General features: G+C 38.2%; 2 protein-coding genes across 3 annotated transcripts; both read right to left on the reverse strand.

Moving 5' to 3' along the window:
* Positions 1-20883: 20883 nt before the first annotated feature.
* Positions 20884-25113, reverse strand: LOC110921250 (F-box protein At4g00755). The gene is made up of 6 exons (XM_022165540.2): positions 24965-25113; positions 23816-23971; positions 22884-23255; positions 22224-22390; positions 21548-21666; positions 20884-21396 (listed from the first exon to the last, which is right to left on the reverse strand). The coding sequence occupies exons 2-6, from the start codon at positions 23940-23942 to the stop codon at positions 21105-21107; spliced, it is 1077 nt and encodes a 358-aa protein (XP_022021232.1). The 5' UTR covers positions 23943-23971; positions 24965-25113; the 3' UTR covers positions 20884-21104.
* Positions 25114-48571: 23458 nt separating this feature from the next.
* On the reverse strand, positions 48572-51683 carry LOC110921351 (F-box protein At4g00755). 2 transcript variants are annotated; one of them, XM_022165668.2, is made up of 7 exons: positions 51538-51663; positions 51076-51175; positions 50488-50677; positions 50019-50393; positions 49785-49945; positions 49098-49213; positions 48572-49026 (listed from the first exon to the last, which is right to left on the reverse strand). In XM_022165668.2, the coding sequence occupies exons 3-7, from the start codon at positions 50642-50644 to the stop codon at positions 48867-48869; spliced, it is 969 nt and encodes a 322-aa protein (XP_022021360.1). In that variant the 5' UTR covers positions 50645-50677; positions 51076-51175; positions 51538-51663; the 3' UTR covers positions 48572-48866. The 2 variants fall into 2 exon arrangements, with proteins under 2 accessions (XP_022021360.1, XP_022021359.1); XM_022165667.2 differs by lacking the exon at positions 51076-51175 and having other exon boundaries at positions 51538-51683.
* Between the last annotated feature and the right edge of the window lie 967 nt (positions 51684-52650).

Raw genomic sequence — 52650 nt, forward strand, 5'->3', positions numbered from 1 at the left:
ATATAATCGTTCTTGAAGATTTGACTGATCATCAAAAGTTAAAAGAATTTAAATTGTGAAATCCGAGTACAAGTACTTGGATGTACCTAGTGTTCATGTGGTACGTTCCTCTGTTGCATAAGAAATGTTTGCTTATGAGTTTGTGAGCATGTGCAGAACTTGAATTCAATCAAGGACAGGGGTTGATGAAGAAGGAGATGCTGTTAGTTGCTGAAGAAGTCTGAAGCAGCACAACAACAAGATGTACCTGAGTCAGAAGAACCGGATACGAGATGTCGTCTGACAGTGAAAGTACATTCGAAGAAGTACCATGAACCTGCTTGAAAGACAAAGATTGCAGAAGAAAAGAGCTGTTGAGAATCCTCCTCTCACATTCTTTTTGACAAAGATTTTCAAGCAAAGCTGATCGAGATCCTGATATCAAACTAACCACAAGAGCTGAAGAGAGAGACCCAGAGCTGAGAGTTCAGAAGTCAAGAACTTCCACAACATCTACAGCATAGCGGCGACCATAGATTTCGTTGAAGACGTTGCTGAATTCAATTTATGAAGACAATTTGATGGCATCAGTCTAGGGGGAGATTGTTAGGCCCTAAAGTGTGAGACTGACGCATCAAATTAACACAACGGGTTATGGTTACGAATTGGGTCTTACCGGGTTAGTTTATATTAGGTTGTGTACCTTTATAGGTCACTTGGGCCAAGCTTTAGGCCATGTGGGCCAAGCAGGCCCAAGGGGAGCCCATGTAGGGAAGTGGGCTTAAGTTAGTATATAAACAAGTTTTCTACTTGTTTTAGGGTTTGATCTTGATGGTTACAGATTTCCTAGAGAGAGAGCTAGAGAATTCGATTTGGTTGTGAACACTTGTACCAGACGGTTTTGCTTTTCAAGTAATAGAATCGTGTGCAAGTGTTTAAAGGTGATTCGGTATTGTTCTTGCTTTTCATATTTTTCGGTTTATCTTGAATCATCTTGTGATTGGATTCCGCACTCTCACAAGATTAGGTTTGATATCATTGAAAGATCTGGTTTCACAGGACTTACACATTGGGATGGATTGGTTATCTCAACAGCAAGCAGAGATACTTTGCAAAGAGAAGATCGTTCATATTCCCCATTCTGGTAAGGAACCTCTCGTAATTCAAGGCGACAAGAGTGGTGCTGTTGTGGGCATCATCTATTTCCTTAAGGCCCAGAAGTGTTTGCGAAAGGGCCACACTGCTATTTTAGCACTAGTTATTGACGCATCAATGAAAGAAAAGAAAATAGAGGATATTCCAGTTGTATGTGAATTCCCTCAAGTGTTTCCTGAGGATTTACCTGGTCAACCACCACATCGCCAAGTCGAATTTCAGATTGAACTAGCTCCTGGAGCAGCACCCATAGCTCGAGAACCTTATCGTTTAGCCCCATCAGAATTGGAAGAACTATCTGCGCAACTACAAGAGCTCTTAAATAAGGGTTTTATTCGTCCTAGCTCTTCATCTTGGGGAGCTCCAGTACTATTTGTGAAGAAGAAAGACGGTACCTTCAGAATGTGTATCGACTACCGCGAACTCAATAAGGTGACTATGAAGAATCGCTATCCTCTTCCACGTATTGATGACTTGTTCGATCAGCTGCAAGGGTCGAGCTACTATTCGAAGATTGACCTGAGATCAGGCTACCACCAACTGAGAGTCCGAGACGAGGATATCTCTAAGACAGCATTCAGGACTCGATATGGACATTACGAGTTTCTGGTTATGCCTTTCGGATTGACGAACGCACCTGCAGTCTTCATGGATCTTATGAACAGAGTGTGCAAGCCCTATCTGGATAAGTTTGTTAATGTATTCATCGACGACATCCTGATCTACTCTAAGAGTCAGGAGGAGCACGAGCAACATCTACGGCTTATTTTGGAACTCCTCCTAACATAACAATTGTACGCTAAGTTTTCGAAATGCAACTTTTGGCTTCGCGAAGTCCACTTTCTAGGCCATGTGGTAAACAAGGATGGGATTCATGTTGATCCATCCAAGTAGACTCGATCAAGAACTGGCCTGCACCCCGTACACCAACAGAAATCCGCCAATTCTTGGGTTTGGCGGGCTACTACAGAAGGTTTATCAAGGATTTCTCCAAGATTATTCAACCTCTCACCTCACTAACTCAGAAAGGCGTCACCAATCGTTGGGGTGATGCACAGGAAACAACATTTCTGCACTTAAAGGATAGACTTGTAGCGCACCAATTCTTTCATTGCCAGAGGGCACAGACGATTTTGTGGTTTATTGCGACGCATCCATTCAAGGTCTTGGATTGATGCAACGTGACAAGGTCATTTCTTACGCGTCACGTCAACTTAAAGTTCACGAGAGGAATTACACTACACACGATCTGGAGCTGGGAGCTGTTGTTTTCGCACCCAAGATATGGAGACATTACCTGTAAGGTACTAAGTGCACCATTTACACCGATCACAGCAGTCTCGAGCATATCTTCAAGCAAAAGGAATTGAACATGTGACAACGTCGATGGGTCGAGCTCTTGAATGATTACGAATGCGCGATCAAGTACCATCTGGGCAAGGCCAATGTTGTGGCTGATGCCCTCAGTCGAAAGGATACTACGCCTAAGCCTGTGCGAGCGTTAAAACTCACCATTCAATCTAGTCTTCCTTCCCAGATACGAGATGCTCAGGTTGAAGCATTGAAAACAGAAAGCGTCAGGGCGGAGTCCCTACGTAGATCAAGGAAACGATTAGAACAGAGGGAAGACGACGCCTACTATGTAACAGGACGCATCTGGGTCCCCATCTATGGCAACCTACGAGAGCTTGTGATGGATGAAGCACATAAGTCTCGCTACTCAGTAAATCCTGGTTCGGATAAGATGTACCACGACTTAAAGACTACATACTGGTGGCCTAGCATGAAGGCCCACATAGCAACTTACGTCAGCAAATGTTTTACTTATGCGAGAGTCAAGATTGAGTATCAGAAACCGTCAGGCCTACTTCAACAACCAAAGATACCACAATGGAAATGGGAGCAAATTTCCATGGATTTTGTTATTGGCCTGCCTAGATCTCAACGCGGAAACGACACCATTTGGGTGATAGTGGACCGATGGACTAAGCCCGCACACTTCTTGGCTATCAAAGAAACAGACAAGTTCTCTACTCTAGCAGACGTTTACTTGAAGGAGGTAGTTTCGAGGCACGGGGTGCCAACCTCTATCATATCTGATCGTGACGCGCGTTTTACCTCTAAACTGTGGCAAGCAATGCACAAATCTTTTGGCTCACGTTTAGACATGAGCACCGCTTATCATCCACAGACGGAAGGGCAATCTGAGCGCACCATTCAAACCCTCGAGGACATGCTTAGGGCATGTGTAATCGAATTTGGTAACGGCTGGGAAAAACATCTCACGTTAGTGGAATTCTCATATAAAAACAGTTACCACACCAGCATTCAAGCCGCTCCGTTTGAGGCATTATACAGACGTAAATGCCGATCACCTCTTTGCTGGGCAGAAGTTGGTGACAACCAAATCACGGGTCCAGAACTTCTAGTAGACACAACGGAAAGGATTGCTCAGATACGACAACGAATAGCGGAAGCTCGTAACCGTCAGAAAAGCTACGCTGATAAGCGTAGGAAACCACTTGAGTTCCAGGTTGGGGATCGAGTGCTACTCAAAGTCTCACCTTGGAAAGGTGTAGTTCGTTTTGGCAAACGAGGCAAACTTAACCCACGATACGTTGGACCTTTCGAAATCATAGAGAAAATAGGCAAGGTGGTCTACAAACTAAACCTACCTGCAGAGCTCAGTGGAGTTCACAACGTATTTCACGTGTCGAATCTGAAGAAGTATCTGTCAGATGAGACCCTCATAGTTCCTTTGAAGAAGCTCACTATAAATGATCAGTTGCGATTCGTCGAGGAACCGGTTGAAATCACGGACCGAGACGTTAAGGTCCTCAAGCACACCAGGATACCTCTTGTTCGAGTTCGTTGGAACTCCCGTCGTGGCCCAGAATTTACCTGGGAATGAGAAGACCAAATGAAACTCAAGTATCCCCGGTTGTTCGGGAACAATGCAACTACTACAAAGGCTGAAGCTACTGCGGAATTTCGGGACGAAATTCCAAATCAACGGGGGGTGATGTGACACCCCAGGAAAACCAGTAAACCACGCAACTTAACAAGCTTCCTCAGTAACCGCATGCTAAATTTCGGGACGAAATTTCTTTCAAGTTGGGGATAATGTGACAACTCGAGTTCCAAAATTCCATCTTCACGCTAATTGTACGTTAACTGTTTAGTTGTTTATTTACATGACTTATTTGCCTTGTAACCATACATGTTGATCATGTGTGGAGACGTTATGTGATTGTTGTTTCTATATGTTTGGTGATATAACATGTAAACTATTTGAAAAACTTAAACCATTTAAACCTTGAATGAGTTCGAAGAAACCCAAGGGTTTCGCCATTAACTACTTCGACGAAACAGAGGAGGGTTTCGCCATCCTCATCTCGACGAAACAAGGGGTTTCGCCGGCCTAGGATTTCTTCGAAGCCCAGTAAGGGCCCAATGATATTTCTTGGGTATATTAGTTTAGAACGCTTGTCTGTTGTTACGTAACTGTTCAATTGAAAAACCCTAGCTTTCTCGTTCTCTCCTGTGCGACGGCAACCATCACTTACCACCATCATCTCTATCTCGGGCTCTTGCTAGTTTGTCCTGTGAACGGTTAGTATGTGATTAGATTACTCGATTTAATATGCTTGACTCATCGTTGAAGAGTGCCATGTATTAACAGGGATCTAAGGATGTTATTAGAAACTGTACCCTCATATGTGGTCTATTAGGGTTTATTATTTGGTTACTAATCTTTTGGATTCAATCTGATGTTGTGATTATATCCATGTTTCACTGCTCGGAAGTTGATGTTACGGATTGATGTTCTATTGTATGATATGTATATTATTACATCCGTAATAGGGTTAAGTACATGATGATGACTTTTGTTAATAGATCATTAGAATCATGATGATTTCATTGAACTGCTACTGATGATTAGGGTTCTAGGAGCATAGATGTTGTAACTGATTGAATCTAGTAATGCCATGTTGAATCTGTAACTGTTGTGTTCGATGAAACTGGGTAGGCTCTTGTTGTGTTTAAACTTGACGAAACTCCATGGGTTTCGCCACTTACAGTCTCGACGAAACACTGAAGGTTTCGTCATCTAGTATCTCGACGAAACTCCAGGAGTTTCGCCGTATGGAGTTTCGCCGCCCATGAGTTGTCACAAACAGATTGTAGACTTGAAACGACTTTGATATTGAATGAACATATGCCAACTATTGACTGTTAATGAGATCAATCGTGATTTAATTTTCGATCAATACACTTAACTGTTAATCATGACCAAGGAGCATACATGTAAAAGGTGAATGTGAATAAGATATATAACTGCTATGTGTTGAATCGGTGATCACTATCTTGCAAGCACTCTATGATTGTATCTTACGTGAGAACAATGCGAACGTGAACTGATTATGTATACGTGCATGCCATAGGCTTTGACTGATTAATTGGGATCAAGTAATTAATCAACCGAGCAAACCAAGGTGAGTTCACACTCTTAAGGCATGGGATTCCCGGTGGATTGGGAATGGGATAAAATAGCTAGAACGAAACTTGTACTTTCGCCACTACTAGACTACTTACCTCCATCCTCGGTTTGGGAAGGACGCCAGCGCTAAACTCACGTATTGTTATACGTACCTTCGTCCTCGGTTTTGGGAAGGACGCCAGCGCTAAACCTACGTACTCATTACGTACCACTGTCCTCGGTTTGGGAAGGGCACCTGCGCTAAACCTACGTGTTCTTACGATAAACCTATGTACTCATGCACATACTTCTGTCCTCGGTTTGGGAAGGACACCAATATATGCATCTAGTCTAGCGATTTATAACATGGTGTAGCCCCCACTGATCATGGTTTGGAAAACCAGGAAAGCTGATTTACCATAGTTGCAAACAAACTCTTAGTTTTTGAGAAACTACTTTAGAACAAACACCTCCTGTGAACTCGCTCAACTTTGTTGTTGACTATTTGTTACATGCCTTGCAGGTCGTTAGGTATCTATGGAGCTTGCATGGAAGCGGGGAGAGTCGTTGTGGGACATGGACAGTTTTGTGCCACGTTAAATATTTGAAAAACGTTTAAACTTATGTTTTGGTTTTGAATATTATGCTTCCGCTTACAACCTACATTATGTTTTGTTTGGACATCAATTGTATTATGTTGGATTTTATAAACTACTTTTATTTATGCGTTATGTTCAATATGATTGGTGGCTTGACCCTGGTCAGTCACGCCTCCAAGCGGTGATACTCCGCATGTGGATTTTCGGGGTGTGATAGAAAACATAGACACCTGTTAAACGTTGCAAGAGCTTTGTTATTTCAGTCAAAAGTTCCTCTTAAATACTGGTCTGAATGTGTGCTTAATACTTCATACTTAATTAACAGGCTTCCTTCTTCTGTGCTGCATGGTAGTTCTCCTTATGAAATGTTGTTTGGATTCAAACCTTCTCTTGATCACTTGAAAGTTTTTGGTTGTCTTTGTTTTTTCACTATTTTAGACAATTCTGATAAACTTGAGGAACGAGCTGAAAAATGTGTTTTCATGGGGTATTCAAACTTTAAAAAGGGATATAAGGTCTGGAGTTTAGACCAAAAGAAGTTCATTTTCTCTAGAGATGTGAGCTTCTATGAAACTGTTTTTCCTTTTAAAAACAACCTTCCGGTTCAAAACAACACAAATCTTTTAAACCAACTAAATTTCTTTGAAAATTTTGAAACTTCAAGTGATACATATCTCGATGATGAAGAGAAGGTTGTCACTGATTCGCCTGTTGTGACTCAGCAACATAGTGATGAGGTTGAATCGACTGCTGTGAACGATACACAACACTCCTTAGAGTCTGATGGTATGTCTAACAGCCATGAGTCCACAAGTGTTGAACCTGGTCCTGTGAGGGTTGAGTCAAGAAGTAGCAATGATGAATCAAACCTTCCTGAGGGTACGCAACCTATTAGGAGTTTGTCTAGACCTGTGTCTGCTCCAAAAAAATTTAATAACTTTGTTGTTGGTCATGCCAAGTATAGTTACGATAAGTTTGTAGATTATTCCAACTTGCCTAGGGAGAATATTTGTGTGGCTGCCAATGTTAAGAAAATTATTGAACCATCCACCTATAAAGATGCCATTAAGGATAAACAGTGGATAGATGCTATGAATGAATAGTTATCAGCTCTTCACTGAAATAATACATGGGAAATAGTTGATCTACCAAGTGGGAAAAAAACCCATTGGTTGTAAATGGGTGTTTAAGGTCAAATACAAGTCTACATGTGAGATCGATAGGTTTAAAGCTAGGCTCGTCGCTAAAGGTTTTAACCAACGAGAGGGCATAGACTTTGAAGAAATCTCACTTGTTGTTAAGATGGTCATTGTTAGATGTGTCATCAGCTTATCTGTTCAAAATAATTGGCCAATGTACCAACTTGATGTTAATAATGCCTTCCTTTATGGGCAGCTTAAGGAAGAAGTCTTTATGTGCCTACCTGATGGTCTAAGTGTCAAACACCAAAACAAAGTTTGCAAATTGAACAAGTCCTTGTATGGGCTCAAACAGGCCCCACGCATGTGGAATGAAAGACTTGTTCAAACCCTTATTAAATTTTGGTTTAATCAGTCCAAATGTGATCACTCTATGTTTATCATGTCTAAAAATGGAGTCTTTATTGTTTTACTTGTCTATGTGCATGACACTGTTCTCACTGGGAACAATGAAGAAAAGATAAAGGAGGTCAAAAACCTTTTAAAAACTGAATTTCTGGTTAAGGATCTTGGATTACTGAAAAATTTTCTTGGGATTGAAGTTATAAAAACCAACGATGGGGTGTGTCTTTCACAGAGAAAATACTACATGGACCTTCTAAATGAGTATGGGATGAGCGGGAGCAAACCTGCTAGTTGTCCTATTGAACAAAATCATGTTTTAACAAACTTAACAAAAAACAAAACCAATACGGTTGACATTACACAATATCAAAAATTAGTTGGTAAACTCATCTACTTATCCCATACTCGTCCTGACATTGCATATTCTGTACACTATTTATCTCAGTTTATGCACAAACCCACTGAAGCTCATACTAAGATAGCCTTCAAAGTCTTACGGTATCTAAAAGGGGCACATGGGACTGGAATTATGTCCAAACAAGTTGATTCTTTTAATCTTACAGCCTTTTCCGATTCGTACTGGGCAAAATGCACTGACAGGCGCAGGTCTGTCACTGGGTTCTGTATTTTTCTACGGGGGTCATTGGTTTCTTGGAAAAGCAAGAAACAGAGTGTTGTATCTAGATCGTCTACCGAAGCTGAATACCGATCTATGTGTAGTGCCACTTGTGAAGTGCTATGACTGATCAATATCCTTCGTGAACTGAACATTAATGTCTCCATTCCTGTCACTCTAAACTGTGATAGTTTAGCTGCCTTATCCATTACCGCAAACCCCGTGTTTCATGACAAGACCAAGCATTTCGATGTTGACTTGTTTTTCTTACGGGAAAAGATAGCTTCCGGACAAATTAAGACTCATGGTATCAAAACTGAACAACAGCTGGCTAATCTCTTTAACAAAGGGCTATTACCAACAGCTCATGTTGTTTGCCCATTTAAACTGGGGGGGGGGGGGGGGTTGTTAAAATGACAGTGTAAATGTGCCTATCCTTTTTATACTTTCGTCTAATCCTTTTTTATTCTATTTTTGTTTGTGAGGTTGCTTGGGTTTGTTGGCCTTTTGGTCTGTTTGCTGTCTTTGGGCCGTCCCTTCTTGTCGCTGGCCTGCTCCTTTTGGGCTCAAGTCTTGGGCTCCAGCTGTCTTCCTTTGGGCTCCAGCTGGCTAGGGTTGTTTTCTCCTTAAAAGGAGTTCGTGCTGCTGTTGTCGATACACGAGCATCATCAGCTTTCTTCTCAATCATTTTGTGTCTTTTGTTCCTTTGTTCCTCACAAGTAAAATACGTGAGATTATTAGGGCTTATTGTTTCTGGTCTGTGATCTTGTTCAACATATGATTCAACCAGTCAATCTGTGATGACTGGTTGATTACTTCGCTGTAACTGATCTTGTTATCATTTGAATAAACCTGTGCCTTCTTTTGGATTTGAGCTTTGTAACAGTATCCTAATATATGCTGAGGGGTATGCCATACATTAACCAGAGAAAAAAAGAAAGAATATTGTAGGTCGCCAAGAAAGTTGAGGGGTATGCCGGGCTATCCCTCGACAAAGCATAGATCCGCCCCTGTATGTGCTATAATTTATATAATAGGGAGCTCATACATTAGCGAGCGGGCTGACAAGTTGAACAAAGGTAAGCGGGTTGCAAATGAATGGTCCAACTTAAAAGTGACATAACATTGGCTACGTAGTTACAAGGCCAATAAGTAACTGGCAGAAACATCTTGATGGGTCCGATCATATGACAAACGCCATCAACAGTATGTTCCAACCGTCAAGCCCGACATAGAGCCCCGATTTTAAAAGGAATGATTTTCTCCCTTTTTTATAGTTTTAGTTCAGTTTCTTTTATATTTTAAAACACAAGTTCATGTTTCTTACAATTTACATCATTTACATTTTTAGAGTTTTGGTATTGGAAGTGTATATCTATCTATACACATCACTGTAAAAGTAGATGTTGATGCAAGAAACGCTGGAAGCAAAACTGAATCTTTTGTTAGGGGATTTGCTTTATGCATTAAAAAATGAAACTTCACTTTCATCATCTTACTTTTGTGTGTCTTAACATTTAACTTAAGAACATTTTAAAGTTATTTAAAGGAATATTGGTTTTTAATAATCTCAACTGGCCGCCAACAGTGCAACTTCAAAAATAACCACTCATAGTCCCAATTATTAATAATATTATTAAGAACATTTTAGAGTGTTTTTGGATTTTTTTTTTTTTTGTTATTTTTTAAATTTTTTATACTTGTTTTGAGTTTTTAGATATTTTAGTTTTTTTTTATTTTTTAGAACTTTTTGGATTTTTTATTATTTTTTAAAAAATTTGGTTTTCTTTTATTTTTTATTTTTTATAATTTTTGGATTTTTTTATTATTTTTCGATTTAAAATTTTTATTTATTTTTTATATTTTAGCATTTTTGGATTTTTTATTAATTTTTTGATTTTTTAGAATTCTTTGCATTTTTTTTGGATTTTTTTAGAATTTTTTTTTTCATTTTGTTTCATTTTTTGGATTTTTTTATTTTTTTGATTTTATAGAATTCTTTTGATTTTTATTTTTTTTTTTATTTTTTAGAATTTTTTGGATTTTCTTTATTTTTTTTAGAATTCTTTTGATTTTTAATTATTTTTTTGATTTTTAGAATTTTTTCTATTTTTAAGATTTTTTTGGATTTTTTATTATTTTTTTTATTTTTTAGATTTTTTTTGTTATTTTTTGGATTTTTTTATTTTTATTATTTTTCTGATTTTTTATAATTTTTTTTATTTTTCTGATTTTTTAGAAATTTTTTATTATTTTTAAAATTTTTATTATTTGTGAAGCCAAGGTCTACGAACACTCGAATAGGATGAAGAATCTGCCTGTGATGCTTTTTTTTGAGTTACTCATTCACTCAGCGTTGTACCTATCCTTAGTTATTTCTTAACCCATCCTTACCCACGAATTATTTTAAATAGATATCATATAATCCATCCTAAGACCGTGGGGATGGTGGGGCTTGGGTTGGGCTTGGGTTGACACGTGGAATGGGAGCCCCCCACCGCCTAGTGAAGTGTCCGCTGGATATGGCGGGGCGTGGGTTGGGCTTGGGTTGGGTGCACCGCGTGGCAGATTGTTAAAAAAATATAAAAAATTTATAAAATTCACACAACATTTATAAAAAAACCTACAACTTCATTAAAATTTTAAAAATTACATAATCCTAAAAATTACATAATTTCTAAAAATTACAAAATAACAAAGCTAGAGCGTTAGATACATTCCAAAAAGGGCGATCTTGTCGAACGCCTTTTGCTCTTTGCCTCGAAACTCTATGTTTATCACCGCCACCCTGTCCTCGTGGCTTAACTCGCTGCTCGAAACGGCTTCGTAGTAAGCCTTGAAACGATCGAGCTTGTACCGTAGCTCGCGCCATTTGTGCTGGCACGCGTTGAGGTTGTGGCGGTCGTTACCGACGTTATGTGTGTAGGTTGCGAATGCTTCCGGCCAATATTTTGTTTGGCCCAGTTGCCACCCCTTCATAGCGTCAACGACGCTTGTGACGAGAGCCAATTCTTCCTCGTGAGTCCAAGATGCCATGTTCTTCGTGGGATGGGGGACCAGTGGGTTAGCGGGTTCGAGAGAAATGGGTAGCCGGTGGGGTAACGGGTTTGTGGGATGGGGGGACCAGTGGGTTGGGTGTTACATTTTATAAGGGTTGTTGGGAGACCCGGGTGGCGGTTTGGTTTTCCCCCAAACGGTTTGAATTTAAAATTCAAACTTTCAAATGGCCGCTATGACATGGCGGGGTGAGCGAATGGGAGGCAGCCAGCTAGGTCGTCAAGACCGCCCCACGCCCGGCTTCAAACCCCCGCCCCTTAGGCCACGCCCCAACCCAAGCCCCATACCCCATAGCCTAACCCATCCTTAGTTATTTTCTTAACCCATCATGGCCCATCCTCATTTTTAAAATGACCCAAAATAATCCAAAAAACCCAAATGGGTTTTAGTTGCCAGGCCTTATATTGGCCTCCAATGGACACTGACTAACAGAACCCTAACGCCGTTCGTCTCCGTTCTCCAGAAACACGTTTTTGGCCAGAAAACTCAACCTTTTCGTCCCAAACTTCTTTGTAACCCTATTACGGACCTTTAGGAACTTTTTTTAGTAAACGCCTCAATTATTGAGGTCGTTAGAAAACTCTTTTTTGGCCGGAAACTCAACATTTTCGTCCCAAACCTCTTTATAACTTTAGATCGGACTTTTAGGAATCTTTTTCTGACCAAAAACGTTTTTTTTTGCGACCAGAGACTTATGGTGTGAGGGTTCTGTTAATCATGATCTACTGGAGGCCAATATGTTACTAGTTGGGACTGTTAGTGCTTATTTTTGAAGTTGGAACTATTGGCGGTCAAGGGCTAATAGTTGAAATTATTAAAATCCAATATTCCTTATTTAAAATCATTAACGTGGTCCTTTATTATCAAGAGAACCATGGCGAGACGCCGCGACTTGCATAGTAAAATTGAAAGACCAACAACATTCGTTGTTGTGAAGAACTTTAAGGAACTATGAATGATGAACCATGCCATAGTTACAACTTGTAGGAATTAGGTTCACCTTTTGTAAAATATAATTACAAAATATATAATAACGAGACTCTCGTTATTCATAGAAAATATCATAGTACAATACCGGTTGCAATAACTAAATAAAAAGAATATAAAATAGAACTTTATATATACCAATCTTGATTCAAGCCGCATCTTTGGTGGGTCCTTCACGCGCACTTGATAGCATCCTAGACTCCAGTATTCATCATCTTGAGTCATGAAAATACACTCCTTGACTGCAACAAAGAGCACACTAAAACGTTGACGATTTTGGTTGAGGCACGTGTTCAACACGCTTCCCTTAAAACAGATTTTGTGCCTCTACTAAAGACAACGCGTTTGTCTCCCAGGGTACAACAGCCAAAGCAGTCTGTACTACCGGAGATGGCTCACGGGCCCAAGGTTACATCTGGTAATTGTAGTGTTTGAACTCATGTGGTGAAAACAAGTAGAGATTAGTCATCTCTCTAGTTGGTATTCAAGTGCTCATCCTCTTTCTAGTATTCTTCATGTATCAAGCAATATCATATTCTTGTAGTAACAAAAGAACCACATAGCCTACTATTTGTACAAGGCTAGTGAAAGGTTTCACTTAATTATTCACTTAATTAGTCACTTAATTAGAGACTTAAAACTCTAATAAAACTAATTAAATGTCATCAAGAAGCTCTACTCAAGAGTTTCTCTTTTATTTACCACATGAAGATTCTAATTAATATTTATAATTTCATTAAATTATAAATATATTAAATATCCATTCACCAAATTTCCAACAATCCCCCACATGAATGGAGATCGTTCAAAACACTTAAAATTTCCAATGTAACCTCGATAGTTGAGTTTTGCATACTAGGTAGGTGTTACCCTTTGAACCTTCGCTCATGAAATGCACTTAGCCCACTAGCTCTGAGTAGATCTCGATGTCTTTGAACTCGTCTGCCGTTTGTGTAGACGACAATACACTTCACACAAGACTCTCCCTATCCAGGTCATCTCCTCATAGTCGTGTCCAATAATGGTCGTGGAACACTTTCCTGGTTCTGCGAGAGCTCTAGGAATTGTGCCCTCAATTCCATTTAAAGCGACCCCACTTCTCTCTAACATAGGTGATTCTCTTTAGATCATTAAAAGCATTATGGTTATCGAGATCTATCCAAATCATTTACCACATATTATGCTTAGCCTCACACTTGTCACTTTTAGGAATGGACTAGGAAGTTTATTAATCTTTATAATAAACTACCTTATTAAATGTGTAGGGTTATTCCCCCACAGTGACCTCGCTTATTTATACAATTAGGTTTTCCTATTTAACTCAATTCTTGGGATCTCCAGTCTACTGAGTTAGGTTTCCATCATATGAACTTCATTTTTCAAGGGCTTCAGTCCCATTCCACAATTTGATCTCTAATAAACCCTCAGGTTGTTGGATCCATAACATTAGCAAATAACTTTGCGTATTTGAGATCAGTTGTCAGGATGTGTTCTTAACTCGTAAGTTAATTTTGCCTATTGTCAACTTCTAAGACTATAACCTCAATGGCCATATGAATCTGGTTATAACATATGTCTTCGTAAGATACGTGTATCATTTAAGGCAAACACATCTCCATTATGCACTACGACCTTTGTGTCCTCCACTTAGTCGTCTATTTGCAATGTTAGATTGGATTACAAAATCCTTATTGCTAAAACAAATGCAAGACACCCCCCACATTTAAGTGTTATTGGATAACATTTAGATGTGTTAATGAGAACCATTTCTACATACCCTTATAGGGTTGTTTCTTAAATGGTTCCTCCCCCATATTTCTTGCCATTTGATCAACATTTCCATAACACCACTTATGGCGACATTTATACACATATGATTGAACAAGACCAACCTTATTGTATCAGTGAATTCAACTCATATTGCATTAGCTTACACAAGCTTCCGAGCTGACCAAAGCAACACATGCCATTGTCATAAGTTTGTCACCAACTTAGAATAATTCTAATTTAACATCTAGAATAAGCTTAGACAATGAGTTCTCCTCATTAGCTTTTCGAACAAACTTTTAAAAGTTACATGTTATTTCCTTACAATGAATGAAAATTCTCTCTCAACTTTGTCCATACACAAATTCTTTCGGTGTTCATACACATTTAAATGTTTAGAGTTAATTAGTCTCCGTCAAGACCCATAATTAACCAAGTACTAGTCTAGCATGCTTTAGACTACAATACTTTAGCATGTGAACAGAAGATGCATCATTCTGATTCTTCACAGCCCTAAGGATATCATAATATCACTTGCAACATTCATCCCTTGTTAAGACAAAATAATGAGACTTATTCATAATCCTAAAACATCAATATTTAGGAAGGTCTCACAAATTATTGTATATAGCACAAAGCTAAATTTCATCATTCATTTAAGGAACATAACTTGTTTACCTCTGATCTCCAACGATCTATCATTGACTCATAAGTACTTAAACATAAGTCTTAATCCAAGTCACTTGGTGAACACATTCATCACCAACAAGATAAATGTTTCTCGTCTACAATCACTATTATGTGTGAGATAGAGTCAACTAGATCGACACTCAACAACATGGCATTCATAATTTTGCCATAAGTGATTTGAACACATGTATTGTTATTCATTAGCAGATATGTATATTTAGAATGCTCTCCCAAATGAAGGTAAAATCTCCATATAGATCTAACAATAATCAAGTGGTAGACGCATCTACTTATAAATCTTGCAAGATTTATTAAAGGTATACAATAACATATAGTACTTTTACTTTCATATGTTAGAATTGACACTTGTGAATTTTCCAATGACTTCTAATGAAGTATGTCGACATGAATTTCGTTAGTGTATTTCATCTCAATACACTCACTACGTTCTTTCATTACTCACTCATGATGTGGTTATACATGTTTCGTTTTTGACTTTTAGTCAATGTAACAACTTTCAAGTTGTTTATGTCTAAGTATTTTCATGTACTATCCGTTTAAAACCATATTTTTTAAACAATGTATAACCGACGTTATAATTATTTTCCACAAAAATAATTAATACGTCACAACCATTAGTGATTTATTTCTTTGTAAAAAAATTGCATGTGTTATCCGAAGATATTGAACACAAAACAATAAAAAAAATACATTGGAAACTAAATCATAAGTGCCAATCACTTTTGAAATTTAAACGGAAGCATAAATAATATGTAGACATCAAATAGCAAAGTGCTTTTATCTTCAACACTTTATAATCTAACCGAAATCTTCTCAACAATATTGTCCCATAGCATGTCTTGATGTACTCCCTCAATAATACTCCATGCACTTGTAAGTACAAGTTTACCATTTCATCTTGAAACTTTAAACTTGGACAATTATGCTCAAAACAACACCAAGTTGTTACAAATACTACATTTAAGTAGTAAACTTGAACAATTAAATTTGTTCACAACAACACCAAGTTGTTTTTCACCAAATAACATCCACCAGGCTGTTACTTTGTTCACAATATGCTACTTCTAGTAAGAGTAGCGAACCATTTGAATTATTAATGTTATGCAAAACTTTGTTTTAAAATAATTCAAAACAGTTTCTTAGTTTTGCAATATACAATATTAATAATATCAATTAGGGTTATGAAAACATAGATCAAACCCAAAATATCAAATGGTTTTTTATTGTTTAGTCTTACAACACATATACTAAACATTTTCTAACACGCATGTTAGAAAAAATAAATGTTATAACAAGCACATTATAGGATCGAACGTTTACATAAAACGTTTTCCAAAGATATAGTTTATAAAATAAACCATTTATCATCATTCTTAATGCACACAGAGGCAATTAAATGTTTACATAAAACATTTCTTTTTATTATAAACAATCTGTAACCTCGTATTCATGATACACATGTTCTAACACACATGTTAGAAAATTTAAGTCATTTTATATATACAAAACATGACCAAATTAAAGTATTAATGTCATCATTAAAACTCATTAAATGTCATCAATAAAACTCTACTCAAGAGTTTCACCATATGAAGAGTTAAGAGTCTCAATAATTATAGACTTAAACTCTAATAAAACTCATCAAATGTCATCATTAAAACTCTACTCAAGAGTTTCACCATATGAAGAGTTAAGAGTCTCAATAATGATAGACTTAAACTCTAATAAAACTCATCAATTGTCATCATTAAAACTCTACTCAAGAGTTTCACCATATGAAGAGTTTAATTAGTAATTAAAATTTCACTCAAATCGATTTAGAAATCACAAATTAAAGTTGGTGATAAATCCCACACAACTACACATCATTTTTTGGTGATTTATTTGTTGAAGCCAATCAAACATCAACTTCAGTGTAACCTTTTATTTCTAAATCATACAAAGCATTAAAATCTATGCTACAACAAATTACTTGTATAAAATGTTTACATAAAACATTTCAAAGCATTTGTATTTTAACCATTTTTAACAATCATGTTAAAATGAAAGAAATTCTAACGCGCACGTTAGAAATATTAACATTTTCACAAAATGTTAATTCGACTTGCTAAAAGCACATATATGGTTCAATAAATAAGTCATTTCTAATACACACGGTAGAAACTAAACAATTAAAAATTGCTTCCAAACTAACGCGTTTCATGAACGTTTCTAACACACATGTTAGAAGACAAATGATTACAAAAATCATTATAAGACTTATTTGTTCATATCAATCCATGGGTGGATGAAAAGTCTACTTTACATAGAGATTTAATTAGAGACATAAAACTCTAATCAAGTAACATAAAACTCTTATTTAAAGACATAAAAAAAACTCTATTTAAGAGAATTTAACGTTTACAAAAAACGTATGGTTTACACCAATAATTCCGGTCTAACACACGTGTTAGATAATTTAACGTTTACAAAAACTTATGGTTTACACTAATAAATCCGATCTAACACAAAAGTTAGAAAAATTAACGATTCCCAAAATCGTTTCAAAATCAAACGTTGGAACCAAAACTATTTGTTTTGTACCACGGTATAGGATTTAAGATTGTATCTCAATCTCAAAAATCCAAACACAACAAGTTGTACTACATACATGTTTCCAAAAAAAAAAATACTTATAAGATCATAACCTCTAAAAATATTTTTTTTATTCTATTATAAATCCTTTCGTAAACCCAAAATCCTTATAAATAAGGTTTTTAAGATTATACCAACAATCTCATGAAAATCTGTTTTAAGTTTGTAGGAATTAGGTTCACCTTTTGTAAAATATAATTACAAAATATATAATAACGAGACTCTCGTTATTGATAGGAAATATCATAGTTCAATACCGGTTGCAATAACTAAATAAAAAGAATATAAAATAGAACTTTATATATACCAATCTTGATTCAAGCCGCATCTTTGGTGGGTCCTTCACGCGCACTTGATAGCATCCTAGACTCCAGTATTCATCATCTTGAGTCATGAAAATACACTCCTTGACTGCAACAAAGAGCACACTAAAACGTTGACGATTTTGGTTGAGGCACGTGTTCAACACGTTTCCCTTAAAACAGATTTTGCGCCTCTACTAAAGACAACGCGTCTGTCTCCCAGGGTACAACAGCCAAAGCAGTCTGTACTACAGGAGATGGCTCACGGGCCCAAGGTTACATCTGGTAATTGTAGTGTTTGAACTCATGTAGTGAAAACAAGTAGAGATTACTCATCTCTCTAGTTGGTATTCAAGTGTTCATCCTCTTTCTAGTATTCTTCATGTATCAAGCAATATCATATTCTTGTAGTAACAAAAGAACCACATAGCCTACTATTTGTACAATACTAGTGAAAGGTTTCACTTAATTATTCACTTAATTAGTCACTTAATTAGAGACTTAAAACTCTAATAAAACTAATTAAATGTCATCAAGAAGCTCTACTCAAGAGTTTCTCTTTTTTTTACCACACGAAGATTCTAATTAATATTTATAATTTCATTAAATTATATATATATTAAATATCCATTCACCAAATTTCCAACACAACTTACCAAGACCATGAAAGATGGCATCATGATTAGGTGAATGAATTTGTAGAAGCTGGTAAAATGTTACTCTTTTGCGACCTGAAGATTACATGTTTTATCAAAAATGAAATGTTATCATTAAAACCTTGTGTGACAAGATTTATTTCATTTCCTGCGGAAGCTATAGCCAACAGCGGACCTAGTATATGTCTCTTAACTCAACGTCTGAAACATATATAGTGAGTGATAAATTCATGCTACAACTGGTAAAACTAAAAGCTACAATGAGGATTTTTAGAAAAGCATTACCAAAAAAGGGTAATACGCAGACACTATACAATGAGTTAGTGATAAATCCAGGATTTTTCGTCGGGCAAAAAACAGGTTGGTTCAAAGAAAGTGTGTTGGTTAAAACCCATCAAAATATCCACCACTTGTGGCTTAGTGGTTGACAGGTTTGGGTTTTCCAATGTAGACCCAAGTTCAATCCTCACTTGTGTCATTTTGGTGGATTATGCAATAATAAATAGAGTTTAGTCTCCTTGCACAGGTGTCAGGTTCTATCCTGAGCCCACCCGGTTTTTTGTCCCACCGTATGTGCCCACCCGGTTTTTTGTCCCACCGTATGTTATGCCAGACAGTGTTTAGCTCTTGTGGTGGCACAACGTCTGTCAAGTGGCAGTCGGCAGTAGGGAACGCCCAAACCATACTTTAAAACCAGCGTGGGCCCGGTTAAGACAACATCGTATAGCCGGAGTGAGGCAACTATGACTTACCCAAATATATATATATACACACACACGATCTATCAACATTCGAGAGGGTATACCCGTCAAACTCAGATTTTTTATGTCATCCCTAGGACTACCCGAGCCCGAAAAAATATACTTAAAACATCTGAGACAGGCATACCCAAAGCCTGACGGGTAGGGCTGTAAACGAACCAAACGAACACGAACAAGGCCATGTTCGTGTTCGTTCGTTAAGGAACATGCTTGTTCATGAACTGTTCACGAACGCTTACCGAACGAGATTTCTTGTTCGTGTTCGTTCATTAACGAAACGAACATGTTCGTGAACTGTACACGAACACTTACCATATGCTAATGAACTCTAACAAATGTTCATGAACATAAATGAACACAAACGACGTTTATAAACACAATATTCATTTTAGAATAAAATATGCATCTTCATCACAAACATTACGAAGAATCCACAAAAAATAAATAAACACTTAACATAATTATCCGAACAGAGTTGGCGTGATTATCAAAAACATGATAAACACAAAATTAAGAGTTTGTTAAGGCTTAACAGAAACTAAAATTGAAATAGTGAAACGAGGGATGTTGTGAGAGGCATATAAGATAACTAGGGTTTCAAATTTTAGAAACTAAAAATAATAAAACAAAATACAACATATAAAACTTTTAACGAACTAACACAAATAAATATTAACAAGCAAACGGAAATGAACTCATTACCGAACGCTCACAAACATAAACGAACACCGAACGTTCACGAACATAAACGAACAAACGCAACCTCTGTTCATGTTCGTTCGTTTAACTTAACGAACAGAATTTCTTGTTCGTGTTCGTTCATTTACTAAACGAACGAACATAAAGGAACTTCCCGCCGAACGGTTCACGAAATGTTCGTTGAATGTTCGGTTCGTTTACAGCCCTACTGACGGGTATAAAACCAGATATAAGATTAGTTTTAAAAAGTTTCGCAAGTATGGGATTATATGACACATAACATAGCTACCGAAAAACACAATGTGTTTATTATGTGGAAATTTAATTGTTCTTCTGAAATATGTATTTGTTAATACTATTTATATTTTGTGTGTGCCAATTCAAAACAAAAATTATATTTTAATGTTATGAAGTATATACAAAAATAAAAGGATAATATATTTATGATAAAATCGTATACGTATGTAATCTTTCATATTTTAATTCGCAATAGTTATATAAATAAAAATTATACAATAATAATAAATAAGAGTTAACTGCCATTTTCGTCCCCGTGGTTTGTCTAATTATGCCAGTTCAGGGCAAATTTCAAATTTGTACCATTTTCGTCCCTGACATTCTTGAAATATGTCAGTCCCATACAAAAAAACTAAGGTTGAATCGAATAATTTGACAAACCACAGGGACGAAAATGGCAATTAACTCATTTTTTTAACAGAACTGACATGTTTCAAGAATGTTAGGGACGGAAATGGTACAAATTTAAAGTTTGGTCTGAACTGGCATAATTGGATAAACCATAGAGACCAAAATGGCAGTTAACTCTAATAAACTGTACTTGGAAATCTCAACGTGTTTTTTCAAATAAACAGTTAAACCCGATTCCCGACAGGTAATTACGCCGGGTATTGAGCCAGAAATGGAACACGATTTTATAACGTAATGTCTCATATTTGAAACTAAGATTCACTTCCTGCAATGGATTGAACCTCATAGAGACCAAAACTTGAAACTAAACCTCACGAACACAAACGTGAGAAGCCTCATAACAAAACATCTCAGCTCGAGAAGTCAAACAATCAAGCCCGAAGAAACTTGTAGCACAAGAAACCATAAACTATACACGATGCTATTCTACACATGAAACGACATTGTACCTAGATTATAAAGACTGGATCAAACTCCTCACCATCATCAACCCATTCATATGCCCCACCGTCGCCATGTGCTTGTATCATGTGTATAAAGTCTTGTAAATTCCCCCAGGCTAGTTGTCTGGGAGCTTGTGCCGGAAGCAAACTGGTGCTAAGTGAACCATTATCTCCACTGGAAACAGCAAGTCCAAATCCCCCAGCGTCATACTTGAGAGTTACATCGTTTAATCGTTCAGAAAACTCGACACTAAATGCAGGTGATAATTGGCGCCCTATCGCTTGTACATGAGCCACACTGTGAAAACAAACAGCTTTAAGAATGAAGTCTTAGACACGAATGAATGTACAGGTTGTATTCAGGTTCAACGATTTAAATTGCCGACATGACACGATGAACAGCCCTAGAGTTTATGCTTTGAATTACTAGGAATGAATGATTTACTCACCATACATAATACTTGTCGTCGGCAGCTTGTTTCTGAACCCGACCCAACAACTCAATTTGCAGATAACCACCGATACAGATTATGGGCTCAGGCAACTTGAACCTTTGCAAACGATTTGCCTGTTGCCATGAAGATTCTTGATGAAATAATATACTACCGAAAGACATTAGTATTGAGCTTTGCTAGGCTCGCAAGCCGAAAATAGCCTATTATTTGTATAATAATAACTTTATTTAATATAATAAATATTATATTTATAGTTACGATGAATATAACTAAATTATAGATACATGATGCGATTGATATAACTTATAGCCATGAATATATTTCAAAAAAAACAATTATATATCTATAAGAATAAAACAATTAGATAATTAGTAAATAATAAACAACCTGAGCTCGAGCTTGAAAAATTACTTACAAGTAGAACTCAAGCTTAAGGCATAGAGCTCGAAACGAGCCGAGCTCGAGATTGGCTCAACTCGTTTACAACCCGAACTAATAAGTAGAAAAAAACAAGGAAAAATCCTTTTTAGAGAAAGAATGGCCAGATACAGTCAAACTTATGCACTAACGGTTGTCTTGAAATGGATTTACCAATTTTAATGCTCAAAAATGATTTTTGCCTGTAGCATTTCATGTGTTGGGAGTAATAAAAAAAAAAACACAAACTCACCTGTACCACGGGGAACATCTGAGACGTATATGTCCAAATAAACTTGTCATCTGCGCATTCTTGTGCCTCCATGAAATCACAACTTAACTCTTTTGAAGACTTTGGGTGACCCATTCGAAATCGCACAAATCTAGATGAGTATATCGGAAATTCCGGCTGAAACAAAGCTGTTTAAATGAATGTTAGTTAGATGGTGTGGACAAAAGGTTAAAAAAAAAAAAGAAAAAAAGAAGATAACAAAAGAAAGGGTAAAATGCCATTTTCGTCCCTGAGGTTTGTGGCCAGTTTTGCGACTTTCCTCCAAAGGTTTGTTTATCCGCATATGGATCCAAAAGGTTTGAAATCTTGCCATTTTCATCTGGCTTGTTAACTCCATCCATTTTTCTCCGTTAAGTCAAGGGCATTTCCGTCTTTTTTGCAAACTTAAAGGGCAATTCGGTCTTTTTCACTTTATGCACAAGCATTTAGCATAATGCACAAGTATTCAAAATACCCTTAACGGAGAAAAAAGATGAAAATACCCCTGACTTAACGGAGAAAAATGGATGGAGTTAACAAGCTGGATGAAAATGACAAGATTTCAAGCCTTTATGATCCAGATGCGAAAAAACAAACATTTGGACGAAAATGGCATTTTACTCCACAAGAAAAAAAACAAACCTTGGAAAGGATGCAAGTTAATTTCCGTTATAATACAAAGACTAGCTGTCAAATTATATATCAGTGTCTCCGGTGTTTCCGGATCGTTACTTCCTTTACTTGACCAATAAGAACCCCGATTGCGGATTGTGTCTAGCGGGTCTAGAGTATTCATGATGCTTTCTTGTGGGTAGTGATCGGTGCTTGAGGCACTCACGGGATTAGCAATGCAATAAGTCAGTGGAAACGCTGTGAGGGCCCGCAAAAGAGAAGCATAGGCTCGGTGCTCTCTCTCAGCTGAGTTGTCATGACTCGGTTCGACTACACGAGTAATGCAAGCGAGCTGCGGAAATGTTCGCATACAGAGTTGCTTGCTAAGTCCATTAGCAACCACTGCAACCAACAAATATTTTTCATATATGAAAAGGTAACTAATTAATAAATCATTAAATTGATTGCTAATTGAATATATATAACTTCCAATGTAGGTTATAATATATAGAGTAAAATGCCATTTTCGTCCCCCGAGGTTTAGCTACTTTTGCGACTTTCGTCCAAAGGTTTGTTTTTCCGCATCTGGATCCAAAAGGTTTGAAATCTTGCCATTTTCATCCAACTTGTTAACTCCATCCATTTTTTAACGTTAAGTCAAGGGTATTTTCGTCTTTTTAGACATTTTTGTGATGATTAAAGGTTTTGGGTGGGGAGAAAGTCAACAGAAGTGGATCTTTATTTCTTATAGTGTTTTTATATTAATAAAAATGTCTAAAAAGATGGATATGCCCCTCATTTAACAGAGAAAATGGATGGAGTTAATGAGTCGGATGAAAATGGCAAGATTTCAAACTTTTTGGATCCAGATGCGGAAAAACAAACCTTTGGGCGAAAGAAGCAAAAGTGGTCAAACCTCTGGGACGAAAATGGCATTTTAATCTAATATACATGATACACACCAATATTCTGCCAGTATCGAGAAACAGCAGATGCACGAATGAGGTCAGCTGAATCATCCAGACACGTAAGTATTTTTATCGCCATGTCAAGTTCAAGCCATTCCAAGAAATCGATGTGTCGCTCCATGTTCTGTGGCGGACCTAGAGTACAGCCACCTGAAAAGAAAATATATTTTCAAGGAAAGAGATATATTAACGAAATATAGATAAAGAATGCTGAGGTCATATAATAAAGATATGAAGATACATGTTCATGTAGTAACAAAATACAGATAAGTACATACATGAAGGTCTGAATGTCTGAATGTCAAACTACTTCAACGATTAATGATGCAGTACATCAGATCAACAGGATACACATAACAGTGCAATAAAAACGATTGAACGTTGAACGATATCTAACAGAAACCTACATGTGATGAAATCAGTAGTATCGCTTGACTATGTCTCAGTTTCTTATCAGGCTCAAGTATTGTGGGCAGAGGCGAAGTATAGAAGGGGCGGGAGGGGGTGCCCGACCCCCCGAACTTTTCGCCCAGTAGTGTTATATATGTAGTTTTCGTATAGAAATTTTTGGGTATATACGTTTTCGACCCCCCGTCATTCGGGTCAAGCTTCGCCACTGATTGTGGGGCATGCAGGAAACCTTATCAAGATTGACTTTGTGGCAGCCAACCGATTAAGCAAGTAAAATATACAAAAGCAGTTATGATCAATTGACAGGGTATAGCAGCATATGCTTTCACTTTTTGTGCAGAAGTGATTATCATTAACTCAACTCGAACTCGACTGAACTCTCATTCCTCTAAACAGACATTTAATCAAACACTTAGAGGGCAAACTTTAGGGATCACTATCAAAAGTTTAACATCCCAATTCTGGTTAATCGACTATAAATCAGGTTAATTCCAAGAATAACAGACACTTTCAAGAAACAAACACACTTCAACTACCAAACAGGTTAAGAACGATCTGCTAATTAGGGTTAAAACTATAAACAACCACTACGATTCACATAAATTTCCATACGAACTCTAAATTAACATCAAATTTCTTAAACAATCGACGACATTCTGATCAAAGTACAGAAAATCGATGTATATATTGATGAAAGTAACCAAATTACATGAATTGGAAGAAAACATATACCTTTTGTGTGTACGGACGAATGGGTGAACCCTAGAGAAGAAATTAGGTGATCTGAGTGAAAATGGAAGGCGTTTGGGAGGAGGTGTAGTAGAAAACACAAGGCCGTTTGTAATGTCACCACGTTACCGGATAAAATATATATTTAGATATTTTATTTTAATGGAGTTGATTACAACTATTGTCTATACCAACTATGTTCGATGTTGTCAATTTGAATCTTTGAAAATTACTCATTCAAACCTTACATTTGCCTGTATTATGTTTGTTTAATATATGATATTAACATAAGTTAAAAATTGAGGTTAGACGAATGTGAAATGATCATTTTATTCACTACTTCAAAAAAATAATTAGACTTCACCTTTACCTATATATTAAAAACAGAAGTATATAAACAGTAATAATAAATAAATATTAAAAAACCTATATATTAAAAACAGAAGTGTATGAACAGTAATAATAAATAAATATTATATATTAAAAACAGAAGTATATGAACAGTAATAATAAATAAATATTAAAAAACCTATATATTAAAATCAGAAGTGTATGAACAGTAATAATAAATAAATATTAAAAAGAGAAGTGCATATATTAAAAATAGAAATGTATGAACAGTAATAATAAATAAATATTAAAAGAGAAGTGAATGAAAAGTAATAAAAATAAAAATGAATTAATAGTATCGGGTACTGGTATTGGTATCAAATTTACCAAACTGAGTGTATTTTCGGTATCCGTTCGATACCGGTATTCATCGGGTTTTACCCTCAAATACTGGTGTCATACCAGTACCGACCGTATCAAGCCGTACTGTACCATTTACCTATATATTAAAAAGAGAAATGAATGAACAGTAATAATAAATAAATATTAAAAAGAGAAGTGAATGAAAAGTAATAAAAATAGAAATGAATGAATAGCATCGGGTAGTGGTACCAGTATCAAATTTACCAAACTGAGTGTACTTTCGGTATCCGTTCGGCACTGGTATTCATCGGGTTTTACCCTCAAATGCCGGTGCCGTACCAGTATCGACCGTATCAAGCCGTACTGTACCAGATATATTCGGTACCGGTACCCACTTTTGGGGATTTCGGTAACGGTATTTCGATGCTGGTTGGTACCTAGCTCATCAAATCCTATAGCAACGTAGCAATGCAAGTAATTGCACACTTTAGATTACTTTTCATACACACAGTAAGTAAATTGTATTTCGTTTGAATGTAACGCCCCAACATCCCTTTATTGACCCAAGTGGGTGTTTAAATAATTTAACATGATATTGGATAACTAGGAACAAATAACCTAGTTAAATGCAATGTTAACTTTTAAGAGTAAGGAAGAAAGTTATGGAAGAAGAGATAAGATGGCAAACTAGAGGGACTAAAATTGTAACATGGGAAAACCCATGTTTTATAAAACATGAATTTAACACACAACACACACATCGTGTGTGTGTGTTTGTCTGGAATGTTCAGAAGAACACAAGGGGAGCCAAACCCTAGTTCATTTTATTTAATACCTCAAAAAATAATTCTATTTTACCTCATATTTGCGTGACCGATAAATGAAACGATAAACTAGGTTAGGACATGATGTCTTATTAGGGATAGCATTCGATCGGGTATAAGGTGTTCTCGGTCGCATATTCAGTTGTAAAATTGTGTCACATACTTGGCTTAATACCGGTCGAATATTTATCGGGTAATTACTCGTTAGGTATAGGGTATACCCGTTTGTTTGAAAAAAAAAGTACACATTAAGATTTTTATATGCATTTCTTTTTCTTGTCATTCTATATTTTATATAATTTTATATTTTAAAGTAAAATATAATAAATAAATTATATATATGATAATTAACATAAAGTATTTGAATCATGAAAAATATATAATAATCTATGATGATATAACAAGGATAATAGAGTTAAATGTCTGGTTGGTTTATGTGGTTTGCCATTTTTGCAGAGTTGGTCTCGAGACTTTAATAATTAAATAGTTGATACTAGTGGTTGTAATTTTTACACTCGTATGGTTCTTATCACTAACTCATGTTAGATTTATCAGTTAAGTCTGTGTGAAATGACATAATTACCCCCAAACAATTAAAAACATATAAAGATGGGCTCACCCCTCTCTCTTAAAAACCCTACCACCAAACTTTATCCACCCCCCCTATCTCTCTCTCATCTTTCTATCCCTTTCCCTCTTTCCATCTCTCATCTATCTCTCTCTCTCTCTGTAAGAACTATCGGCCACCATTATGGGCCGCGGAGCCACAATGATGGTGGTTGTTTGGAAATGTTTGTGGTGGTGGTGGGTTGACGGTGGAGATGGTGGTGGTAAGTTGACGGTGATTGTGGTGGGTTGACGGCGTTGTGGTGGGTTGACGGTGGAGGTTGTTGTGGTGGGTGTTAAGTGGTGGAGGAAGGGAGATGGTGGTGATGGGTGCTCGATGGTGGAGGGGAAACACGTCACACCCCAACCGATGGCGGAATCATCGGCGCATGAGCGAATGGATGATTGCTCAAAGCATCATAACAATGAAAATGACAATATTTAACTAAACCCTTTTTATTTCATAAACTCAAATTCGTACATTGTCAAAAGAAAAAAAATTACATCAATTCAAATATTCAAACAAATGAAAACTAATTTATTCGTGCGTTTCTAAATCCGCCTAGTAGATTTCTTGAACATTGTCATTAATTTCCTGCAATATATGAATAATAAAGGTCAACAAAATAGTTGGTGAGTATGCAAGTTTGGTGTACATAATATAGAATAAAAGGTCTCAATTTAACATGACAATTTGTATACTACTAGCATGTGTAAACTATCAATCAAACCAAGTGTCCACTAGCATATCCTTTCCACACAAGGGAACAGGTCGTATAAGACTGAATACTTAACAATACCACATAACGGCGGTGTGCTACTCCTATAGCGCTATAATCGTTAAGGTAGGCGATTAAGTACACAAGATTGACTTCTAGCATCTATGTATGACAAATAGCATGTATTCATAGATTGTTCGAATAATATGGTTGATTGTGTGTATATGAGTTTATATAATTTCATATATTGCAACCAAAGTGTGTTTAAAGGAAAAAGGGTTCGAGTATACTCACAATTTGCATAGTAAACCGAGATAATCACGAACAAGTAGTAGAGTTGGAAAGGTGAAACGAAGTCTAGCCTAAAAGAGTAATTTGAAATGTATAAGTGTATAAAATAAGTAAAGAGATAATTGAATATTAGTTAAGAGATGTAAATGAGAAAGGGAGATGGTGGTGGTGGTGGGTGTTCAGTGGTGGTGGAAGTGAGATGGTGGTGCTGGTGCTAGGAGTGATGGTGGTTTAAGGAAGAAGAAGTGGTGGTGGGATGGGACCCACAATTTATTTTTGTTTTTCTTAACAAGTAAGGGTACTTTGGTCATTTAACAAGATTTAACTTGAAAACTTAGCATAGATTAGTGATAAGGACCACACGAGTGTAAAAATTACAACCATTAAGATCAATTGTGTAATTATTGAAGTATCGAGATTAACTCTGCAAAAATAACTAACCACAAGGACCAACCAAACATTTAACTCAAAATAATATCATAAAAGATATACTCAAAGAAAAAGTTCACTTCCTATATACCATTAACACACAAGGATCAGTAGAAAATACAATTTAAAATCAAAATTTTCAAAAAGGTAAACATGTCATTATGTATGGGATTCGAATTTATTATTCAAGTTGTTTAGTTATTTGACTTGTCCTTAAAAGTATCCAAGCATGATGAATGAGCTAAACTCACAACCGGTAACACCGCCTCACTAACATCTTTGAATCCCACTATGCAAATAGTTGCACCAGTATCTTCATTAAAAGTAACCTAATTGAGTTTTCGTACCAACTAAATTAACCGAAAAAACGGTTCTCCTCGTCTTATGGACAACCTGGCGGTGCTTGATAAAATTCTTCCACGATGATTTTTGCTTGACGCTGTCGTGGAGAGTAGAGAGCCACAACGTGGCGTTTTGGAGATGAAGAGAAGCTACTAAAGTATGTCTATTGGTTGAATGCTACACACGAAACAACATTGTACCTAGAATACATTTTTCAAGAAACCTAGCAGCAAAACTGTCACACCCTCAAAATCCACCGCTTGGGAGCGTGACTGACCAGGATCAAGCCATCAATCATATTGAACATAGAATAATATAAATAGTATAGTTTGTAAAATCCAAAACAATACGATTGATGTTCCAAACCAAACATAGTATCAATAGCGGAAGCATAATAATGTAACCCAAAGAAATTCATAAGTCTAAATGTCATAACAGTTCAACGTAATAATCACGATCCCTGTCCACAACGACCGCGCCTCCAGTGCAAGCTCCATATGTACCTAAGGTCCTGCGAGGCATGCAGCAGAGAGTCAACAACTAGTTGAGCGAGTTCACAATTAACAGTTCAGTAATAGTATAGTACGAGTAATAGTATGTTCGTTTGCTTATAACATGTATCGTATAGTTACCATCGCGGCCTCCCAGGCAGGTGTGCGAAGATTAGGGGATAACTATCCCGAGTATACTAGACTAGGTTTGGTTGTATCGCGGCCTACCAGGCAGGTGTGCGAAGACGTTAATAAGTTTAGTTCGCGGCCTTCCAAAGGCAGGTGTGCGAAGTCGGTCATAATATCGCGGCCAACCCTTGGCAGGTGTGCGAAGATCAGTTCAGTAAGTATTACTAGTCTAGTTGTATCTTATCGTTCGATTCTATCAGTTGAGTATGTACAGTAATCCAACAAATCCCATTCCCACCCGGGAACCCATGCCTTGGCTGTGTGAACTCACCTTGGTTTGCTCGGTATGCTAAAAGGGTTACACGCTCACAATTAATCAATCACGGCCTATAGTACGCACGTGCATAAGATCAGTTTATGTTTTCAAGGTTTCATGTACAATCAATACCACAGAGGGTGTCAGGCAGCTAACATCATGCATCTACCACAGTTAATCACATGTACACAATTCGTGTTTCACATAGCAGCCTTTCACAGTTTATTCCAGCATATTATCCAATAACACTCTTAACCAAGTTAATGACGTAACATGGTAAACAAGTTTAACTGGGTACTTAACCAACCAGAGTTAATAGTCTTAACTGAGTTTACGTTCTAAACATGCATAGCAGAGTTAACCCGTTTAACTAAATTACTACACATAACAGGGTTGTAACAATTTAACATGCGAGATACAAGGTTACAGATCACTAGGCGAAATCACTTATTGGGCGAAAACCAAACTTGGGCCGAAAACACATTGAGCCGAAAGCACTATATGGGCCGAAATCACCTTTAGTGATTTCGTCCAGTTTATAACTGGGGGTGTTTTCGTTAATATAGCCATCATCAACAACAGTTACATAATAACCCTAACATCGCTTACAGTTAGTTACTTGACCCAACAGCACGAAATCACTCAATCAAATCATCGATGTATCCGACATATGATTTAAACACAGAACCCTAACATGACAGTCGCCTATTCTCGAACTAAGATCATCGGTATCAAATCATCATTAAACTAGATCATGGTTTACATAACACAACCGACCACAGCATTACAAATCTAAATATTGGGCCGCCATTTCAGTAAATCCATGTGCAACAAAATAGTAGAACATATAATTACTAAACATGTGATTATGACTTTACCATTAAACTTGATTTCCATTGGACCAACTATTGCATGTGGATATATCAAGAATCTTAGTCAACATTCAAACTTGATTTCCATTGGACCAACAGTAGTACTAGCATATAACATCAATTTAAAACACATATATCAAATACCATGACTACTGACAAAACATATGCAATTGTAAATATGATAGCCGACAACTTTTCATGCAAAAATAAGGCATGTTGGCCGACAAATACATGCAGTGCACATTGTACTATTGATGTATTGGGGTGTGTAAGATGCCATAGATTTCAATTGGACCACACTTGATCTAGCCGACAATTCTACCCAATGATCATACAGAACAATTCACATGCTCATCATCATATAACCTATTTGCATATTAAATCCATGAACAAGTTATCTAACCGTCACATCATAATATCAACAAATAATCACAAGCATTTATAATCCACTAACCGAATAAGGATGATCAATTCAGGGAACCACACTTAGAATGAGATAAGGGCAGCCGTCGGTTTCAAAGAAAAACGAGAGAGAATGTGAGAGGCGGTTAAGGTTTTCTCCGTTATCGATTTCGTACACGAAGTAAAACAAATCATATATTTAATTGTTACTGGGCCGAAGCCCATGCTGATTTCGCTGACTAGCTCCTGGACGAAAACACCAAGGTGTTTTCAATAGATGGTGTTTTCCTGGGTTGGGGGGGGGGGCGGCCAAAGGTTTCAGGCTTCAACTTTTATACAATTCACAATATTAATTATTAAGACATGTATACACAAACACTCATGATATGCACCCAACGAATCTACAAACAAATATTGCATTTCAAATAAACATATCATTCATAACACTATTAAACATATTACAAACGTGTTCCGCTGCGAAGCAACTAGTCGTGTAAACAAACAATCCAAACAATTACGTGTAATAAATGCGAAGATGGAAATTGTGGAAATCCGAGTTGTCACATTATCCCCAACTTGAAAGAAATTTCGTCCCGAAATTTGGTACGCACTCACTGAGGAAGCTAGGTAGGTTGTATCGTTCACTGGTTTTCCTGGGGTGTCACATCATCCCCCGTTGATTTGGAATTTCGTCCCGAAATTCTGTAGTAGTAGCTTCAGCCTCAGTAGTGGTTGCACGGTTTGCGAATAACTGGGGATACTTTTCTGTCATCTGGTCTTCGCGTTCCCAGGTGTACTCTGGGCCACGACGGGAGTTCCAACGAACTCGAACAAGAGAGATTCTCTTGTTTTTGAGGACCTTAACATCCCGGTCCGTGATTTCAACTGGCTCCTCGACGAACTGCAACCGCTCGTCGATAGTGAGTTCCTTAAAAGGAACTATGAGGGTCTCATCTGACAGACATTTCTTCAGATTCGACACGTGGAATACGTTGTGAACTGCACCGAGTTCAGCTGGTAGGTTTAGCTTGTAGGCCACTTTGCCTATTTTCTCAGTGATCTCGAACGGTCCGACGTACCGCGGATTTAGTTTGCCCCGTTTGCCAAAACGAACCACACCCTTCCAGGGTGAGACTTTAAGTAAAACCCGGTCCCCGACCTGGAATTCCAACGGTTTCCTACGCTTATCCGCGTATGCTTTCTGACGGTCGCGTGCTGCCGCCATGCGTTGTCGTATTTGTGCAATCTTTTCCGTGGCGTCCACTACAATCTCTGGACCTGTAATCTGACTATCCCCCACTTCTGCCCAACAGAGAGGTGACCGGCATTTACGTCCGTACAATGCCTCGAATGGAGCGGCTTGTATGCTGGTGTGATAACTGTTATTATATGAGAACTCCACCAAAGGGAGGTGCTTTTCCCAGCCGTTGCCGAAATCGATGACACATGCTCGAAGCATGTCTTCAAGAGTCTGGATCGTTCACTCAGACTGCCCATCCGTCTGAGGATGATATGCTGTGCTCATATCTAACCGTGAGCCGAAAGATTTGTGCATCGCTTGCCATAACTCTGACGTGAATCGTGCATCGCGATCCGAAATGATGGATATGGGCACCCCGTGCCTTGAAACAACTTCTTTAAGATAGACGTCTGCGAGAGTGGAGAACTTATCCGTTTCCTTTATAGCCAGGAAGTGTGCAGACTTGGTGAGTCGATCCACGATCACCCATATGGTATCATTTTCGCGCTGGGATCTGGGTAGACCTGTAACAAAATCCATGGAAATTTCTTCCCATTTCCATTGTGGTATCTTGGGTTGCTGAAGTAGGCCTGCGGGTTTCTGATATTCAACCTTGACTCTCGCACATGTCAAACACTTGCAGACGTAAGTAGCGATGTGGGCTTTCATACTAGGCCACCAGTATGTTGTTTTGAGATCGTGGTACATTTTATCCGACCCTGGATGTACCGAGTAGCGAGACTTGTGAGCTTCATCCATCACAAGTTCTCGTAAACCGCCATAAAGTGGGACCCAAATACGCCCCGTTACATAGTAGGCGCCGTCTTCCTTTTGTTCCATTCGTTGCCTTGAGCCGCGTAAGGCTTCAACTTTGACGTTTTCGGGTTTCAATGCTTCAATCTGAGCAGTTCGTATCTGTGCAGGAAGACCGGACTGAATAGTGAGCTGCAAAGCTCGTACGCGTCTTGGTAGAGTGTCTTTCCGGCTGAGTGCATCAGCCACAACATTGGCCTTGCCTGGATGGTACTTGATGGCGCATTCGTAGTCGTTCAGTAGTTCAACCCATCTCCGTTGACGCATGTTCAAATCCTTTTGCTTAAGAATATGCTCGAGACTCCTGTGATCGGTGTAAATCGTGCACCTGGTACCGTACAGGTAGTGTCGCCAAATCTTAAGCGCGAAAACAACAGCTCCCAGCTCTAAATCGTGCGTCGTGTAGTTCCGTTCGTGAATCTTGAGTTGCCGCGAAGCGTAGGCAATAACTTTATCCCGCTGCATCAATACACAACCAAGCCCCTGTATCGATGCGTCACAATAGACCACGAAATCTTCCGTGCCCTCTGGCAATGAGAGAATAGGCGCGCTGCAGAGCCTATCCTTTAAGTACTGAAAAGCCGTTTCCTGAGAATCTCCCCAACGGTAGGTGACACCCTTCTGTGTCAGCATAGTGAGCGGCTGAGCGATCTTGGAGAAGTCTTTGATGAATCGTCTGTAATAACCCGCCAAACCCAAGAATTGGCGTATTTCCGTTGGTGTACGCGGTGCAGGCCAGTTCTTGATCGAATCCACCTTGGATGGATCGACATGGATCCCATCCCTGTTCACCACATGGCCTAAGAAGTGGACTTCACGAAGCCAGAAGTCGCATTTAGAAAACTTGGCGTACAATTGCTCTTTTCTAAGAAGTTCCAAGATCAATCGTAGGTGTTGTTCGTGCTCCTCTTGACTCTTGGAGTAAATCAGGATGTCGTCGATAAAGACAATGACGAACTTGTCAAGATAGGGTTTGCACACCCTGTTCATAAGATCCATGAAGACTGCAGGCGCGTTCGTAAGCCCGAATGGCATGACAAGAAACTCGTAGTGGCCGTAACGAGTTCTGAATGCGGTTTTGGAGACGTCCTCATCCCGGACTCTCAGCTGATGATACCCTGACCTCAAGTCTATCTTGGAGTAGTAACTCGACCCCTGCAACTGGTCGAATAAGTCGTCTATACGCGGAAGAGGATAACGGTTCTTCACCGTCACCTTGTTTAGTTCACGGTAGTCGATGCACATTCTGAACGTACCGTCTTTCTTCTTCACAAAAAGTACTGGAGCTCCCCAAGGCGAAGAGCTTGGACGAATGAAGCCCTTATCCAAGAGCTCTTGTAGTTGCCTTGAAAGTTCTTCCAGTTCAGTTGGAGCTAAACGATACGGTGCGCGGGCTATTGGTGCTGCTCCAGGAGCTAACTCAATCTGAAACTCGACTTGGCGGTGAGGCGGTAAACCGGGTAAATCTTCAGGAAACACCTGAGGAAAGTCACGTACAACTGGAATATCCTCCAGTTTCTTTTCCCTTGCTGATGTGTCCGTGACAAGTGCCAGAATGGCAGTGTGCCCCTTTCGTAAACATTTCTGAGCTTTCAAGAAAGAAATGATGCCAACCACAGCACCACTCTTGTCGCCGTGGACTTCGAGAGGTTCCTGACTAGAGCGAGGAATACGGATGATCTTTTCCTTGCATAAAATTTCTGCGTGATGCTGGGACAACCAATCCATACCGATGACAACATCGAAACTACCCAAAACTATGGGTATAAGGTCAATCGAGAAAGTCTGACCAGCTAGAACGATACTACAACCCTTGATTACATGTGCGGCTTCTACGCTTTTACCATTGGCTAGTTCTACGACGTGTTTAGTGTTTAGGGGTGTTGGTGTACGTTTTAGCAATTTACTCATTTTCAAAGACATATAGCTTGTATCAGCACCCGAATCAAATAAAACAGTAACGTAAATATCGTCGAGAAGAAACTTACCCATAACCACGTTGGGATCATTCACTGCGTCACCCCGACCTAGCACAAAAGCATGACCCCGAGCTTCGTTGCCATTGTTGTTGTTGTTTCCCCCGTTGTTGTTGTTATTGTTCCCGTTGCCCTGATTGTTGTTGTTGCGATTCCGGTTTTGGTTCAATTGAGGGCAATCACGTTTGTAGTGGCCTTCAGCCCCACACTGGAAACATCCCCGGTTTCCACGCTGTGGCTGCTGCTGCTGGTTCTGAGGAGCTAGCGGTGGGAGTTGCTGGTTCTGATTTGCTGGTCGCGAGCTTCTACAATCCTTTGCCTCATGACCCGGCTTGAGACATCTTTGACAACGTTCCCTGCGACACTTTCCACTGTGGTGTTTGTTGCACCTGCTACACCACGGGTGAGTTCCCCTATAACCACTCTGCCCCTGACTGCCCGATGATTGCTGATTCGGACTTTGGTAACTGTCTGTCTTTCGTTGCTGAGCTTGTGACTGCACTGAAGCTGACCCCTTGCTAGAATCCCCATCCCATTTTCTCTTGTTTTCACTGGAAGTAGCAAGTGTAGTAGAAGCAATAACGGTAGCAGTAGCGCTGATACGCTTTGGCAGTCTGTTCTGATCCACTGCCTGATCTGTGATGCGGTAAGCGAGGCGCTGAATAGCCTGAATGTCGTCAAGATTAGCCGATGTTACGTGGCTCTGGATTTCTGGCACCAAACCCTTGAGATACAACTCAATACGCTTGTATGGAGGGTCCACCATAGTTGGACACAGCACGGCCAGTTCGTTTGACCGTTTAGTATATGCTTCAATTTCTGACCCAGTCATTTTCAAATGATAAAACTCATCCTCCAGCTTGTGGATGTCTTCCCGAGTGCAGTACTCCCTTTTGATCAATTCCTTAAAGTCATTCCAAGGGGTGGCGTTAGCAGCTGCCAACCCTAGGATCTGCACTTGCGCGTTCCACCAAGTGAGCGCAATCCCTTCCAACGTGCCAGTAGCATACTTGACCCTGCGTGCCTCAGGGCATTCGCACATCTCAAATACTGACTCTAGCTTCTCAAACCAATGGAGGAGTCCCAGTGCCCCCTCGGTGCCACTGAAAGTGCTTGGACGACAGTCCATGAAGTTCTTGAAAGTGCAGACAGGCTGCTGCGCGTGTTGACCTATTGTGTACGAATAGAACAAGGTTAAATACGAGAGTTAATGTAGGATCTAAAGATCCTAGTGTGAGTCTATACTGCAGGGTATACTACCTGCTTGAGCAGCTGCAAGTGCCGCAGCAACTTGAGCTTGAACGAGAGCCTCTAGCTGGGCTTGAGTCATGTTAATTCGTCCGGCCATTGATCTTCACATCAAAGGCAATATAAGTGAGAAAGGTTCGCAAGTAGTGCGATGACAGAAGAGTGTAAGCACATAGAGGTTCTTAGGCAGTAACAAGTAGTGAGCAAAAGTAAGGTAAGCATACTACGAGCAAAGTTCTAAGCAGTTCTAGCAAGCAGGTAATAAACATAAACCTTATTACCTAGTATGTCGAGTCTTGCACGTGGAGCGAAGCGTCGTTGTGGATCGTTGAGAGCACTGTTCTGGTTATAGTCTGGTTTTAATAAAAAAAAACGTTTTCCCATAATAAAACCAAGTTCTCTATAACCAATGGCTCTGATACCAATCTGTCACACCCTCAAAATCCACCGCTTGGGAGCGTGACTGACCAGGATCAAGCCATCAATCATATTGAACATAGAATAATATAAATAGTATAGTTTGTAAAATCCAAAACAATACGATTGATGTTCCAAACCAAACATAGTATCAATAGCGGAAGCATAATAATGTAACCCAAAGAAATTCATAAGTCTAAATGTCATAACAGTTCAACGTAATAATCACGATCCCTGTCCACAACGACCGCGCCTCCAGTGCAAGCTCCATATGTACCTAAGGTCCTGCGAGGCATGCAGCAGAGAGTCAACAACTAGTTGAGCGAGTTCACAGTTAACAGTTCAGTAATAGTATAGTACGAGTAATAGTATGTTCGTTTGCTTATAACATGTATCGTATAGTTACCATCGCGGCCTCCCAGGCAGGTGTGCGAAGATTAGGGGATAACTATCCCGAGTATACTAGACTAGGTTTGGTTGTATCGCGGCCTACCAGGCAGGTGTGCGAAGACGTTAATAAGTTTAGTTCGCGGCCTTCCAAAGGCAGGTGTGCGAAGTCGGTCATAATATCGCGGCCAACCCTTGGCAGGTGTGCGAAGATCAGTTCAGTAAGTATTACTAGTCTAGTTGTATCTTATCGTTCGATTCTATCAGTTGAGTATGTACAGTAATCCAACAAATCCCATTCCCACCCGGGAACCCATGCCTTGGCTGTGTGAACTCACCTTGGTTTGCTCGGTATGCTAAAAGGGTTACACGCTCACAATTAATCAATCACGACCTATAGTACGCACGTGCATAAGATCAGTTTATGTTTTCAAGGTTTCATGTACAATCAATACCACAGAGGGTGTCAGGCAGCTAACATCATGCATCTACCACAGTTAATCACATGTACACAATTCGTGTTTCACATAGCAGCCTTTCACAGTTTATTCCAGCATATTATCCAATAACACTCTTAACCAAGTTAATGACGTAACATGGTAAACAAGTTTAACTGGGTACTTAACCAACCAGAGTTAATAGTCTTAACTGAGTTTACGTTCTAAACATGCATAGCAGAGTTAACCCGTTTAACTAAATTACTACACATAACAGGGTTGTAACAATTTAACATGCGAGATACAAGGTTACAGATCACTAGGCGAAATCACTTATTGGGCGAAAACCAAACTTGGGCCGAAAACACATTGAGCCGAAAGCACTATATGGGCCGAAATCACCTTTAGTGATTTCGTCCAGTTTATAACTGGGGGTGTTTTCGTTAATATAGCCATCATCAACAACAGTTACATAATAACCCTAACATCGCTTACAGTTAGTTACTTGACCCAACAGCACGAAATCACTCAATCAAATCATCGATGTATCCGACATATGATTTAAACACAGAACCCTAACATGACAGTCGCCTATTCTCGAACTAAGATCATCGGTATCAAATCATCATTAAACTAGATCATGGTTTACATAACACAACCGACCACAGCATTACAAATCTAAATATTGGGCCGCCATTTCAGTAAATCCATGTGCAACAAAATAGTAGAACATATAATTACTAAACATGTGATTATGACTTTACCATTAAACTTGATTTCCATTGGACCAACTATTGCATGTGGATATATCAAGAATCTTAGTCAACATTCAAACTTGATTTCCATTGGACCAACAGTAGTACTAGCATATAACATCAATTTAAAACACATATATCAAATACCATGACTACTGACAAAACATATGCAATTGCAAATATGATAGCCGACAACTTTTCATGCAAAAATAAGGCATGTTGGCCGACAAATACATGCAGTGCACATTGTACTATTGATGTATTGGGGTGTGTAAGATGCCATAGATTTCAATTGGACCACACTTGATCTAGCCGACAATTCTACCCAATGATCATACAGAACAATTCACATGCTCATCATCATATAACCTATTTGCATATTAAATCCATGAACAAGTTATCTAACCGTCACATCATAATATCAACAAATAATCACAAGCATTTATAATCCACTAACCGAATAAGGATGATCAATTCAGGGAACCACACTTAGAATGAGATAAGGGCAGCCGTCGGTTTCAAAGAAAAACGAGAGAGAATGTGAGAGGCGGTTAGGGTTTTCTCCGTTATCGATTTCGTACACGAAGTAAAACAAATCATATATTTAATTGTTACTGGGCCGAAGCCCATGCTGATTTCGCTGACTAGCTCCTGGACGAAAACACCAAGGTGTTTTCAATAGATGGTGTTTTCGTGGGTTGGGGGGGCGGCCAAAGGTTTCAGGCTTCAACTTTTATACAATTCACAATATTAATTATTAAGACATGTATACACAAACACTCATGATATGCACCCAACGAATCTACAAACAAATATTGCATTTCAAATAAACATATCATTCATAACACTATTAAACATATTACAAACGTGTTCCGCTGTGAAGCAACTAGTCGTGTAAACAAACAATCCAAACAATTACGTGTAATAAATGCGAAGATGGAAATTGTGGAAATCCGAGTTGTCACAAAAACAATTCGGAAACTAGAAACTATGTATATAGTGTACTATGTCATGCTACACACGAAACAACATTGTACCTAGATTATATACATTAGATCAATCTCAAAATTCCCATCCATCTCAAACTCATCATCATCGGCTCATTAATATTGCACGTCGTCGTCGTGTGCTTGTTCCAAGTGGATAAAGTCTCGTAAATTCCTTAAGCTAGTGGTGGGGTTGTACTCAACTGATACTACCACACGTGGAAAGTATAGATCCAAATTTCTCAGCATCATACTTGAGATGCACATCGTCGGATGATTCAGAAAACTCGACACTAAAAACTCGACACTAAATGGAGGTGATAATTTGCGCTCTATCGCTTGAACACGAGCCACACTGTAAACACGAGTAACTTTACGAACTGCTCTACAAGAATTTATGCTTTATATTAATAGGAATATTTTACTTGTAGGAGATCCGTGGTATAATTTTTACTTTTATTTCATGAACCCGGTTCATGATATTTATGTGTTTATTTCGTTACAACGATTAGTCAAAACACTTTTGACAAATAAAAATACATGTATATATATGTCATTCAAAATAAACTTTAACTAGTTAAAACTATATATACAATTTTTTAAGCAACGGAAACGAGTGTAACAAAATTAACATGAACACTTTTATACCAAGGAATACCCGTAATGGAACAAGGTCACCAACATGCAAACACGAAATAGAATATCAACCATAGGGGGTTTAGATATACCTTCGGTTAGTGAATAACCGGTTGAGACACCGAGGTTCAACGAACGAATGCTAGTTACACGAACGAGAGATGCGCGAATGTGAGCCGGGTCTCGGCGGTGGTGGCTGGCAGTGCAGGCGGCGGAGAGCGGCGGCGGCAGGGTGGGCCGGCGAGGCGGCGGCAGGCGGTGGTGGCCGGTTTGGGTGTGTGAGTTGAGAGAGTTTTGTTGCAATCTTGTGTTCTTACACCTCTCAAAAACAAGACCCACAACTATATATAGAACATGGACAACATTGCATGCTCACCAAGTGTCAGGACATGCAAAATTGCATGTGTTTTGATTGGCGACAAGTTAGGTGGATGACAAGTGGCAAGAAGATTCCTTGCATGTAATCCCATTGGCTGAAATCTAGGTGCTCGCCAAATTGCGATGCAAGGGAATTCTTGTCCCACCCGATTTACGAACCCGTTTCTCAATTCAATACCCGCGTATCATTCGTAATTACCAGAAATCAGTTAAGTGGATTTTAGTTCGTTGACCACGGTGTAACTCTTACGGGTCAAGACCCGGTCGGCAGCGTTGACTTATCGAACCGGACATAAATATCCAACAACTCCCACTTGGACGGTCTCTGATAAGATCTCAACGCAGACAGCCAGCGGTGCTCTAGCTACACAAAGCTGCCCCCAACAGGTCATGACACTTTAAAGTCACTAACCAAGGTATCTTCCCTTTAGCAACGGCTTGCTACTTGAAGACAATATAGACTTATGGCAATCGTTGTCATCTATCCCTTCTGTAAAAGACATCAATTGAACAATGAGGCATGGATCAGATTCAATCTCATATGGCGTTCAATCATTATCGTTCTCGTTCAAGAATCAAAGTGGTCCAATCAAACACACAGTCAGTTTGGGTAAGGCTTTACACTTTGCCAGTTTGAATCAACGAGGGCGCCCAGATGTCTAACTGTTACATATAATGTAAGAGTACAGAATCCCATCTTGACTACATACAACTCCCACTGAACTTCAGAACCACTCCCAACCAATGCCTTTATGACTGGCAGTTACGCGACAGCGGTTGACACTGACCAAAGAATAGTCTTTAGTAAACGAAAGTTCTAGTATGTATCTCAGGTCAGAGGATACTAAATGAGTATGCCCAAATCAAAACATCTTATGATTAAGATCCATGAAGATGATTTGATGCGAGTTACATCCAGCATCATTCATAATGAAGCCTGTGAATTTGGAAGTCAATTCCTTGAGTCCAAAATCAGAATAGTCTTAATTCAGAGTCGTTCCCATGAATCTGATCGACTACGGATAATTTAGAATACAAGATTCACGGATTAAACGTATCAAAATCGAATACAGTTGTACGATTCAAGAATTGCATTTAACTAGTAAATCAAAATGAATACAAGTATACAACTGTATGATGTTCGTACATCCAAATACTAAATCAAAACATTTCACTAGCTAATCTAAGCCCAATAGCGTCCATATGACGGTCATGTTTCTCTTCAGTCATTGGCTTAGTAAATGGGTCAGCTAAGTTTTGATTTGTGTCAATTTTGCTTATAATGATGTCTCCACGTTCCACAATCTCACGTATGTAGTGAAACTTTCTCAAAATGTGCTTTGCTTTGTGATGTGATCTAGGCTCCTTGGCTTGAGCAATAGCACCTGTGTTATCACAAAATATCTGGATGGGTTTCATGATACTTGGAACCACATCGAGATCGGTTATGAACTTCTTCATCCAAGCAGCTTCCTTTGCGGCATCCGATGCGGCAATGTACTCAGATTCCGTGGTAGAATCAGCTATAACACTCTGCTTGGAGCTTTTCCATGAGACAGCTCCTCCGTTGAGAGTGAACACGAAACCCGTTTGTGAGCGAGAGGTATCTCGATCAGTTTGAAAACTAGCATCAGTGTAACATTTTACAGTGAGCTCCTCATTGACTCCTCCAAATATCAAGAACATATCTTTTTTCCTTCTCAAGTACTTAAGGATGTTCTTAACTGCAGTCCAGTGGGCTATCCCAGGGCTCTGCTGGTAACGGCTGGTCATGCTCAAAGCATACGAGACGTCTAGTCGAGTACATACCATAGCGTACATGATAGAACCAATCGCTGAGGCATAGGGAACTGCTTCCATTTGCTTTATCTCATGATCCTTAGAGGGAGCTTGTGATTTGTCCAAAACGGTTCCTTTAGTCATTGGAACACCTCCTTTCTTGGAGTTTTCCATATTGAAGCGTCTCATTACTTGATCTATGTATGTGCTCTGAGTTAGCCCAAGAAGTCGCTTAGATCTATTCCTATAGATCTTGATTCCTAGAATGTAAGCGGCTTCTCCAAGATCCTTCATAGCGAAGCAAGATCCCAACCAATGTTTAATCTCCTTAAGCATGGGGATGTTGTTTCCAATGATCAATATATCATCTACATACAAGGTGAGAAATGATATAGCACTCCCACTAGCCTTTCTGTAAACACAAGGTTCATTTTCGTTCTTGACAAAACCAAACTCTTTGACTTTCTGGTCAAAACGAAGATTCCAGCTTCGAGATGCTTGCTTGAGTCCATAAATGGACTTGTTTAGCTTACATATCCTATTAGGATATTTTGGATCGATAAAACCGCCAGGTTGAACCATATAAACATCTTCAGAAAGATGTCCATTAAGAAAGGCGGTTTTAACATCCATTTGCCAAATTTCGTAATCATAGTACGCAGCTATGGCAAGTAATATCCTGATCGATTTGATCATAGCAACGGGCGAGAAGGTTTCATCATAGTCAATACCTTGAGTTTGAGTGAAACCTTTCGCTACTAGTCGTGCTTTATAGGTTTGTATATTTCCATGCATGTCGGTTTTTCTCTTGAAAACCCATTTGCTCCCTACTGCCCGAGATTCGGGGGTAGCTCAACCAAGTCCCAGACTTGATTGTCACGCATGGATTGCATCTCGGCTTTCATGGCCTCTAGCCATTTCGCAGAATCTGGATTAGAAATAGCAGATTTGTAACTAGTAGGCTCGTCATCAGACTCGGCTACTGTCAGGACTTCAGAACCCTCAATATGCCAAAGGTATCTATCGGGTTCTTTACGAGTCCTGATGCTCCTGCGAAGGCTTGTGTTCGGGTCTGCTTCGGTATCAACAATTTGTTGTGGTTCAGACGTTCCGACCTCGTCAACGGTTGTTTGTAGTCCTTGAACTTCTTCAAGATCTACCAAGTTACTTCCAGTTCCTCGACTAAGAAGTTCATCTTCAAGTAGGTGTGTTCAAAACCGGATATCCGAAAATTCGGATATCCGAAATTTTCGGATACCATATTTTACTATCCGAATCCGTATCCGAAATAAATTTTTACTTTTATTTCATGAAACCGGTTCATGATATTTATGTGTTTATTTCGTTACAAGGATTAGTCAAAACACTTTTGACAAATAAAAATACATGTATATATATATGTCATTCAAAATAAACTTTAACTAGTTAAAACTATATATACATTTTTTTAAGCAATGGAAGTGAGTGTAACAAAATTAACATGAACACTTTTATATCAAGGAATACCCGTAATGGAACAAGGTCACCAACATGCAAACACGAAATAGAATATCAACCATAGGGGGTTTAGATATACCTTCGGTTAGTGAATAACCGGTTGAGACACCGGGGTTCAACGAACGAATGCTCGTTACACGAACGAATGCTCGTTACACGAACGAGAGATACGCGAATGTGAGCCGGGTCTTGGCGGTGGTGGACGGCGGTGCAGGCGGCGGCGACCGGCGGAGAGCGGCGGCGGCAGGGTGGGCCGGCGAGGCGGCGGCAGGCGGTGGTGGCCGGTTTGGGTATGTGAGTTGAGAGAGTTTTGTTGTAATCTTGTGTTCTTACACCTCTCAAAAACAAGACCCACAACTATATATAGAACATGGACAACATTGCATGCTCGCCAAGTGTCAAGACATGCAAAATTGCATGTGTTTTGATTGGCCACAAGTTAGGTGGATGACAAGTGGCAAGAAGATTCCTTGCATGTAATTCCATTGGCTGAAATCTAGGTGCTCGCCAAATGGCGATGCAAGAGAATTCTTGTCCCACCCGATTTACGAACCCGTTTCTCAGTTCAATACCCGCATATCGTTCGTAATTACCAGTTAAATCAGTTAAGTGGATTTTAGTTCGTTGACCACGGTGTAACTCTTACGGGTCAAGACCCGGTCGGCAGCATTGACTTATCGAACCGGACATAAATATCCAACATTACTCACCATACATAATATTTGTCATCGCATCCTTTAGCAACCCGGCCCAACAACTCAATTTGCAGATAGCCACCAATACATACTACGGGCGCAGGCAAGTTGAACGTTTGTAAGCAATTTTCCTGTTGCCGGGAAGTTTTTTGATGAAATACATTACCAAAAGATACACGAGTGCAACAGTGAACACTAAACGGGTTAGATGAGTGACATGTTAAAATGGGTTCAGGTCGAAACAAATGCTATAATGCTCAAAAAATGATTTTTACATTTATCAGTTTATTTCTCGAGAGTAATAATAAATGCAACACGAACTCACCTGTGCCACAGGGAACATTGGTGACGTATAGGTCCAGATAAACTTGTCATCTGCACATTCTTGTGCCTTAATGAAATCATAATTTAACTCTTTCCAAGATTTTGGATGACCCATACGGAATCGCACAAATCCAGATGAGTATATCGGGTAACCAAACCACCCTGTATGTATGAATGTCAGTTAGATGGGTATGGACATAACGTAAAAAAGATGGCAAGGAAAAAACAAACCTTGCCGTAGATGCAATTTAATTTCTGTTATAACACAAAAATTAGCACATAAATATATATGAGTGTCTCAGGTGTTTCTGGATCATCACTTCCTTTACTTGACCAATAAAAACCCCGACGTAAAGTATTCCAGATGCTTTCTGCAGGGTTGTCACTGGTACTCGAGGCACTCACGGGATTAGCAATGCAATTAGTCAGCGGAAATGTTGTGATGGCCCGCAAAAGAGAAGCATAAGCTCGGTGATCACTCTTGCCCGAGTTGTCATGACTCGGTTCAACTACGCGAGTAATGGTAGCAAGCTGAGGAAATGTTCTAATACAGAGCTGCTTGCAAAGTCCATTAGAGACCACTGCAGCCAACACATACATGCATAAATAATACATGATTAATGGTATGAATATAGAAAGTGTAATGCACACCAATATGCTGCCAGTGTTGAGAAACAGCAGATGCACGAAGGAGGTCAGCTGAATCATCAAGACACGTAAGTATTTCGAGTGCCACGTCAGGTTCAAGACATTCCAAGAAATCAACATGAGTCCCCATATATTGTACAGTCACCTGAAATGAAAAATACATAAACTTACATGTAATGAAATCAGCAGTATAGCTTGATCAAAGTACCTAACACAACATATCGTTTTCGTTTGAGCTTTTCAAATCCGATTGAACAAATATGAGCAGCAATTGAGCAATGGGTTTGAGTACTTGACCATCGAGTGAACAAATCTGACTAGAGATGATAAAAGTATCTTATACTTTAGTGTTTAAAAGTTAAGTTAAAATATTATCTATAGATATCTTTTTAGTATTTTTTTTCAATAACAAAAACGCCTCGCATACGCATCAGCTTTCGGGATCAAACACGGCGCTATACGCTTTCTAAATCCAATATTAGGGATCAGTCATCCAAAAATGTATGTATTCCTTTAAACCGGCATTTAATCAAACACTTAGGGGACAAACTTTAGTGTTCACTATCAAATTTTCAACATCTCAATTTGGTTAATTTTAATACAGATTAAATGTTCAAAATTGACGTTATATCTGGTAATTAGCGACCGATTCACGTTAACTTCCATTCTAATTCTGATTCAACATCAAAACTCTTAAAGGATCGACGGCATTAGCATGAAACTACAGAAAATTCGACATGTGGATTGAAGAAATAAAGTAAATTACATGGAAAGAAACATACCTTTTGCACCGTTGGAGGTATGTTTTTACTTGCAGAGTTGCAGAGGATTTTCAGGAACGAAACACTAAAAGAGAGAAAAACGAATACATTTTTTTAACCACAAACGACAAAAAATCTCACGTGCATGTCTACTAGAGTGGGCAGACCAATTTACCACTGGACTAAGTTTTCAGGACAAAATTATTTTCTTTTCAACGAAATATATCTAACTGAATAGATACATGTACTAAAGTTCTTTGGGCGGACTCTTGTAACGACACTGGTAGGTACGTTGAAAAAACCATAAAAAACGAATATCAATACTTATGTTGTTTTGACAGTACCGGTTCGGTTCGTCAAGGTAAAAAAACAAAAAATCAACCATATTGGATATGTTCCCTTTAGTCAGGTATCGGTTTGTCACGATAAAGAACAAAAAATCAACTATATTGGATTTGTTCGCTTTTAACTTAAAATGTTTTAGCGAAACGTTGATAATAATAAGTTGACGAGAACAAACTAAAGCGATAAAAAGGTAATACTTATCAATTTAGTTAATTCTTTTAGCAATTAAAATGATGGAAATCAATTTCTGTTGCAAATTTTAAAGACCAATTAAAAACCTATAAATTAGCAACATAACTATGCTTAAGGTTGTTGTACTTTTAGCTTTGTGAGTTTTTCAAAAAAAAAATGGAATTTTCCTTTTTAACCCTAAAGTTTTAATATTTGACAATTTAAGTTTAAAGTTTTAATCTTTGATAATTTAACCACTTTGATTAGTTTGATTTTTCATTTCTAATTCAAATGTTTATCTTATACAATTTAAACCATTTGATTAATTTGATTTTTCACTTCTGATTCAAAAGTTTCCATCATTTGCGATTTAACCACTTTGATATTTTTTACTTTTAACCCAAAGCTTTTCATCTTTTACAACTTTGGTCCCTTATACTTTTCATCTTTTGCGAAGTATTGTAATCTTGGCTTTGGAGGTTTTTCAAAGAAAAAATGGTTATGCATATGGTTGTTGTAACCTTGGCATTGGCTGTTTTTCAAAAAAAAAAATCATTTTTTTTTTACTTTTCACTCAAAAGTATTTAATAAATGACTTTTAACCCAAAACTATTTGTTTTTTTACTTTTAACCCAAAACTTTTTATGATTTTATCTTCTGTGATCTATCCTCACAACTTTTTTTACTTTCAACTTTGTTCCTTTATTGTTTTCATTTTTCGCAAATTTTACGCTTTATGATTCGTTCTAAATTTTGTGACTTAACACAATGCAACGTCCGTCTTTGGTTTAACGTTTTTACGTTTCGTTCTAAATTTTCCGAGTTGAGTTAACATGACGCAACGCGCGTGTGTTGGTGAACATTTTTACATCGTCTATTTTTTTCCCGTTTGACAGATTCAACATAGCGTGCGGATCCTAAATCGACTTAGTTACAACTAAAGAATCCCTGCCGTATTGCGGCGGGTCGTAATTCTAGTTATTAATCAATTATAAAGAAACTAAAGAGCACCTGAGATTTGAGATTGAGAATGAGAATGTATGGAGAATTAGAAGGCCACGTGGGTTGTAATGTTGACATTAGTTAAACTTGATATTAAGTGGGCTCATGATAATTCAAGTGGGCTAAATAAACTTAATTGGGTTTAGCTAAACTTGGGTTGCCCATCGAAAGAAGCAGCCCACGAACGGAGATTACCGCAATTTAAAGATCATCTTTCTACATCAATCATATATTAATAATTATAACTAGTAAAAGTCCTCCTGCATTAGATAAGAGTTTTACATCGATCGAAAACTACAAAAACGAATACTAATACTCGTGCCGATAATAGCTACACTAGCACCTATGTTGTAATGGATATCGACACGTGTTTTGCATTAATCGAAAACAATAAAAAGCGAATACCGATGTCGGTCTTGAAAATACCGACACGGGTACATATGTTGTTCCATAGGTGTTGGTTTGCTTCGTCAGGTTTGCTTCGTCATGACATGGATACGATAATGGTACTCGGTATAGTTTCTTATACTAAAAAATGTTTTATTTCGAATACAACTCCGTTTTTTAATCAAAATTTATATCATTAATAGGAAAAAATGAATCTCAACAGTGTATTTAAATTATTTTATAAAAAAATAGCGAACACAAATTGTTTAAAAAAACATAAAATTATCAAAAAAGAAAAAAGTAAATGGGTTTAAATTCATGAATTAAATACTACATAGTAATTGGAACTGAATTCATGAATTATAATTGATAACTGTTTGGTAGAATTGTTATTAACTAGTACTAGTATTTTGACCAGTCACGCGTTGTGACGGCATCAAAACTTAAAGTAACTTGAATTTGTAGTATTAATAGCACATAAGAGAATATGAGATGGAGAATTAGAAGGCCCCGTTGTAGTGTGTAACGAACTAAATACGAATTCACGTCGGCTGCATAAACTTAATTGGGTTTAGCTAACAGCTTGGACTGGTCCTCGAAAGAAGCAGCCCACGAAAGTAGATGACGGCAAGTTAAAAGGGATCAAGGGTCGGTTATTGGGAGATCATCTTTCTACATCTTAGCCGTAAGAGTTTTCGAGATAATCCATTTGCACTTTTGTAGTACCAGAAGAACCTATATATACACGATGTTATGCTACACACGAAAGCACATTATTCCTAGATTATAAACATTGGATCAATCTCATATTTCCCATCCATCACAAACTTAGCAGCATCGACCCATTCATATTGCACGCCATCGTCGTGTGCTTGTTCCATGTGGATAAAGTCTCGTAAATTCCCCAAGCTAGTGCTGAGGTTGTACTCGACTGATACTACCACACGTGGAAAGAATATATCCACATTCCTCAGCATCATACTTGAGATGCACATCGTCGGATGATTCAGAAAACGCGACACTAAATAAAGGAGATAATGTGCGCCCTATCGCTTCAACTTGAGCCACACTGTAAAAACGAGTAACTTTACAAACTGCTCTACAACTTATGCTTTATATTATTAGAAATATTTTACTCACCATATATAATATTTGTCATCGCTTGATTTAGAAACCCGACCCAACAACTCAATTTGCAGATAGCCACCAATACAGACTACAGGCGCAGGCAACCTGAACTTTTGTAAGAGATTTTCCTGTTGCCATGAAGTTTTTGATAAAATATATCATGATGTATTAGATTGCTACATCATCTTGGTTATTGATTTTAATGTTTGATATCAAAAAAAAATTATATATATTACCAAAAGATACACGAGGGCTAAACGGATTAGATGTGTAACAGGTTATCAAGGTTTAAAAGAACGGAAATGAGTTTTGAGGCGTTTTCCCTTCGCCTCACGAGGCATAAGCCTTGAGGCGAACCGAGGCGTAAGCCCGAGGCGGAATTAAAAAATATATATAAAAATTATATATCTTATAAAAGTAGTAATAATAATAATATCAACTAAATTCATCATCAAATTCATCAAAATGATCAAAAACACACATAAAAAAGACATAAATTGCTTGAAATTGACACAAAAATTCAAAAACATCAAAAACAAGTATCAAAAACCCCTGAGGCGCAGCCTTTTTAGCGCCTCAACCCCTCTGAGGCGCACGTACAACTTAAACCCCCTGAGGTGCGCCTCAGAATGCTCGAAAATGATTTTTACATGTATCAGTTCAATTTTCGAGAGTAATAAAAATGAAACACGAACTCACCTGTGCCACAGGGAACACTGGTGACGTATATGTCCAGATAAACTTGTCATCTGCACATTCTTGTGCCTTAATGAAATCATAATTTAAGTCTTTCACAGATTTTGGATGACCCATTCGGAATCGCACAAATCTAGATGAGTATATCGGGTAACCAGACCACCCTGTATATATATATGAATGTCAGTTAGATGGGTATGGACATAACGTAAAAAATATGGCAAGGAAAAAACAGACCTTTCCGTAGATGCAAGTTAATTTCTGTTACAACACAAAAATTAGCACTCAAATTATATATGAGTGTCTCGGGTGTTTCTGGATCATCACTTCCTCTACTTAACCAATAAGAACCCCGACATATAGTTTTAAAATAAGAACCCCGACATATAGTATTCTTGATACTATCTTTTGGGTAACCGGTGCTCGAGGCACTCACGGGATCAGCAATGCAAAAAGTCAGTGGAAATGCTGTGATGGCACGGAATAGAGAAGCATAGGCTCGGTGTTCACTCTTGCCCAAGTTGTCATGACTCGGTTCAACTACACGAGTAATGCTACCAAGCTGAGGAAATGTTCGCATACAGAGCTGCTTGCAAAGTCCATTAGAGACCACTGCAACCAGCAAACATTTTTCATATATCTAAGTTAACTGATTTATACATAACTAATTGCATAAATATATAGAGTGTAATACACTAATACATACCAACTTTCTGCCAGTATCGAGAAACAGCAGATGCACGAACGAGGTCAGCTGAATCATCAAGACACGTAAGTATTTTGAGTGCCATGTCAGGTTCAAGACATTCCAAGAAATCATGCATCCCCTCGAGATCCCATCTGGAATACACCTGCATTGTCATGGGCTGGTGGTCCTGAACAGACCTAACAGAAACCTACATGTAATGAAATCAGAAGCTTAGCCCTGCCGCTGCTAAGGGAGAGCAAGAAAGAGGAAAATTCTTGTTTTTTAACCAGCGCCGGCCTTTTGGGTATCAAAGTACCCAACATAACAATTTCTTGCAGTTTAGTTGGCGCACTGAACCGAAAAAAAACTAGTCTGAATCGGCCAAAAGTAGTTACAAACGGTCTGAACCAAGCCAAAAAACAGTCTAAACCAGCCGAAAACAAGTCTTAAAACAGCTAAATCTGAGCTGGAGCAGATGAGCATATTGCTCACCCTTTGAAGTGCAACAATCTAAAATAACAGTAGTTATCTGAGTGGAAATAACTTCAATTAACTGAAGCAAGTAAAGATCATTATTAACTGAAGTCTCTTTTAGTGTTACTTAACTTCAATTACTCATGTTTAGACCTTTAGCGAGCTGTGAGACCAATAATCAATTTCGTTAAGGCTTAAGCGCACGTTTTTCCGAGCTCTGGCAGGGCCGGCCCTGTTACAAATATTCTCAATTTTTAATAGCAAAACTAAGCCCTTTAAAAACTAGATCTCGGGTTTGAAAGTATCAATACTGGTTGATGGATTAAAAACCAGGTTAATTTCAATACAGATTTTAATATTAAATGTTGCTTCCGAAACCCTAAAAAAACTCAAAATTTCCAAATTCTAACTTTGATTGCCCGAAAGGCTAAGTTTCAACTACTAATCAGCGTTAAACAAGGATGATTCACACAAATTTCCATACTAATTTCGATTAAGGTCAAGGATCGAGGACATTACGGTGAAACAACATACATAAATCGACAGACACATGGATTGAAGAAATACATGAAGAAATGAGATGTAAACGTATACCTTTTGCATTGTTGGAAGTACGTCAGAATTGAGAACGAATCGGTTCAAAAGGAAATCTGGAGTAATAATATTCACTTGATGACTATGGAAATTACATATCAAAACTTCAATTTCCTTTTACAATTTCCATTTCGGCTTTCTTGCCTTTTATAATATAATATAATATAATATAATATAATATAATAGTGAGATTCTAACGCGCTTCGCGGCGGGTGCCGCTATCGTACCAAATCGTATTGAAACCGACTTAACATCATCTGTATTGGTATCTGAATTTATTTTTATTGATTTTGCTTTCGATAAACTGACACTGTATCGCTATCATACCATACCGTACAAACCGAACAACATCGGTACTTGTATGTATTCTTTTTACAGTTTTCTGTTTAATAGCGGATATCGTGTCGCTACCGTAGTGAACTAAGTGAACAACATTGGTTTAGGTAACAATAAATTTTTTTTTCTTTTGGTAAACTGACACCATATCGCTACCATACCAAACAACATGCATGCCAATACTTGTATTCATTTTTATGGGAGTTAATTGCTCGGATGGTCCCTGTGGTTTTACGTTTTTTTCACGTTTAGTCCCCACCTTTCGGAAATAGCAGGCATGCTCCCTATGGTTTGTCATTTTGTTACTTGGATAGTCCCTTGACATTTACTCAAGGGACTATCCGAGTAACAAAATGACAAACCATAGGGAACATACCTGATATTTCCAAACTAATTGACATCTACTCAGGGGACTATCCGAGTAACAAAATAACAAACCATAGGGAGTATACCTGCTATTTTCAAAAGGTGGGGACTAAACGTGAAAAAACGTGAAACCACAGGGACCATCCGGGCAATTAACTCTTTTTGTGGTTTTCATATTTCAAAAAAAAACATTAATGCAACTCTTTCTGCAACAATAAATGAATATCGGTACATGTATCGTGATAATCTAAACCGGTTGATCCATCAATGTCGGCACCAATGTTCTTCTTTATTGTTTTTTACAAATGTAAATCACGTGTTGATTTCTATACAGAGTATACGTATCGTATCTGTATTGTAATGAACCGAATCGATACAACGCTCGCGGTAACGCGTCGTCACAACACACGG

Source organism: Helianthus annuus, chromosome 17, assembly GCF_002127325.2.
Source record: "Helianthus annuus cultivar XRQ/B chromosome 17, HanXRQr2.0-SUNRISE, whole genome shotgun sequence".
Taxonomy (NCBI): domain Eukaryota; kingdom Viridiplantae; phylum Streptophyta; class Magnoliopsida; order Asterales; family Asteraceae; genus Helianthus; species Helianthus annuus.

Excerpts from the sequence above, each read along its gene's own strand:
- LOC110921250 (XM_022165540.2), bottom strand. The coding sequence starts at position 23,942 with ATGGAGCGACACATCGATTTCTTGGAATGGCTTGAACTTGACATGGCG. Across the intron at positions 23,256-23,815 it reads TCGATACTGGCAGAATATTG|TGGTTGCTAATGGACTTAGC; the intron begins GTGTGTATCATG and ends TGTTGGTTGCAG. Across the intron at positions 22,391-22,883 it reads TAACTTGCATCCTTTCCAAG|CTTTGTTTCAGCCGGAATTT; the intron begins GTTTGTTTTTTT and ends TCATTTAAACAG.
- LOC110921351 (XM_022165667.2), bottom strand. Across the intron at positions 50,394-50,487 it reads TCGATACTGGCAGAAAGTTG|TGGTCTCTAATGGACTTTGC; the intron begins GTATGTATTAGT and ends TGCTGGTTGCAG. Across the intron at positions 49,214-49,784 it reads CAGTGTTCCCTGTGGCACAG|GAAAATCTCTTACAAAAGTT; the intron begins GTGAGTTCGTGT and ends TCATGGCAACAG.